At 33.4% G+C, this 55,951-nt stretch overlaps 5 protein-coding genes across 7 annotated transcripts; 2 read left to right on the top strand and 3 right to left on the bottom strand.

The window, feature by feature from the left end:
- Positions 1 to 10,747: 10,747 nt before the first annotated feature.
- On the bottom strand, positions 10,748 to 12,862 carry LOC108471272 (probable WRKY transcription factor 17). The gene is made up of 3 exons (XM_017772909.2): positions 11,801 to 12,862; positions 11,235 to 11,360; positions 10,748 to 11,124 (listed from the first exon to the last, which is right to left on the bottom strand). Exons 1-3 carry the CDS (start codon positions 12,487 to 12,489, stop codon positions 10,947 to 10,949), a joined length of 993 nt encoding a protein of 330 aa, XP_017628398.1. The 5' UTR covers positions 12,490 to 12,862; the 3' UTR covers positions 10,748 to 10,946.
- Positions 12,863 to 14,717: 1,855 nt separating this feature from the next.
- Positions 14,718 to 26,033, top strand: LOC108473371 (trans-Golgi network-localized SYP41-interacting protein 1-like). Its single transcript, XM_053028255.1, has 11 exons — positions 14,718 to 15,068; positions 15,415 to 15,546; positions 15,976 to 16,551; positions 16,705 to 20,628; positions 21,040 to 22,602; positions 22,873 to 23,761; positions 23,853 to 24,535; positions 24,989 to 25,130; positions 25,256 to 25,337; positions 25,466 to 25,580; positions 25,710 to 26,033. The coding sequence occupies exons 2-10, from the start codon at positions 15,496 to 15,498 to the stop codon at positions 25,566 to 25,568; spliced, it is 8,013 nt and encodes a 2,670-aa protein (XP_052884215.1). The 5' UTR covers positions 14,718 to 15,068; positions 15,415 to 15,495; the 3' UTR covers positions 25,569 to 25,580; positions 25,710 to 26,033.
- A 400-nt stretch (positions 26,034 to 26,433) lies between these two features.
- Positions 26,434 to 30,876, bottom strand: LOC108473373 (cytochrome P450 714A1-like). The gene is made up of 5 exons (XM_017774890.2): positions 30,375 to 30,876; positions 27,906 to 28,132; positions 27,540 to 27,790; positions 27,067 to 27,436; positions 26,434 to 26,982 (listed from the first exon to the last, which is right to left on the bottom strand). Exons 1-5 carry the CDS (start codon positions 30,670 to 30,672, stop codon positions 26,557 to 26,559), a joined length of 1,572 nt encoding a protein of 523 aa, XP_017630379.1. The 5' UTR covers positions 30,673 to 30,876; the 3' UTR covers positions 26,434 to 26,556.
- Positions 30,877 to 35,024: 4,148 nt separating this feature from the next.
- LOC108473451 (serine/arginine-rich splicing factor RSZ22) lies at positions 35,025 to 38,567 on the top strand. 3 transcript variants are annotated; one of them, XR_008282756.1, is made up of 7 exons: positions 35,025 to 35,347; positions 35,530 to 35,645; positions 35,795 to 35,883; positions 36,484 to 36,694; positions 36,762 to 36,875; positions 37,111 to 37,674; positions 37,836 to 38,567. XR_008282756.1 is itself a non-coding variant. In XM_017775010.2 (6 exons), exons 2-6 carry the CDS (start codon positions 35,557 to 35,559, stop codon positions 37,145 to 37,147), a joined length of 540 nt encoding a protein of 179 aa, XP_017630499.1. In that variant the 5' UTR covers positions 35,025 to 35,347; positions 35,530 to 35,556; the 3' UTR covers positions 37,148 to 38,567. The 3 variants fall into 3 exon arrangements, 1 of the variants encoding a protein (XP_017630499.1); XR_008282755.1 differs by having other exon boundaries at positions 37,111 to 37,730; XM_017775010.2 differs by having other exon boundaries at positions 37,111 to 38,567.
- Positions 38,568 to 40,593: 2,026 nt separating this feature from the next.
- Positions 40,594 to 45,569, bottom strand: LOC108473450 (probable xyloglucan glycosyltransferase 5). The gene is made up of 5 exons (XM_017775009.2): positions 43,054 to 45,569; positions 42,588 to 42,896; positions 42,209 to 42,499; positions 41,714 to 41,827; positions 40,594 to 41,628 (listed from the first exon to the last, which is right to left on the bottom strand). Exons 1-5 carry the CDS (start codon positions 43,774 to 43,776, stop codon positions 40,996 to 40,998), a joined length of 2,070 nt encoding a protein of 689 aa, XP_017630498.1. The 5' UTR covers positions 43,777 to 45,569; the 3' UTR covers positions 40,594 to 40,995.
- Between the last annotated feature and the right edge of the window lie 10,382 nt (positions 45,570 to 55,951).

Genomic DNA, 55,951 nt, shown 5'->3' with positions numbered 1-55,951 from the left:
GTTTCAAAAATAAATTAAAATATTTAACTCTCTTTTTGCTCCAATAAAAACTCAAGTATGTACCAACTAAATTTATTCGTTCTAACCAATTCTGGTCATATTGATCGAAACAATATATTTTCGGCTAGTACATGAATAAAGTTAAAACGAAATGTAAAATTGCATATATGAAATAAGCATGTTGTTTAATGTATTTGATAATCTTATTGAAAAGTGAACCAAAATGAATCTATAGGAGTGATGTCACAAATTGGTGAATGAGATAAATTTAAATTACGTATTATACTCTTAATTTGTGTAACTAATTTGTGTGTCAATTTTTAGTTTTCCTCTAGTAGTTGTCCCTTTAGTTGCAATTTAAGATATAATTGAGCAACAACTCAACACTAACAAACTATTTTATTAAGTCATATTTTGTTTTTATTACTAAGTGTATTTGTATTATTTAGAGAAAACTATAACAAAACAAAAAATTACGTATTAGAAAATAGGCATATAAGAGTCTTTGAAGTTTATTTGTGAAGTTCAAATATTTCGCTAGCAATATACCGATTGCTAACCCAAAGTTTATATGTTAACAACGCATCAATTATGTGCATTATGTAGCAAGAAGCTTTCACGAGATTTTATAGAACATCCCCAACAATGAGGTATTGAATGGCAAGCGCTCACCACCATTTTGCGGCAGTTGACAATTTCTGCCTAGATAACTTGGCTAGATACCAATCTTGCCTCAACAATTAAGGGAGACTAAGAGGAAGGCATCAAAAGGTTCAATGGTAAGATTTAACAAATGTGACGTTAACTACGCGAGGACAAGAAATAGGCATAGCCATAGTGGTGCGCAACTGTGATGGGCAGATCTTAGGCAGATGCACCTAAAGGCTTGATGGGGCGACAATCTTAAACATGGCGAAGGTCCATGCAATCAGATGCTGATCGAATTAGCCAAAGAAAGGCCGTGATAATTTTATTATTGAGTCTGATTGGTACTTTATAATTTCAAAACTTGGTAACTCTAGTGAGGTTTTGGCTCTTGTAGGTCATATTTTGGATGAATTTCATCGATTGTTTTCTTTATTTTAAATTGTTTCATTTCAACAACAACATTTTAATTTTAATTATGATCAGAAGATAATATTACTAATCTTGTTGTTAGAAGAACATTTAGAGTTTAGAGTTTAAAGAAAATTCAAGTGTTAAGGATTTATTTGGTAAATTTAAAAATTAAGTATTGAAAAATAATTACTAAAAATTAAGGGCTGAATTTAAGTTACAAATTTTGTTTGTTATATTACTTAAAGTTACTGTGAAGTTAGATTGTTTGATAAAATATAATATAATCTAAAAAAAAAAAATTAATAATTAAATCCCTATATTACGTGTTAAGTAGATCATTATCTACATTTTTTGTAAAAAAATTCTATTTAGTAGTTTTTATTTTTATTATCAAATATGCTTAAAAATTAAATTACTGATAATATTAATTTTCTCTTGATTAATTTTTAACACTTTTATCAAATAAGGCCCATGTTTAAGTTATAGAATCTTTTGATACGTAATGTACGAAATATAATAAACTATTTGATAAATATATTTATCATTTATTTATAAATTATTAAATATATTTAAAAATTAAATTTTTTAAATTTTTAAATTTTTTTATCACATCTATACCCAAATAGCTTGTCACTAAGATTGCAGGATAGGATAGAAAGTTTAGATGGTGGAGATCAATAAAAACAGAAATTTGAAAGGCGTTGCATAAGATGAGTTCCCTTAATTATCACGCATATTAATGATACATAAGTAATTGACGAATCAGCCTCCTCACCCATTCCAAGAAATTGACAGATAATTTAAGTAATTGCAATTTGGAAGCCTACTTTTTTATGGGGTGGATGCTAAGGATAGGGAAAACTGCATTTGTTTGTTTTTAAAACAGCATTAGCCTGCAAATATGACAATAGGTGTAATTGGCAGACAGATATTCTAAAGCCTGGGTTTTATCATTTTTATTTATTGGGTGAAATTAGGTCAATCTCAAAACTCACTGATGCCTGTCCTGTCATCTTATTTTTTTATATTACCAGACTTATCTTCTCTTTAATTAAACAATCCCTTTTTATGTTTACTAAAATTGTGGGACATGTATTAATAAAAAAAGGTAAAGCTATTGCTCCTTATTTACATGCTCCTATTTTCATATCTATTTTTTTATCTCTTTTATTTACATGCTCCTTATTTATATATTTCGATCCGAATAAGAGATGCTACATTTAATTACTAAATTTATCACTTAAATATATTATTATTTTTTTAAAATCGAGATAATTTATTAATAAATCTAAGTACATGTCAAACTAAAATCTAATATATATATATATATATATATATGTACACTAAAAGACTTGAACTTTAAGTTTAAGGAGTGATGTGATCCAAACTGAAGTAGCAATATTCAGTTCTTTTTAAAACTTATCTATCATCTATACATTTAAAACAAATGTGTTAAATTAGATGAATAGCTTAGTTTTTAATAACATTTATTCACATAGTTTCTTTCACTAATATACTTAAACTATTAATTCTTCTTCCAAAATATAAAATTATTTAAATTAACTTTATAACCTATAATCTTAACTTCAGCATGTATTATCACTAATTAACTTTCATATTTACGTATCAAAATGTTTCTCTCATTTCACAAACATAACATAAGCACTTAATTTACATATATTTTTTAATGCTTAATTTACATGTTCACTTTTATCTTTGTTTTTACATATTATTACACATGCACATTTACTTTCACATATGACTTTTGTCGTCCTTAATGAGTCTTAGAGGAGTTTCAATAATTTTGATACATTACTGAGCTCTAGGCCAAAACAGAACTCTCGATCTTTAATGAAACTATAATAACAGAGCTCCATTAAACACATCGCATATCCCATTTCTCTTCTCTTAATCTCCTCCAAACCCCCGCAACACCAACTCGATTCCTAGTACTTTTCAACTCCAAAATAATTTCATTATCATGTATCATATATTCTTTGAACTCACCAAGGCATTTATTCATATAACACTTTATTTGTTTATTTTAAATCACATAAACATATACATAATATTTTCATTTTATATATTTATATAATATACTTGACATATTACACATATCACTTTGTATCATGTTGTTGAAACTCCATTGTCATATAAGTGGTTGGTGCAATTTTGAAGTGAATAAGTAATGTAAATAAGTAACGGTTAAATGGTGAAAAAGTAATGTGAATAAGAATTTAATGTTAAAAACTACTTTTTAAATTAAATATATTTATTTAAATAAAAATATTATATGACTTTAAAAGGTGAAAGTATTGAAATACAATTATTTATTTAATATAAAATTTAATATTCACGTGTTAAAAGAGGTACAAAATTAAGATGAAAGTTAAGATTTAATTTTGAACCTACAAAATAGATGGACTATATTGAAACTTTAATGAGCTTGAAAGGACTATTTATGATCTTTTACCATCTTAAAATTGAAAGGAAAATGAAATTATGAGAATGGTGAAGTTGGCAGGTATTGGAGTCGTATTATGAGGACGTCGACTTTAAAGTCGGATTCTCTTAACCCCGTTAATTGTCTAACCCATTTAATTTAATAAATAATTTCTTAAATTAATATATATGAAAACAAACCAACAATTGAAATAAAAAAGGAAAAAAAAAGAAAAGAAAAGAATGATTATCAGAAATTATGATCTTATTATAGTTGTAGTGCAGATAGCAGGGTACTAAGGATGGGACAACACCATGTGTGATTATTTCAGTGCTACAGTAGGGGGCACAGGGAGGGTCATATGCTTTTATTGTCTTTGCATTTTCAAATAATAAAAATTATTTTGACTCCAAATTTTTTTTCTTCTTTCTAAATTCGTTCCTTCAATATAAAAATTCTAGTTTTGTCTCTGACAAAAGATGCTCATATCATAAATGAAGGAAAAAAAAAAGTGTTTTCATGTCTGTATTTGTATGAAAATATATGATATGGATTTTATGGTGTGGTTGGATTAATTTAGAAGAAAAAAAAAGTTCCATATGGACCTTGGTAATAAGTTTAATTTCACCCTACATACCGAACATATTATTAGTAGAGGAAAAAGAGCAGAAGAGTAAATGTATGGAAATACTGCAACCTACTAGCTTTCATAATGGATTAGACATTCGAAAATTGGAATGATTTAAATAAAAATATAGATTTAGAAAATGGGCTTGCATAAAAAGATGAGGCCCATTTTGAACTACGGGTAAAATTTTTTAGCTCGGGTTCGGCTTAGTTTAAATTTACAAAAAAAAACTGCTACTTTTTGTCTCTGTTTTGTCATTATTTTAGTGTCGCTATTATATTGATACTATTTTATTATTAATGTTCGGATATTTTATAACTTATGTTTTATTATTAAATTTGTTACTATTTTAGATATATTTATTTATTAAGTTGTTCCTTTTTTTAAAATTTATTTTTAATTTCTTGGAAAAGATTTATTTTAATATATTTAATGTATTTGATGTATTATATTTTTAAATTTTTATATAAAATAATAATATAAAAATTAATACAGATGAACTAGATTCAAGTTTTAACATTTTTATTTAAACTGAATTTGAAAAAAAATTAAATCTATTTTTGAAGCTAAATTGAACATAAAAAAATGAATCTTTATTGAAACCGGCCCAGCACAACCCATGCTATTGACTTGAAAATGGGTTATACCTGCATTCACTTCCATTTTATTAATACTGTGAGACAAGATATTAAAGTATGGATAATCTTGTGAGTTAAGGATATTTATGTGAGATTAAGATTTGGTAAGATTATTACCTTATGAACATATATAGAGGACCACACATTTGACATAAATAAATTATTTGCAATTTGTATATCATATTCAGTGATAGTTGGCCTGAGTTTCAAAGGATACAAAAGTAGGCTTTTTTATTAAACTAACTTAAAAAAATAAATTAATTATTAAAATAACCCACCTTTTTAATTAAATATAAAAATAACTTGTTTTCTACAGTAAAAATTGGTGGAGCCATATGATACGGCGCCACCATAGTGCCACGTCAGCACGGGGTGTTAAAAAATTATTTTTTGGTGGAGCCATGTTGAATGGCGCCACCAATATAAAATACCAGGGAATACTTAAAGTTCTGAAAAAACGGAGGACCTAAAAAAAATTTATCATTTTCGGTTGGAGCCATTCTAAATGGCGCCACCACTTTTCTGCCTGACACCTTTTTGTTTTCTTTTTCTTTTATTTTCATATTTCTTTTTTTTATTTTTTATTTTTTATTTTGTTCCTTAATAAATTGTCCTTTTATTTTTTTACTTTTTGATTTTTTCTTATTTCATTTTGTTTATTTTATTTTATTTTTATTATTAACTTTAAAAATTTGTAATGTATATTTAAAATGTTTTATAATACTTTTTAAAATTTTAATTATTATTTTAAAAATATTTTTTAAACTTTAGATATATATTTGTGAAATTAATTTTTATATATTTTAAAATGTATTTTTCAAATTAATTTTTAAAATTTTAAATATTAACCATATTTTTAATAATATAAAATCATTTAAACTTTTAAAATTTGTAAATACAATTTCTTTAATTTCTTTTTAAATTTTTTAACTTTTTTTTTAATTTTTGAAAAGTTTGGGGGACTTTAATAATAATTTTTCATTTATGGTGGAGCCATTTTTGCATAGCGACGTCAACTCGTAACCCAAGTTGCACAGCGACGTCTTCTAATGTGATAGTGCACTCCCCGCACGGCATAATGAAGGTGTGGGTCTCCGTACACCACCGCTCAACCAAAGCGGATAGTAAGTTTGGCCTCAAGTCAAACCTCCGGATCAATGCGATGTCCCCAAATCCGGCCAACCGTAAGTATGGCATGATCCGCTCGTCCGGATCGTACTTGGGAAAATGACACCGCAACCTCAAAACCCGATAACCATCCTGAATGGTAAATTTTTGAAAAAAATACGATAAATCCATTATCTATATAATTTAATCATAAAAAAATATATTCAATCGTAAATTTGAAAGGTTGAGAAAACAAAAACATCACACTTATACTATACCAGGAATATAAACTAGGGACTAGTAAAATTACAAGAAAAGAGAAATTCATTGAGCAGCAACTCAAACTTCACGAGTGTAAAAAATAAGTCCAAACCAGAAAGCAACCGAAGAGAAGATGATTGGTTCAAGCAAGTTCAATTTGACACCAATGGCTACAATAAGTATATATTTCTAATTTTAAAATTTTATGATATCTTATTTTTCAAGGAATACTAATATTTTTTATATGATAAATTTTAAAAACATAAAGTAATTTTAAACAAATACTTATGTTTTCTAGTTATTTATAAATTAACTAGTAAATAATCAAATATATTCACTTTTATTATTATTGTTTTAATAATATATATATTAAAATTAAAAGAATTTTTTCATAAATCGAGCTCGTTAAGTAATAGTTTTCTATATTAATCCCTAGATACCGTCTAATAAATTAAGTATGAAATTTGTAAAAATAGAGTAAAGTTTTAAGTAAAACGATTTTAAGGGTAGTTATTTAAAAAAATGAAATTATCCTAATTTATTTTTATAATATATCTATTCTATTATAATTTGTGTGATTAAATTTAATGTTTGGAGGTGAGTGATATTAACTTTTTTAAGTATACAAATACAATTACAAATAATGTATATCTAAATCAATTATAACAAAAATAAAGTATTACAAAGTATAATCAAATTAATAATCTAAAATGTTCAATGAAGCTAAATAACAACTAATTAGAGATAAATATTTTAAAGCAGTCAAAATATGTTCAGCAGAGTAGCGATTAGCAAAAAAAATGAGAAATTAAACCGATTTTTATTTAATTTATAATAAAATTCTTGTTTCATTGATCATCGATGAAGTGTGATCCGTATTTACTCAAGAAGACATCTTAGAATCTGTATAATATAAAAAATAAAAATACAATACAATTATTTTTTATATTACATTAACTATAAAATATAAAACAAAAAATAAAAGTTTAACATACGTACCTTTTTGTTCAACCTCTTCATCTATACAAGGGGATCAAGCCCCACCCATATATATAACAATTTTTTTTAAAAACAAAACAATAAAAAGAAAAAAATATTTTATATATTTTTTAATATTTATATTTATATTTAAATGTATTAACAGTCACATCACTAACATGATGTGACTAGTCATAATAAATATATATATTTTAATTTATACTTTAAAATTTAAATATATATCTAAAGTTAAAAAAGAATTTAAAAATAATATTTAAAATTGTAAAAATATATTATAAAACATTTTAAATATACATTACAAAAATTTTAAAATTAATAATAAAATATATAAACAAAATAAAATTATGATTTCTTATATTATTAAAAATTATGATTTTTAAATGTATTTAAACATTGTATTTAAAATTTAAAAAATAATCTCAAAATACATATCTAGAATTTACAAATATATATATATATTAATAAAATATTTCAAATTTTTAAAGTTAATAATAAAAATTGAACATAAAAAACAAAACAATAAAAAAGAAAAAAAGAAAAAAATATTTAATATTTAAAAATAATATTTAATTTTTAATATTTATATTAATATTTAAATTTATTAATAGTCACATCACTAACATGATGTGACTAGTTATAATAAACATATACACATTTTAATTTAAACTTTAAAACTTAAATATATATATCTAATGGTTAAAAAGAATTTAAAAATAAAATTTAAAAATTGTATGTAAAATTAATAAAATATTAAACATACATTTCAAATATTATAAAACTATTAATTTCAAAACTAATTTGAAAAATATATATTTAAAATTTATAAAAACAATTTCACAAATATATATCTAAAGTTAAAAAATAATTTTAAAAATAATAATTAAAATTTAAAAAATTGTAAAAATTAATAATATAAATTACAATTTTTTAAATTAATAATATAAATGAAATAAACAAAATAAAATAAGAAAATAATATAAAACTTAAAAAGAAAAAAATTAAGTAAAAGACAAAATTTAATAAAAAGTAAAAAAAAAAAAAAAAGGTGCAAAAACGGTCGCGCCATTTGAAATGGCTCCACCAGAAACGAAAAATTATTATTAAGGTCCCCAAACTTTTCAAAATTAAAAAAAGTTAAAAAATTTAAAAAGAAATTAAAGAAATTGTATTTACAAATTTTAAAAGTTTAAATGATTTTATATTATTAAAAATATGGTTAATATTTAAAATTAATATTTAAAATTTTAAAAATTAATTTGAAAAATACATTTTAAAATATATAAAAATTAATTTCACAAATATATATCTAAAGTTAAAAAATATTTTTAAAATGATAATTAAAATTTTAAAAAGTATTATAAAACATTTTAAATATACATTACAAATTTTTAAAGTTAATAATAAAAAATAAAATAAAATAAAAAAATGAAATAAGAAAAAAATCAAAAAGTAAAAAAATAAAAAGACAAAATTTATTAAGGAACAAAATAAAAAATAAAAAAGAAAAAAGAAATATGAAAATAAAATAAAAAACAAAAGAAATATGAAAATAAAAGAAAAGAAAACAAAAAGATGTCGGAAAGGCAGAAAAGTGGTGTCGCCGTTTAGAATGGCTCCACTCAAAAATGATAAATTTTTTTTTAAGTCTCCCATTTTTTTAGAACTTTAAATATTTTTCCTGGTATTTTATACTGGTGACACCATTAAACATAACTCCATCAAAAAATAATTTTTTAACATCTCTTACTGACGTGGCACTATGGTGGCGCCATATCATATGGCTTCACCACTTTTTACCGTAAAAAATGAGTTGTTTTTGTATTTAATTTAAAAAAATAAATTATTTTGATAATTAATTTATTTTTTTGAGTTAGTTTAATAAAAAAGCCTACAAAAGTAATATTAGAATGACACATTGATTTATGAGAAAAGAACAAAAAAACATTTAAAAATTCTCTAACCCTCTCCATCTCAACCAATTTTCTTCTTTCTAAGCGCTCTAAGAACCTAAATTCCAACCACCCTAGTTACTACAGCTCTCCACTCACAGAATGAAGCATAACTAATGGACATAGTAGCACGTGGTGGTCGAAGATGATCCAACTTCCAAGGTGGTGACATTAATTATTAATAGCGTTATTATTCAATCAGAAATATTGACTTGATTGTTTTTTAACACGACGTGCAGGGATATAAATATAATTAGAATCTGTTTCCACTTAGTCCGCCAAAAAAAAAAAAAAGCCTTATAGTTTGCACATCACAGCAGAAAATAATATAATGGTTATAGTTTCTCTATCGAAATTTGTTATCAAAATGTTAACGGTATCCTTTTGAACTATACAATTTGTCACTGATTGACCAATATCGTCGACCACAGATTGTGAGTTGAAACATATGATCGTGTCGCTTAAACAGTGATCATATAAATGGTTTTGAAATGGATCGATTATTATATATAAATTTCATAAGTTCGAAACCGGCCCATGAATATTATTCTCCCACGGCCATGGCTGCAGCTGGCTTTCTTGTTGATTTTGGCTACAAAATAGTTTTTGTAGCTTGGGCATAAATTAAAAATAATTAAATCCTAAAGAAATAAACAATGCCTGAAAGGATAAGATTTTCTCCTTTATTATTTCTTACTAGAACATGGAGATCAGGCCGCTGGAAAAATGCAAAGCCATGAGCAACCCCTATCGAGATCTTCACCACCGCACCTCCGAGTATTCCATCTCGCTCACAGGGGTAGGAGAAAAGCCACCGAAGGTAGAAGGAGGAAGCATCAAACAGCCAAAAGACTGGCCGCTCGAATAAAAAGCAAAGATTGGTGGTGGCTCTTTTGGAGACAACAGGCTGCTGCCCTATACAACATTGCGGGAATTAAGTCCCCGTTGAATTTAGTGCTTGCCTTGCCAAACTGCAATTGTGTCTCCTTTCTAACTTTATGGTCCTATGAAAAGAGGCACATTCGTAAAGTCATCCAACAGACTGCCCTTCATGCACGCACATTTGAATATTCCATTACTTACCATTAACTTCTGAAAGAAACAATACAATATTAATTTCAAGTGGCCTGATATTTCCTTTTATTATCTTCTTTACATAGATTTTGCAAGTGCTGTTCATTGTCCCTAGTTTCGGTGTTTATGCTTTCATCATCGGTCATGCTCATATGATGTGAGATTGTTGTGACGTATTCAAACTAGAAGAGAGGTTGAGAGAAATGCTATAGTTCTCCAAAACTTGAGAGCCACACTTTCCTCCCTAGCCGTGGCGCTAACTAAACTGAACCCGCCTGCCTCACCAACCACCTATATGTAACACAATAATTGCTAAAAAGCTAAAATGGAAGAAGGCCATACAATTAAGCTTCACACTTCGAGGATCAAATCTATTATGAGAAAAACCACTAATACCACTTTCATTGACATACTCACATGTCATGTCCTTTGCCATTAAGGGAGTGGCTCAGCTAACCTATATTTTATACCCCACTCCCAATCTTCCGTTACCATCTCATATTCACTCGCACATAACCTCATTTCATCACCAATGTTGAAATTAAACAAACACACAATGGCGCAATTGTCATTCAACAAGAATAAGCGATTTAATCAATTTCTAATTTCATTTTAAGGAATAAAGAATAAAACGCACATGGCGCAATTTCAACTAGACTATTTTTTCGTTTGGGAGACAAACCATAACAAATTTGCGTACAGCCCCCTCAACTACAAAGTATTACAAAAGTCTACATCTTTTTATTATTATTATTTTTACTTTCTTGGTTTAAATATTTAATATGAGTTTATCTCGTCGACTCGGAAACCAATCCCTCGGCAGGAACCATGTTCTTCTCCATCGCGGGTTCAGAGTGTCGGTGCTCCCATTCGTATGTTACAATCAACATAGAGGGATCATCCGAGTCTCGCTCCACGTGTTTCCTGGCGGGGCAGCCACGGAAGGCACTGCATTTATAATATCCCCTGAAAAAGTCATCACAAAACTCAAAATCAGAAGGAATCCTAGAAATGCCGTGTCACCCGATTTATAATCTAGTGATAACAAGTTGAAGATTGAAGACTACAGTAGTTACCGTGGGTATGGCGAGCCTTTGATCGGCTTTTGCCCGTATTTCCTCCAAGAATATTCGTCAGCTGGAATATCGGCGATCTTCGAACTGATGGCCGGAACTCTGATTACTTTCTTCACCCTATTTTTCCTGAAATATTGAAGAACACATGGACTTAACAATTGTTACAAAATGTTACTAATAAATAATTATTCATGATACAGTGATGTGAAATGTGAATAGTATTTTGGATTTCCTATCACTCATTTAAAGCGCTATGGTGAGTCGTGTACAGAGGTTTCAAAACAACCTAATAAGACAGAAAAGTCTTCTATAAATAATATATTTACCAAAATTTGAAATTTTGATGCTGGTCAACGCCCACCAACGTTGAACAAAAACTCCCGAAAATTGAGAGGAGTCCAGCTCTACGCCTCTACCCAGACGTTTTAGTCCCCACTCGGTTTAATGACTCGCAAAATCGATTGAATTATTCAACTTTCTTACGCTATCCAATAAAGTCAAAAGCTAAAGTTGACTAATAAAGTACGCCATGTAGATTAAAATAACTAGAAAAATGGAAGTATCACCTTCGCTTTGAGCAATGGCACTTGCCGTTGCCGGATCCGGAGATGGTATCGGAGTGGTTATGTTCGTGGCACCTCTTCTTGTATGGAGCGGAGGATAGCGCTGGTTTTTCCGCGGAAGCGGCTGGTTCCAGAGTCAAAAATAGAGAGGACGCTTTCTTCCCGTTTGAAACGCTGCCATCCCCGGTGATGGCAGAAGACATAAAAGAAGAGTTCGAAGAAATGCTGAAACTGTCTTTCGTAAACTCTAACTCAGTACTTCGAGTGGTGGAGTTAAAACAGTTAGGTTTTGTAAAGTCGAGAGTCAAACACGGTGCTTGCGATTGAACGAAACTAATCGGATCTGAAACCGTTGGTGGATTTCTGGTCACCGGTGTTGCAATAGGAACCGAATATAGAGTGAGATCCTTGTGTGAATCAGGAATAGTGAGTGAAGCAGAGGATGTTGATGGGGAAGATGACGAGTGAATCGGTCCGCGTCTGAACCTGGCGTGCCCGGTTCGATCGAGTAGTTTGATGACCTTTTTGAACTTAGAGACGGTAAGGCCGGCGACGTCGGTGCACTCGACGTGGTTTGACTGGTGAGAAAGGAGGCGGATCAGGTGCTCCATGCTCTTCAAGCCTTGTGCTGCAACCTCTTGTATGGTCATCTGATCATCCACCTTTGGATATCTCATCAGATCCACCGACATTCTTAGAAAACAACGACAATTAATAGGGAATGAAGCGCGCAGGCAATATAGCTTGGGAGCTCAACAAGTCATTGAAGAAGAAGGGGGAGGTGGAAGTGCAAGGGGACATGATATACAGGAACACAGATTCATGGGAATCAAAGTGTAGTTTTGATCTGACGGCTAAGATTGTTTTGAATATTTCTGGTAGGTGGTGGGGCCTACCTCAGAGATAATATAGAAAGTAATCGCTGTTCAAAGATATGAATTTTCAATTTTCTAGAGTTTTTCCTTTTAATGACGTTTATTATTTTGTTGTGAGCGAGCATTATGTATGGATTAAAATGAATTATTATTATTTTCTGGGATGGAGACAATAAAAAATTATACGCATTTATTTATTTATTTTAGATAAACAAAAATGAAATTAAAAATCAAACTGCAGCATACGTGAATCCAATAATAAGGAAAAACCACCAAGTTCGATCCCCTTTTTTTTTCCATGACTGAATTTTTTTCTTCAACTGGAATTTCAACTAGGCTCAGTCAGTTTATTGAAATCTTCAATGGCAGTATATATTGAAATATTCTTCGGTATAGCGTTAGGTTTGTAAGTTATTTGAATGTGGAAATGTTAATTTAGGATAATTAGTAGCAGGAAGGATTTTAAGATTGATATATTACGTTGACTGGAATTATTAGTTTGCAGGATATCTTTCTTCCGGAATATTCAATCCTATCGATTAGAATAACGTACTCGAATCTAATTAGTCTCCGATAAACTTTAATTATGTCTTTTGAGTTTCGTATTTCTGTTAATGCTTTTATAATAAAGAATAAAATTGAATCAAGTTTTAAGTTTATCTAACGTGGAGGTTATGATAAGGTGATAGTTCAATCGTAGTTTGAAAGTTGTAAAAGTTTTATAAGAAAGTGTTTCTAATATATTGAACTCGGCCTTAATTAGAAGGATACAACGAATTTTATCTTAACAAGGTCAGTGACTCTTGCGCTATATTTTTAAAGAGCATAATTAGGTTGCAGATTGCTTAGCTAAGTTTGCTCTGAAAAATAAAAAAAAAACTTACAAATTTTTTACTCACTCCAAAGAGATTTTAACTCTTATTTAACGGCGAAGGCAGAAAATTTTTTTAGGGGGGGTTGGATAAAATTTTAATTTTTTATAATTTATATTTTTATAATTTATAAATGATTAAATTGAATTTTTATAATTTTAAAAGGGGCCAATGTCTAATTTTACCTTTACTAATTTAAAATTTTTAAAAATTTTCAAGAGTCTAAAATGAAAATTTTCATTTTAGGGGGGCGGCCCATGCCAGCCCCTGGCTATGTCCCTGCTCTTATTGATTCAAATAAGTCAGAAAATTTTTTTACCTTTTAAAATAACTCTACGTAGATAGGTGATTGTTCTATTAAAAAAACTAAAACTAAAAATAAAATTAAACCATACCCTTGACTTTGATATTTTGTTTATAATAAGGATTAGTTATAAGAGCAAAATTTAAAATTGTATTGATTAAATTTTTAATTTTAACTTAAATAGTTTAATATATCCGATTATCTATTTAATTAATGAAATGTTAAAAATTCTGAAAAATAAAGAAAAATTAGGAAAACTAGAAAATAGATATATAAATGAAATTTACACATTTATATAACAACAATGCGATAAACATCAATTAACAAAATTAACAACTTTTAAGATATACCGAAAGTCCAATACTGACCAAAATTAATGTAATTATAAAACATTAAAACATTCAATCTTCTAGGTTTTTCTTTCCGAGTGTAGGTGGTATAATGCCCGACTAGTTTTAGGGCTACTTTAATTTCTTATTGTAAGTTTTCCAAATTTTTTTTCGGTTTAGGTTAAGAAAAAATTCGCCCAAAATATAAAAATTGATTCAACTATTTTTTCTTAGTTCATTTAGTTTATAATACAATTGTTCTTTTAACAATTTTATTATAAATTCTGATAATATCTATTCTTTTTGACACAATAACTAAAACTATTCATAGGCATTCCTCAACCAATAAATAGGAGGATAATGAGTTTTAGTGAACTTAAACTCACGTATTCTTAGATTAGTAATAATAGCTATGTCAATTGATAACATAATTATTAATTTTAGTTTTTTTAATAAGTTTATTTTTGGTCAAACAGAATCGGGCTTTCTATCTAACGATCATTAGAACATCATGAGCCGAAGTTGCAATCCTCTAATCGGCCTTCAGCCTTCACATTTGGGTTCAAAGCTCTTTTCGAGGCGGACGCGTACAAGGTCACAAAACTTAGCCCAAACTTGTTGTGGGTTTCTTTTCACACTAACCCAATCCCAATCCAGACATAAACGTTGCAATGCGGCAAGCAGCGATAGTTTGCGGAATTAGACATTTCACCTGCACACACAGGATTCAGAAGTTTGCTTTAGATCTAAGTGAAAGGGGGAAAAAAACGAACACAAATTACAGGCAAGCGCTTAAGCTTGGCTAACTCCGAAATCAGAAGCAAATTTTGGCGCAAAAAGCAGAACCTCATTTACGGCGCCGGGTTATCGACTAGATCGAGGCAATTCCAGGTATTCAAGTTATATATATATTGTTGTCAATCAAATTTGCCTTCTTGTGATTTCCTGGTTCAGGATTGGAGTATTTGGCTGTAATTTATTTATTTATTTAAATTTTGGGATTGGGGAATTTGTTTTATTTTCGGCTGTTCGAAAAATGTTAGAAAAAAAAGAGAAGCAAATTAAGTATTCATCTTGTACAATTTTCCCTTTAAAATGACACGCATATACTTATTTTCGGAATCTTCAGCTAACATGGTCCAACACTGCAGCTAATGGCGGCTTCTTTGTTTATCTAAATTGATAATAATTTTTTTCACTTTGCTAATTCGAGTTTGTTTGTCGTGGGCACATTTAGGAGGGAGATCGTGATGGTGATTGAGAATTGGTTTTGATTGCTGGAGCCGTCAGAGTGGGAAGCGAACACGGAGCGGATCAGATGGACAAGAACAAGAGCCGTACTGATATGCTTGCTGCCGGACGTCAAAAGGTTTCCGTTATATTTGCTTTTTCATCTTTGATTTTGGGCTGTTCTCTCTTATTTTTCCAAGTACTTTGGCTGTCCGGATATACTTTATTCTTTTCAACCATGATTTTTTTCTTTGAGGGCAGAAATTCCCTAGTTCACCATCATGGTAGTACTGCTTTTGATTTGTTTCCACTCTCGCAACCGATTTCTAGTGTTTTATCAACTGATATTTAGTTGTTATTATTATTATTTGGTAAAGAAAAGAGCTGAAGAAAATCAAAATCTGTCTCAGATGTTCTGAACCTTAAATAGAATTCAAAGTTTAGGTGTTTTAATTTCCTTTTTTTACTTAGTATAACCTTTTTGTTTCTATCTTATGAGATGCAACTTTTTTTCCTTTTTTAAGCTGTTAGGATTGGTTAGAGTTTACTTTTATGTCATCTCTTTCAGCTTCAACAATTTCGCCAGAAGAAGGATGGTAAAGGAAGTAGCAGTCGAGGAAAGTCTTCCAAAAAGTCGAACAAATCTGATGCTGATGCAGCATCTTCAGTTGGCAAACCAACAGTCTCATCACAGGTCTCCAAAGGGGAAACTGTAGCTGTTGACTTGACAGTGTCACAGTTTATGGAGAGTTCATTCCCTTCTGGGCTTGATACTACTGTTGTTTCTTCATTGGAACCTTCTGTATCTCTGACAGGCAATGTCGAGACTGTAGTAGCCCATAATGCTGGAGTACCTGTTGAGGTTGATTCTTCAGTCTCTAACGGAGGGGAAGGTACACAGTGTGTTGATAGTATGGTCAGCACAGAAATACATTCCTCAACTGCAGATATCCCAGTTTCTGAAGGGGAAACAGAACATATTATTGTGCCACAACCTTCTACTTCAGTTGATACCGTAGAAGGGACAGTGGTTAAACTCAATTTGGTAGATTCCAACGAGGGAACTGGGCGGAATCCACTTTTTACACCAGATGATTTTCCTGATACGTCCCTGTCTCAAGCAAGGGGAGATCAGGTAACAGATGTAGGTTGTGCTTTTCTTTTCTTGGCACATAGTTTTTAATTTCTTCTCTAATGCTTTTTGTTAGGGGATTGAATTGGGCAAATTTGGGATGAGTTATGTGTGGTTTTGATGTATAATTATGTTCTCATTTGTTGCTGGGTAGGGGCAATGCAGGAAGCTGATGGTTTGCGGTTGAACCAATTCGATAGGGGTGGTGAAACAGAGTTCGAAATTGATGGCAAACTTCCTTTGTCTGAGCATGGTGAATGCAATAAATCTCCTGAAGGGGAAACTTCAGAAGTAACTGGCTTGCAGGGGCCATCTAGTGAGGCCAAGCAGGCTATCAGTAGAGATGATGCATCTGTATCTATTGGGGCAGCCAGCAGTTCCCAACCAGAGAAAAGTTTTGCTGCTAGTTACCAGTTGACAAATAAACTTGCTGAAGAAGCAATACCTTGTTCACATGTTGATGAAAAGCAAGCAATGGGCTCTCCATTTGGTGATTACGGTGATGACAAGACTTTGGAAGAACAGCAGCAATGTTTACCCAAGGGCTCCTTTGTGTCTCAGGATGGAAGTCATGAAAGATCTCATCTGACAAAGTTCACAGGTTTGCCAGATCCAGTTCTGTCTCTTGTCAGAGATGGTTCTCCTGTCAGACTCTCTCAGCTAGCAGAGATGATAAGAAGTCTAGATGAAGATGAATATAGGCATCTGCTAAACTTGCAAGCAATAGTATCTATTGCAGATGTTGCAACTTATGGTTTAGCGCTATCTTATCAGTCAGATTTATTTGAGAAAGTAAAAGAGGAGTTGTATCTCACAAGTTCTACGAAAGATATATTTTACTTGCAACTTGCTGAGCAGTCTGATCTGCATATGCAATCTGATCACCATTGTCAGCAGCTTATTGATGAGATATCTGTTCTTCGCTTTTCCGTCAACGGGGTTCTTGAGAAGAATGCATGCCTTGTAGAAGAGCTAGCACAATGCAGGTCTGAACTCCAGGTTTTTGCTAGTGAGAGGGAGGAACTGCAAAGCCAATATAATGCACTTGTGGATCAGAACATGTCCTTTCATGAGAATGAGAAGCTACTGAAAGAATTAGCTGACTGCAGAGCCATGATTGCAGCTTTACAGGTGGAACATTCTGATATAAGCAAGAGTCTTGCTACGATGACGGAAGAGAGAATGAAGCTTGAAGAAGAAAAGGAGTTGCTTGCACTCGGGAAAGAGAAAACAGCTATTGACTTGGAAGAATATAAGGATTTGCTGGCTGCTTTACAAGTTGAAAAGTCGAACTTGAATGGGAACCTTGCTTTAGTTACAGAGGAGAGAAAGAAGCTTAATGAGGAAAAGGAGTATTTTGTCCATGAGAACAAGAGACTTGCTTCTGAGCTGCTTGTTCTTCAAGAGCAGTTTGCTACAAAACATGGGCAACACATACAACTTGAGGCTGAATTAAAAGAAGTAACAGTACGACTGGAGAAGCTAATAGAGGAAAATAATTTTCTCAATGCCAGTCTGGACGTGCATAAGGCCAAGATAGCTGAAAGCGAGAGTAGGGAAACCCACAATGTTAAAGCTGGGAGTCAAGTAAAAAATTTGGATGCAGTTAGTGGGGTCCATGAAAATGCTACTGAACAAGAACATTCCTGCCAAATCCCTTGGAAGCGAGATCCTGACTTATCCACCGTGGTATTGGAGAAAGCCTTGCCTGATGATTTTGGTGGGCTGTCACTTGCATTGCATGAGCAGGAAATCTTTGATGAATCTTCTGGTTTTCTAGTCTTGAAGGAACACTTGAAGGAGGCTGAAAGAATATTGCAAAACCTTGGAATGGCAATTGAACAGATACACTCCCATTCAGTGTCATTACAACAGTCCAGCAGTAAACCGGTTGTGCCAGGAGTATCAAAACTAATTCAAGCCTTTGAGTCAAGAGTGCCTCATGATGAACCTAAGGTTGAGGAAAGAGGTTTGACTGAATGTCAATCACTGGGAGACCTGCTTGATTCAACTAAAGAGATAACGGAAGATCTAAGAGCAGTGCTTAAGCTATTGGTTCAGGATGCTGATAATGCCAGTTCCTTATACAGAGGAGAGAAGAATTGTAGAAAATCTGCTAATTTGACATTCGGAGAGCTCATGGTTCTACATGAATCTTTGAAGGAATACAGTAATAGTCTTGAAGCAACCAACATTGAGCTGGCGGTTCTGTATGAAGCTATTAAGCAACATTCACTTTTAGTTGAAGCTAAGAACAAGGAATTTGAGGTTCTTTATGAAGCTCTAAAGCAGCAAGAAAGTATATGTAGTTCAGAAAATGCTGAGCTTTGCCAGAAATTGAGCTATTATCAGTTGAGACTTACTGAAATGCAGGGTCACTTTTCGGATTTACAGAAAAGGTCAGATGAGATGGCTTCTGATTTATATAAACAGTTAGAAAGTTGGCAGGAGGAGGCAGCTGAGAGGGCATTGACTGTTGAACTAGAATGGAAATCTAAGCTCACTCGGATTGTTGAGACAGTCAGGATGCTTGATGGATACGTTGGGAGGCTTTCCAACTCCAGCTTCTCGAATAACAGCAATGATGTTTTGGATACAAGTAGCCAGGTCACAACATCTGTTACTTCTGCCATTAATACAATCCAAGATCTGCAAGAGAAACTAGAAGCTGCTAATGCAGGTCATGATGCGATTTCTAGTTCATACAAAGAAGTGGATGAGAAGTATAATGATTTACTCAGGATGAATGAAGTTATGACACAGATACTACAGGAGATGTACAATGGCCTGAAGAAACTTTTAATAGATTCGTGTGCATTGGTGGGTGAGGCTGAGATGAATCCAAAAGTTGAGAAGCTTCCAGATCTCTTAGATTATAGCAAGTATACAATCTTCATTGAACAACTGGAGAATGTTTTGGGTGAAAGGCTACATCTCCAGTCTGTTAATGATCAACTTAATTCAGAATTGGTGAATAGGACAAGAGACTTTGAGGAAATGAGCAGGGAATGCCTTAATTCAAATGCCATTCGAAAGCTTATAGAACATGTTGAGAATGTTGTAGAACTGGAAGACTACGAAACTGACTCAGATAAAACACCTGGTTCCCGTCTTGAATTGTTAGTTTATTTGCTTGTTAAGAAATACAAAGAAATTGTTGAGCTGGCGAGTGATTGTAGAAAGGAGTTTGGTTCTAAGGTGATCGAATTGACAGAATTAGAGGAAAAGATGCATCAGTTAGATGCATTGAGGCTTCAGCAGGAGCTGGAAATCCATACTCTGAAAGAAAGTCTGCGCCAGGAAGAGGAAGCCCTTGTGACTGCACATTCTGAGTTACAGGAGAAAAAAGGTGAACTTGAACTGTCAGAGCAGCGAGTGTCTTCAGTTAGGGAGAAGCTTAGCATAGCTGTGGCAAAGGGGAAAGGTTTGGTAGTGCAGCGTGATGGTCTTAAGCAGTCACTTGCAGAGACATCTGCTGAACTTGAGAGATGCTCTCAGGAATTACAAGCAAAAGATGCCCGACTTCAGGAATTAGAAATAAAACTGAAGACTTACTCAGAGGCAGGTGAGCGTGTGGAAGCTCTGGAATCTGAACTTTCATACATTCGCAACTCAGCTACTGCTTTAAGAGAATCATTTCTTCTCAAAGACTCCGTACTGCAGAGAATTGAAGAGATTTTAGAAGAACTAGATCTGCCTGAGCATTTCCATTCTAGAGATATTATTGAAAAGGTTGATTGGTTAGTAAAGTCCACCACTGGTAATTCTTTGCCTCCCACTGACTGGGATCAGAAAAGTTCAATTGGAGGTTTACACTCTGATGCAGGTTTTGTTCCTGTAGATACCTGGAAAGAAGATCCGCAACAAGGCTCAACTTTAGGGGAGGACTTGAGAAGAAAATATGAGGACCTTCAGGGTAAGTTTTATAGGTTGGCAGAACGAAATGAAATGCTGGAACAATCCTTAATGGAAAGGAACCACTTGTTGCAAAAATGGGAGGAGCTTTTGGATGGAATCGACATGCCCTCACAAATGCAATCCATGGAACCTGAAGAAAAGATTGAATGGTTAGGAAGGGCGTTTACAGAGGCTAATCATGAAAGAAATTCTTTGCAGAAGAAGATTGATAATCTTGAAAATTATTATAGGTCAGTAGCTGCTGAGTTGGAGGGGTCAGAAAAGAGAGTAGCTGATCTTGAGGCAGATCTTCAATCGGTTACGCTTGAGAGGGATCAACTTTCTGAAAAATTGGAGACTATGACTTCTAATCATCATAATCTTTCGGCGAAGGCAGCTCAATTTGAAGTTGAGAATAAAAACCTTCAGGGCAAGATTTATAGTTTGGTAGAACGAAATGAATTGTTGGAACAATCCTTAATGGAAAGGAGCCACTTGGTGCAAAAATGGGAGGAACTTTTGGATGGAATCGACATGCCTTCACAAATGCAATCCATGGAACCTGAAGAAAAGATTGAATGGTTAGGGAGGGCGATTACAGAGGCTAATCATGAAAGAAATTCTTTGCAGAAGAAGATTGATAATCTTGAAAATTATTATGGGTCACTAGCTGCTGATTTGGAGGAGTCAGAAAAGAGAGTAGCTGATCTTGAGGCAGACCTTCAATCAGTTACACTTGAGAGGGATCAACTTTCTGAAAAATTGGAGACTATGACTTCTAATCATCATAACTTTTTGGCAAAGGCAGCTCATTTTGAAGTTGAGAATGAAAACCTTCAGATTAGAGTCAGTGGTTTGCAGGAAGAATTGGTTAAGAGGATGGAGGAGGAGGAACATCTTCTTAGGATGGATGGTGAAATAAGGAGATTGCAGCACTTGATTTCTGATGTGTTACTGGACGCTGATGCAAAAGATTTGGTTTCAGGTGGTAGTAGTACTGCATGCTTGGAAAGATTATTGAATAAGCTTATAGAGAATTACACTAATCTCAAGTCCATGAATCCTGACCTGGTGGATGTTGAAATGGACCAGCCCAAGATAGGCGATGCAAGCCTTGATGAAGCTAGAAGCAGAGATGCACTTACTACTGAGGAGGATGTAGCTTCTTTAAAGAAAAAGCTGGAGGCAATGCTGCTTGACTTGATGCAGGTGAAGGATGAAAGAGATGAAATCTTTGGAAAGCATCAATCTTTGCTTCATGAAGTTCAAGCACTTGAAAGGAAAAGGGAAGAGTTGCAAGAGCTCCTTAATCAAGAAGAGCAGAAATCAGCTTCTCTGAGGGAAAAGTTAAATCTTGCCGTTAGAAAAGGGAAATCTTTGGTGCAGCAACGTGACAGCCTGAAGAAAACCACTGAAGATATGAATGCTGAGCTGGAACGCTTGAAATCTGACCTTAGCCACCGAGAAAATGCTCTGGCTGATTATGAATTGAAGATGAGGGACTTCTCTGCTTACCGCGAAAGGGTAGAATCCTTAGAAGCTGACAGTCTGTTCTTGAGGAATCATCTGTTAGAAACTGAGCGCATGTTGGAGGAGAAAGGGCTTTTATTGAGCAGGATATTAAATGCAATAGCTGACATTGATGTTGGTAATGAAATTAACATCTCTGATCCGGTAGAGAAGTTGGAACAAATTGAGAAAGTTTGCCATGATTTGCATGCAGCTGCAGCTTCTTTGGAACAAGAGTCACGGAAGTCAAAGACTGCTGCAGAGCTACTGCTTGCAGAGTTGAATGAAGTGCAAGAGAGAAATGATGGTCTTCAGGAAGATCTAGCGAAACTTGCTAGTGAACTTACAGAAGTTGTGAAAGAAAGGGATGTGGCAGAGGCTGCAAAAGTTGAAGTTCTCTCACGTCTTGAGAAGTTGTCTGCAGTTCACTCTGAAGAAAAAAGGAAACAAAATTCCGAATTAGTCATGTTACAATCTAGTTTAGACGCATTGAGAAATGGTGTCAATAATGTTCAGGGTTTGGCATCTAATATTTTCTCAAAGGACTTGGAATTTCTGCAAAATTTGGAGGTTATCGTTAAGTTATGCTTGGAAGGGGGTGATGCCGAAGATATGTCTGGCTGGCCATACAGTACCTCCAGCAATTTAGAGGACAAGGTAACATATGGGTTGTCTTTCCTTTGTGCATTTAGTTTGGGATATTCCTTTTTCAGGAAATCTAAGGGTTTGCCTGTCTTGTTTCTTTTGTATTTTTCTTCTCCAACCAGTTATTGGTTAATATGTCTTCCTTCTCCTTGAGTAGCATGCGTGCCAATTATATTGAACAAAAACCTTTTGATTGACCCAAAAAGTTGACACCTTCCTTGTCTCATTGGGTATTTCATGAATGTATTGTTAATTATAGTTGTTTTTTGGTTTCCTCTTCAGGAGAACATTCACTTCATCGAAACTTGGCCGGTTGCCAATATGCAGGACCCTATGGATGACAAATCAATAGTTGAAGTTTGTGGTTTACTCTGGCATCACCTGCAAGATTTGAGAACTGAAATTGCTGCACTGAAAGAAAAGTTGATTGTGCAGTCAAAATCATTACAAGAAAAAGGTCTTGGGATATGGAATGTATTGGAGATCCTGCATAGAGAAAAAAAATCTCAGAAAGAGTCATTTGAAGCTATGAGGAGAAACATTATGCATTTAGAATCAGTTGGGGAAGAGAGAGACATGGAGATTCTTGTGTTGAGAAGAAACATTGCCTTCCTTTACGAAGCATGTGCTAATTCAGTCTTGGAAATTGAGAACCAGAAAGCTGAGCTGTTAGGAAATAATTTAGGTACTGCAGATCTGGGGACTAAAATGAAGCCTGTAATATTCGCTGATGGAGTACATTCTCTCAGTGGACAAAATATTGTTTCTGCTGAGGAAAATATCAAGACTATGGCAGATAAGCTTTTTTCAACAGTGAAAGATTTCCTGCGCATGAAAGCTGAAATTAACGAAGGAAGTCAGAGGGAAATGAGAATTACCATAGCAAATTTGCAGAAAGAGCTTCAGGAGAAGGATATCCAGAAAGATAGGATATGCATGGAGCTTGTTAGTCAAATCAAGTTAGCTGAAGCTTCTGCCACGAATTACTCACGAGATCTTCAATCATCAAAGACCAGGGTGTATGATTTGGAGAAAGAACTGGAAGTAATGAGAGAAGAACAGACTTCATTGCAGCAGAGAGTAAAAGAACTGGAGAATGTGCAAACCAACACAGTGGAATTGCAGGATAGAGTCAAATCACTGGCAGATGTATTATCATCCAAGGACCAAGGCATGTGTCCTTGTTTGAATCCTACTTTTTATTTTACTTACATATTCAATCAGTTTTGAAATCCTTATTTGTGATTGCTATTCCCTGACAGAAATTGAAGCCCTTATGCAAGCACTTGATGAGGAGGAGGTCCAAATGGAAGAGTTGACAAAGAAGATTGAGGAACTAGAGAGAGTCCTGCAACAGAAGAACACAGATTTAGAGAACCTTGAAGCTTCTCGTGGAAAGGTTGTGAAAAAGCTTTCCGTCACTGTGAGCAGGTTTGATGAACTTCGTGATCTATCAGAGAGTCTTATTACCAAGGTTGAACAGCTTCAATCACAACTACAAGATCGGGATGCTGAGATTTCCTTCTTAAGACAAGAGGTCACAAGATGCACCAATGATGTTCTTGCCGCATCACAAGTAGGCAATAAAAGAGACTCAGATGAGATAAATGAATTTCTGACTTGGTTGGAATCAATTATTTCTCGTGTTGGGTTACCTGATCTGCATTTTGATACAAAGAATAGTCAGGTGCCTGAATACAAGGAAATAATACAAAGAAGGATCATTTCTATTATATCTGAACTGGAAAACCTACGGGGGGTTGCTCAAAATAGGGATGAATTGTTGCAAGCAGAACGGAGTAAAGTGGAGGAGTTGACACGCAGAGAAGAAACTCTCAAGAAGACTTTGCATGAGAAGGAGTCCCAGTTAAATTTGCTTGAAGGTGTCGGAGATGTGGGTCAGGCAGCTGGTTTGATCTCTGAAATCGTGGAGGTTGAACCTGTGGTAAGTTATTTGGTGTGTTTGCAATTTCCTTGAATGGCATGCTTTCGAACTTAGGACCTTTAGAAAACTAGTGATAAACAAGACTTTGTGATCGAGGAAACCTAATTTCTATCTCGGAATTTCCTGTTTCCTAATTTCTCTGTTTCTTTGTCAACGCTTCGCATTTTATTCTGTGAGGTAGAAGCCTTGGCTGGTTTCATCACGCAATCATAGATGCAAAATGAGTAAAAAGCTATAGAATCAAAATCCTTGTAGCAAATTTATCAGCATTTGTTAATATAGTATCTAAGATTTGCTTCTAAATTAGACTGTTACTTTTAACAAATAATGATGATTCAAAGTTGATAGGTATTTTACTCTTACCAGTTCACAAGTTAAGCTTTTGCATAATCAACAGCACAAGAAATATGTGTATATATATTGAGTAGTTTATTTTGCTGAGATTTTGTGTAGATAAACAAGCGGGCAATAGCAGGGACCTCTACAACATCCCAAGTTCGTAGTTTGCGTAAAGTCAATACTGATCAAGTTGCTATTCCTATTGATGCGGATGATGGTAACAATAGTAGGTTAGAAGATGAAGATGAAGATAAAGGTATCCTTCACTGCTTTTTGAAAAACTTAATTTGTTTATACTTATGTCTCCTTCAAGTGAAGGTAACTTTTAATTGAATGCATAAATCCTTTAATCCTTACATTTTAATTTCATTATTTCCTCAGTTCATGGTTTCAAATCACTTACCACGTCAAGAGTTGTTCCAAGGTTTACGAGACCAATAACTGATATGATAGATGGCTTATGGTAAGGATTCATCTCTGCTTTTCAGTTTGCTTTATTCTGAAATTTTGGACCGAGAGTTAATTAATTTATTTACTTGCACTCCAAAAGCAGCCATTTTATCGAGTAACTATGTTTATGTAATCTGCCAGGGTTTCTTGTGATCGGGCGCTCATGCGACAACCTGCCTTACGGCTTGGCATTATAATCTATTGGGTTTTATTGCATACGCTGTTGGGTGCTTTTGTATTTTGACAAGTCAATCTGGTCAGTGGCCTTTGTCCCGGATCTAATTACTTAATGTGGTTCAAGGATTGTGGTTAGCAAACAAGTTAAAAGATTAACCTTCCTGGTTTTCCACTATATCTGAGAGTTTATGGTCTTACTTTCGTGCAGGTTATCCATTGATTTTGTGAAGAAGTTTAGCAAGGAGCCCCAACCATGATTTTGAATTTAAATGCGTACTTGGCTCCTTAGTCCTTTTATCCATTGATTCTTTTTTTAGCTCAACCAGGTAACTTTGATTTGCAATTTTTTACTTGCCTGCACTTCTCAGGTAGCTTGGTTATGTCCAATAAGGAAAAATTCTTGTTACAAATATTTAGGACTGAGTTTTAAGGATTCTTCAGTTTGAATCAACCAAAGGTTGTAAGATGCTTAGTGTAGTTAAGAAATGTCTACAAGTTATACTACACAAACAGAAATGCTGCGTTTTAAGAAGTGTTCCATGTGCATTGTTAGCATATATTTTCATTTACAGTTTGTGCTTGTCTAACCTTATATATATATTTTCCACTGCTTGCTACTTACACATCAATCTTGCTCACCCGCATCCCTCCTTTCTGCCCCTCTGTTGGCTTAATCCTGAATCTGTATTCTAGTGCTTAATATATATCATGTGTCTGCGCTGCGCATGTATGCACGCATGAAATAAGAGAGAGAGAGAGAATGCGAGTGCATGTGTGTGTGGGGTGGTATTCAAATCCCAGATAGCCTGATTTAAAAGTTGTGTAATACACAACTATAGACTGACTAGCTGGTTCTCAGAATTACTTGCCTGTCCCATTTCTCAATCCATTAAGAAGACGAACTATCAATGTTAACCAAAAGGCATTACATGTTATGAAACAACGTACGCTTCTATTTCTTTCATGAAACATATAAAAAAATAAATTACATATATAAAAAGCTTCATTTCATAACTAATAATATTCAGGCTCAAAGCCAGTAGTGTGTGGCAGTATTAGATGTTTTGTATTTTGATATATACACCATGTTCGGGTTCAACAAGCATCCTAAAAGCAGGAGAATGGCGATAACTTGGAGATAGAGAGAACGTAAACTTGGAGACAATAAGGGATAGAAGAACCTTCAATTGAACCATCGCGAAGTTCTTACCCAAGCACAACCGAGTGCCTAAACCGAACGGAATATAGCCTTGTGCGGATTTGCAAGCTTTGGAGACGCCATTGACGAACCTATCAGGTTTGAACTCATTGGCATCTGCTCCCCATATTTCAGGATCCCTATGCAAAGTTGGAATCAGAGTCCAAATGCATACCCCTTTTGGAACCAAAATGTTCCCGATTCGAGTATCTTCTAGTGCCTCCCTTGACACGAATGCTGCTGCTGGGTACAGTCGCATGGCTTCTTGAATCACCATAGTCACCTTCATATATGGCAGCAACTTATATGTGGCAGGCAAACCAACTTACAGGAGGCAAATAAGAAAAGAAATGATGCATATATTTACCGTTTTCAATCGAGAAATAGAATCTGCATCAGGCAAGCCATTGTTGCAAACTTGAGCCACCTCTGCTTGAATACGAGATTGCCACTCTGGATACAAAGCAAGTAGCATCAAACACCAGGATGCAGTGATAGCAGTTGTTTCGTGACCAGCAAAGTATATGTTCTTGCAGTTATCAACTATAAACTTCTGCGGCGAACCCTTGCCTAGCCCTACACCCGCTTCATTCACAGCACTTTCTAATATAAGCTGCATTAAATCCTTTTGACCTGAAGATTTGTCTACGCATTCTTGCTGTCGTCGTTTCACGGTCTCCCAAATCAACAATTCCACCTCTCTTTCTAAATTGCTGACTTTCTTGTTGGGAAAAAATCTGCCAACTCAGATATATAAATGATATCTTTTACTGCATGCAAATTGAAACAATGGGTGTGCAAGTGTGCTTGTCTGTGTGTATATTTATTGAAATATTGTACCTTGAACCATTGAGGCCAAAAAGAAAGCCTTGTTTGGTAATGGTGGTTTGAATGGTCCTAAGCTTGGAGAAAATCTGTTTGCCTTTAACATAAGAGCTCCCAAAACATGCCCTTGCAATAACATCAGCTGAAACACTCCTCAAATCCTCATCCACATTAATTTCAGCTGCCAAACCACCACCTGCATCAATCATGGCTTCCCACTTTTTTAGCAATGGCACTGTCGATTCCACCATCAGCCCCACCATGCCCTTAGAGATTGACATAACATATATATAAGCATTCAGCCTTTTAGACCAATACAGTTGGTACAAATCCTGTACAGTATAATATGAAGGAAATGAATGGAAGTATAAGTGGTATTACCTTAACCTTGTCCATGAAGAACTCTGGCGCAATGATCTTCCTTTGATGGGCCCAGAATTGGCCATTGGATCTTATAACGCCATTGCCAAGCATGGGTTGGAGTGCTTTGGTCATATAAGCATCCTTGCCCAACTGCAAGGTATTCAACTGGTTCATTTCCTTCACTATTTCCAGGTCGTTCACGTATAGGTGTTGCCTCAGCCCCGTTGAATATGTGTATATCGAACCTGCGTTCACAATTCATTTCAACTTCTCTTCATTAATGACAACATCATCTTCATACATACAGTACGTATTCATACATACATACATATATGTATGTCTAATTATGTCCTAATCCCTATACTCTTCGAAATTTTAAAATTTAGTCCCTTAATATTGTTAACTAATTGCTATTAAATTTAAATATATGCTATCAATTAGACTTTAATTTTCAAATTAGACTCTTAAATAATAAAATGACACATTTGTATTTGATGGAAACCTATTAACAATGTTACCAATTGGGAATGCATTTTTAAATCAAACAGATAAAGAAACTAAATTTCTATAAATAAAAGCAAAGACTTTAATTTTCAAATTAGACTCTTAAATAATAAAATGACACATTTGTATTTGATGGAAACCTATTAACAATGTCACCAATTGGGAATGCATTTTCAAATCAAACAGATAAAGAAACTAAATTTCTATAAATAAAAGCAAAGAGACCTAATTTTGGAACTCTAAAGAGTACTCAGACTAAAAACAGAATTAAATCTACATACAGAACGGGTTTATTCTAAAATCTCAACTCTTCTAAACTACCAAAAATCTTTTCTTCTTTAACATTTCACCTAATCCCATTTTTCTATGGAAATAATGCATTTCTATGAACATTTTTTTAAGTAATTTGTACTTTAAAATGCATTTCTATGAAATTTGTGACATGTACAGATATGTTATGAACTTGGAGATTAAAAGAAATAGTATACTATATACGAGTATCATTATATTTGTGAAAATATATAGATATTGTTAATAAATAATATGAAAAATTTTAAAATATATATATATATTTTTGTATTCTACGTTGGATTATGTGAAATGCAAAAAGTCACCCTTTAAATGAATATTTATTTGAAAATTTTCTCTTAGGCAATTAGATTTAACAAAAGTTTAATATATTGAAATGAATACAATTAATCAAATAGTAACAAGTATGGTTTTCCTACGGGTTTATTTTTTGAATTAAAAATGAAATGTCATGCTTATTTTGATGAGGTTACCATTACATTAATTCCACCTAATCTATAAAATAGTTCCATAAAATAATAAGAAGTTGCATTTAACTTAGCTTCCTCTTAGTTTACTAATTAGGTTTAGATGTTACTATCACTTATGTAATATTGCTTGTTATGATACTATATGCCCAAATAATATAAAATATTTAATCTAAAATTAATAATTAAAACAATTAAAAATATTTACTCGTAAACTTCAAACTTTTAACCTAGCCACTCTCAATATTCATCCCAATAATGAACCAATGGAATATCCTAAAGATGGGAGAGCAAATTCGAAATATACCAAAAAATATTTATTCATAAATCAAGAATTAATTGTTAGGGGCGGTGGACTGTATGCTGCCACACAATCATTGGTTTTCCAGGTTATATATATAGATATATATTGTACTAGTAGTAGTACAAATTATGGTTTTAAAAAAAGCAGTATAAATTAAAATTTAATTTTGAATTAATGTAGAAGAAAGTATTTCATTTTAAGGACGCCTATAAAAAAATTTGAAGAACGACATGAAAAATAAAGAGAAATTTGCCGGCTTGAGTAATATATTGTTTATGTGATGGCGTAGTGGAAATGGGGGCCTGCTCAATGGTCAAACTCAGGACATTATTTGCCCATCATCATTCTCCCTTCTTTAATGCCCCAACCGCATCTACCTCTCTTTGCCTTCTACTTGTTTTAATAGATGTTTTTTTTTTCTTTAATTAGTATAGATATTCTTGTCTTTTATAATTTAAATGTACTAAAATATATTATTTTTTTATTTAAAAATTGAAAAGAAGCTATGAACACTTATAAGTATCATATAAGGAAAGAAGTGAATATATATATAGCATCATGAATCATCAAGAAACAGATGCAGCAGATGCTATATGTAAAGTAAGTGTTTGCGTTCACTTCAAAAACTCTTTATAAAAGATGGAAGAATACAAAAGGTGAAGACAAAAAGTCTCGTTTTTTTAGCCATCGGAAAATGGTAATTTATAAAGCGATACTTTTCGTAACAAGGCAAACCTCTTACAGCATTTGCCATAAATACGCACCCTTACAAAACAAACACTCCCAACATAAAAAGAAAAAAAAAAACCAACTGATCTATCATGCATATTGCAGAAAGCATAGAAAAATGTATTGTTTCTAGTTGTATCGTATGTAGGTAAATGAAATATGTAAGGCACTTACCATATTCTTTTCTCCAATGATCAAGATATGGGAAGAGGGTTGAAGTATAGTCATGAGCAACAATTTCAGAGTGGTTCCGTGTCTTCTTTGCCTTTAACTGGATTTGCTGCATCTCTGCTACATTTCCATACACAAAACCAGGAGGTGGTCCTTTGATGCCTTGCATGCACAGCTTTTTTCTAAGCCTTTGAGACCTCAGCCAGCTCCTGGTATAGTAATGGAAGACGTAACAAACGGCACTTGCTAGGGCTACCGAGAAAAGGGCTTTCGAGATCACCACAAGATCAAGCAACTCCATTTCTTCCTATAACTAGTAGAGGAGAGCTATACATTTATATATAATATGATAGATACATGTTACTAGCTGATGTTTATACAAGGAGAGGGAGAGAGACCAGGTGACATTAATGCGAAACAGATTAGCTTTAAGCAAGTAAACATCAACCTACAAATATTGATAGGGACTGGTGGACCAGCATTTGATGTGAAGTGTGCTCATGTAAATCATGCTCCTCGATCGATCCTTCTAATTTTGATTTGAGGGACTGGGAAATTAATTTTTACATAAAAAAGGGGTTAAATGTTAATTATAGTTAATCCCTTGCTTGCCTCCCAAGTTTTTGAAAAAAATATATATATATATATTTATATGTTGAAGGACCATTAACCCTTTGTATTTATTGACTTCTCTTTTATTTTATGGTTGACTTGTAGATTTCTTGAAGAAATGCACGCACATGCATACTTTGAAAATAAGGACCATTTAACTATGTAGGCCTCAATATCCAAGCTTCAGTGTAATACACGTTGTTATATAACAAAATTAAATAATGTTTCACACTACTCCATGTTTCAAATCCAGAAAATTGTGTTGGAAGCTTAAGTTGTTAGTTTAATTGGCTACGACTTTGTGGAACAATAATATCATTTGAGGCTAACTAAATGTTGGATTTGCTTAACCGATATATGTATCAATTACCTAGATTTTCTTTTATGTATGATAATAATATTAACAACATCTCAAATAAGGTATATATATGTCTCCATTTCATGTAATTAATTAAGGTTTAAGATTATATCAAACAAGTCGATTGTGTCTTAACTTGCTTGGTATACGCATTATTACTAATGCAGGAGGACGTGGATTTGAGTGCGTTGAAATACATTATCCTCTTATTTATGGTTTGGAATAATCAGAACTTATAATGAGATTATTCGAAAAGATTATACGGGTCTAGTGTTTTTTTTTTAAAGGTTTTGTGAATGCCTGAATTAATCTAAAATTTTAGTAGTCATAATGTTTTTCTTTTCCTTTTTTAATTTCTCCATTGATATTATTCTATATTTTCTTTTTTGGGTTTATTACCGGCTAGCCCATTGTTAATCTTCAAAACTAATTACATCAAATCAGTTTATTGTTAAAAGTAGAAACATTATTGATGCTTTCCACGTCCCACAAATCTAATTCGCAAAGTTTTTCTATTAATGATCTAAGTTGGATTTTATATAGTACTTATATTTTTATTTAGTTTTCAATATTTACATTTTTTCAATTTAAATTTTTAATTAAATTTCACTCTTAATTTTAGAAGATAAAAGAGTTAAATTATTTTTTTCTCGAAAATATTGATTAAAATATTAATTTTTTAATGATGTTGGTGTAACAACCTACATAACAATCTACGTGTATGACATACATTTATTAGCATGTGAATCTATAGAATGTCATGTGACTTTTTAATTGCCTTTTTTAATGTTACACACATATATATATATATATATATATATACTAGTTTCTTATTTTGTGTTGCATGGATTTTGTTTATAGGTATTAAATAAAATATATTATATTTATTTGTTAAAAATTATTACAATATTTTTAACGTTTTCAAAAAATATTATGATTTGAAAAAATAAAATAAAATATTAATTTTAGAATATTTATAGTTCATACTATGATGGAGATAATATTACAAGTTTTATAAGTAATTAAAATATTTATAGTAACTAATGTAGATAATATTGTTAAGTTGTTTTTGAATTGAGAATAAACTATAATAGAGCTATATGAACTAAAATAATAAATAAATAAAACAAAAGGCCTTATAAAAATAAAAATAAAATGTGGAAGGGTTAATTTTGCAAATACCCTAAGCTAATCTACTAAATATAAAATTATCCCACTTATATTTATTTTCTGCCTACTAAATTTGGTCCTACTATCTATACATGGTTTATTTTTTTCTAGTATATAATCACTTTCTTCTTGCTTTCTTCAGCCAGAAATTTGTGATTCTTTTGCTGATATTAAAATTTGCGTTTTGTGATTTATTTTGTCAGTTTTACTAAATCGTTCATTCATGTTTAAATTATTTACTTTAAAAAAATATTAATTATATTATATTATAAAATTACTGAAATATATAAATAATTAAATTTTTATTTAAAAATTTTAATTTTAAATTTTTTATTTGAATTAATGTTGAGTTAACTCGTAATATAATATAAAAATATAAATATTATGAATTTTTATTATGGTAGGGAAGGGTTAGCTCATAGTTGGTTGTACGAGCGATATTCATATATATATATATCGTGAGACAATTTGGAATAAAAAAAAGAAGAAGCTGGGTACTAGTTTTGGATCCACTAATAATGCAAGTGGGCAATTAATAATATATACTGATTCCCCAACTTGGTTTTGTTTGGAAAGGAAGAAGCATCAGAACGGTAAATAAGATATTGATTCCAGAAACTTCACTTGTTCAATATTACTTTTATTGTATATATATTAAAATTAAAGTGAGATTTTAGTTGAATTGATTAACATATTGATAATTTTTTTAATTAAGTTGGTGTTTGATTTATTCGTAACATTAATTTATTCAATGAATTAATTTAAATAAATATAGATATATTAGATTATAATAAATATATTATGTTAATGAGTGAAAATTTATGCAAAATATATTTATTAATATTTTTATAATAAACAAATGAAGTTTTGATTGTAATGTTAAAATTAATAATTTAAAATTAATATATTAGTTTCAAATCTTATTATAAGTAGATTTTATTATATAAAATCATAAACCATAAAAACATAATCTATAATAATATAATTTTATTTTATAAAAATAATGTTTTTGTTGCCATTGAATGGTGTTCGGTGATTGAAAATTTTATGCAGCCAGAAAGTAATGAAAGTTGTCATTTTTGCGGTTACAAAATTAGTGATTAAGAAATGCAACGTACACGCGGTAAAGTATTTTTTTAGATAACTGGAATCTTTAAAAAAAGAAAAAAAAAAAGAAAGGGAAAGAAAGAGCGGTTTATTTAATCTTTTAATAGTTTTTTAATAGAACACATCTGAACATGGATCCAACTTGAAGGTTTTGTTCGAAAAATAAGAAGATTTAAAAAAATATAGATTTAAAAAATAAATTTGGGTAAAAAATAGGACTTATTTTCTAAATAAGTCGAGCTTCAAATAAGTTTTTTTTAACCCAAACACGGCCTGAATTTGCAAAAAAATTTTGTTGTTGTTTCGTTATTATATTATTACTATTTTGTTATTATTTGGATATTGTATAATTCTTATTTTATTATTAATTTTACTACTATTTTAGAGATATTTACTTGTTAAGTTGTACTTATTTTATTATTATTTAAGTATAAATAATTTTTAATTTATTTTAATTTATTGAAAACATTTATTTTAATGTTATTAGTGTATTTTATGTATTATATTTTTAAAATTTATTTTATATAAAATCATAATATAAAAAAATTTAATCTGAATAAACTGAATTTGAATTTTAACATTTTTATCCAGATCGAATTTAGATAAAATTTTAAATCAATTTTTCAAACCTAAAAATAGACTTAAAATTTTATTAAAGCTTGACGCAGTCTATGATCACCTCCAATATAGAATTGCTATTGCTTTATTTTAAGGTTTTATTATTATCACTTAATATTGTAATAAGTTAATTCATCAGCAATCTAAGAATTTTAGTACAGTAGAGATAGTTAATAAAAAATTAATTATTGTGATTATAAGTAATATCTTAAGAAACTTCAAAAATTAATGCTAAAGATGCGTAACACAGTAAATAAAATAAAGGCCTTGATAGAAAGCGCAAGAAAAGAGAAAACAAAATGGTGGGAAATGAAATTAGTAAAATTGCTGGAGTAGAAGTATAGGATAGATTATTGTTTAGTGGGTTAAATGAGGAAAAAGGGCAGCTGAGGCATGGATGTGGTGGTGAGATATTTCTTGAACGCAATTTAAGGACCGGGAAGGGAAGGGAAGGGAAGGGAAGGGAAGGGGGATGGTTCTGGTTCCTCTCTTTCATCATTATCTTAAATCCAATCTTATCTTCCTATGGTACTTCTTCTTGCACTCTGCTGCGTCCTTGGGGTGGTCCCTCCCTCCTTTCTTTCTTTCTGATTTGACTAATCCTTGGAGTTTGATTGATCGCAACTCCCAAAACAATTTAATAACTATGAAAACGAATATTAATAGTTGACTTCACTATTTGGAGTCATAGTTTATGATTTTGGAATTTGAAAACTTCAATTTCTTTTGTTGATTTAATTAGATAAATAATTATTTATTGAAAAACTCACTATTACAATACAAATGTTATATAAACTTACATTTGAAATACGTAGATGACGAGAAATGAGTGGAAATTTATTACTTGTTTACAAGAGTAGTGTTTTCCTTGTAATTCAGGCATGGGAGGAGGGAAAGGTTTAACAACTAATCCACAACCCAATGGATCCTAATGATACTCCTTAATGGGCTTATTTTTGGAGCCATTTTCCGTCGTATATGAAGCCTTGAAATTGGAATAACACCAACTTCCTAATTTTTCCCCGAAAAATATCGAAAGCCCTAACTTTGCCGGTCGAGCCTAAAGGCGGAAGCCGCAGTTTTCTCCTTCGCGACACTCACAACTTACCAGGTTCACACTTCAGTTCTTCCTTTCTCTTTTCATAAGTATTATTAGGTTTTGAAATCGCTTTTTCTTTTTATCTTTCGATTTTGTTTGGTATCTGTACTTTTGTATATCCCTGTTTTTCTTTTCATTTATTTATATATTCTTTGTTGAACATAAACTTGAATTACGTTGGAATTATTTTATAGCTTTCTTTTGAATCCCAAAAAGAAACAATGTCTCGTGTGTACGTGGGTAACCTTGACCCACGAGTTTCGGAGCGGGAACTTGAAGACGAGTTTCGTGTCTTTGGAGTTATTCGGAGGTAGAATATTGTTGTCGCATACCTTACTTTTTTTCTTCTTCTGAAATGCCATATGATACACGATAATGGTCTATATCTTTGAGCTCGATTTTGTCGTCGTATTCCGTCTACTGTTGTCTATTTTATTTGCTAAGTATTTTCTTTAACAGTGTATGGGTTGCTCGAAGGCCACCTGGTTATGCTTTCATTGATTTTGATGATCGCAGAGACGCCGAAGATGCAATTCGTGAATTAGATGGTATCCAAACCACATCCTTCATATTTCTTATTACGACGCTAGTTGCATCCTTAATGTTTTATCTATTTACTGGTGATTCTTTTCTCATTCAAAATTGAAGATGCTAAATTTGGCTCTTTTGTTAAAAAATAGATAATGGATTACGTAGGAGCTAGCACATTGACATAGTTATCAAGCTTCTCTTTCTTTATCAATAAGAAGGATGAGGTTTATGATGAAAATCATGATTTTGATATGCCCTTTTTGGTGTCCTTCAGCAATGAGCCTAATGAAGAATGTGCTTTTGTAATGTCTACAACTGCATGTATATGTTTGCAGAGGAAGTTCCTGTACGCTGTTTGATGACAATTGTGTTACAAATTATTGCCATAATTGTTATTAATATGGTTCATAAGAAGGGACCTTTATTTACAAAAAGTAATTGCTAACTGATTTTGTCATCCTCATCTACATTTTGAATTTTTTTTGACACTTTTTCCTGTCTAGTTTTATTTATTAGTTCGAAAATCTGTGAACTTGTTGGCATGGTCATAGTCTTTTCCTCTTTCATCTAGCTTATCATTTGAGATACCAGCTTTATAAATTGTGTGTTTGGATCAGGCAAGAATGGCTGGAGAGTTGAGCTTTCTCATAATTCTAGAGGAAGAGGCGGACGTGGAGGTGGTCAGGGACGCTCTGGTGGTTCTGATTTGAAGTGTTATGAGTGTGGTGAGCCTGGTCATTTTGCTCGAGAATGTCGCATGCGTGGTGGTTCAGGAAGACGCCGCAGCCGCAGCCCTAGATATCGTAGTAGCCCAAGCTATGGACGCAGGTAAGGCCTCCTAAGCAAACATTGATTGCCTTTGTGTTAATGATTGATACTTACCAAATTGAAGCAGAAGTTATAGTCCTCGTGCCCGATCTCCAAGACGTCGCAGTCCCTCTCCTCGTGGGCGTGGGCACAGCAAGTCACCACCATATCGTGGTCGTGAGGAATTGCCATATGCTAATGGGTGAAGTTCCTTGAACTTTATGCTAATAGCTAGAAAGGCTTTCTTATTGCTATCTTTTTTGCCAATAAATAAGCAAGTGTATATAACCGGTTAGGATTTCATCACCTCTCTTACACATTTGATCATGCTTAGCTTTGTTTAATTTAGTGTTGTGCGGTCTTGGATTATGTGTTTTTATTTTTTTGAAAAGTGATTATAGTATATGTGTGAAATATTGATTCTGAATTTGGTGCAGAAATGGTGCAAGGGAACACCGACAAAGCAGGAGCTAAGTACTGCAAGGATGTAAAATTTATCGAGGAGACTGAGATTAAGTGTGTTTAGGTTGTTTGGACTTCAATGATTCTATTTTAATTGGGCAACGCCCTTGGCCTCTTGGATTTGGATAAGTTCCTTTCTGTTTTTCTGTAGTTCTATGATGCTTTTCTTTGCTTCATCTTATGCTAGAACATAGTCTTTTTTCTCCGGTAGGAGAAAAGAAGCCTAAGCTTCTATAAATTTATTGAGAATTCATTCCTGGAACTCTGCTAAAAAATTCGTACTTTTCTTTTTTCTTGTTGAGGTGTCTTCTGGGTCTTCCTCATTACTTTTCTGCTTCTACACCTATGGGATTTACTTCTTTGCTGACCGGCTATGGGATCTTCAATACTTGGTCTTTGTGGGTCCCATTTTGATATCTTCTCTTGTTGCCACTGTTTGAATGAATCTCTCCAGCTGTGATGCACCGTCCTCAATCTCTAGTGGCATTTCTTTGCTTTAGCTTAAAAGGATGCAGAGCTACGTCAAATGCTTCTGGCAGGTACTTATATCTGTTCTACGGAAGTTGATGTTTTGGCATCCTTACAAGAGGGATTGGTAATTTATAGATCTAATTTCTTTGCAAACTTTCAAAGATTGAAAAGATTTAGAGAGATGCAAGGATATTTACTTACTCTTTTCAATATGTTTTTGGTCATTCAGCTTGACAAGCAAGAATGAATTTGGAGTCTTCTGCTTCTGTTTGGTCAGGAACTTTGGTTGCTGAACTTGCTCTTTTTCTACCTAGTGTCTGCATCTAGATCCAGCTTGATTATTTGCAATAGTCTGTTTACCTTTTTTTTTTTTTTAGAAAAAAAAAACATTTGAGAAATTTATTTCTTTCTGGGGTGGGTGGGATTGGGGATGTTGGAGGGTGTCCCTAGGGAAATATATTTTTGTTTTGCAAAGGGGGGGGGGGTGTTTGATGGTCGGATTGTAGCTGCACAACCTGGTGAGCTTGAAATCCTTGAAAGTCGAATATCAACCTGTATAGCTGAAGCGAGTTTTTGGTTCCCCTTGATGTCAACTGGAGGATGGTTAACCTGCCTAAATTTGGTGGTCATGTGTTTGGGTTAGCAGCATGAACGTGTCTGCATGTTTATGGTGTCATTGCAGTTAGGAAGGTTAAACTTCATTCTTGGTCTGTGATCGCATTGCTGCCTGTGGATGGTTATGATGCTGAAACGTTCCATCATGTTTTGGCCTTATGGAATGTGATGCCTTGGTACTCCAAAACAGGAGTAAGGTAAATTTTGCGAGGATAGGATCATATTAGATTTAGCTTTAATATTTTTGAACGGTAACAAGCCCCCAAAATTAAATCTTGATGGATTTAATTTATTATCCTGACATATTTATTGTATTTAATATAGCCAATCGCGTTAACGAGGATAAGTTTAATTTCTTTGGGCTGAATTCTTATTTTTATTAGCATTAATTTTTCTCAAGATTATCATGTGGTTGGAAGGATGAATGGCAGTGGTCATGGTCGAGTAATGGTCATCTTTAAATTTAGTTGTTCGATTTTTTTTATCCAAAATTTCCATTTGGTGATGAATGGTTGAATGAACTTGTAGAGCGTGTCAGTATCACCGCTGCAATTACCCCCTCAGCAGTTTTAATCAAGTTCCAGAATATTTCAATTATTCCTTGTATATCTGTTGATTCATTAGTTCAGATGGTTGCCGAATCAATCTACATAATAAATTTCTCACTGAACTAATTAACAGGTTCGACGGGATAAAAAGGGGGGGTTGCAAGTAACGTAATTCAGCGAAACAAAATCCAAGGGGTTTAAAAGGCTGTTTCAGTGGGACAATTAGGAGGAAGAAGATTTAGACCCCCACTCAAAATCTTTGCTGATGCGACGCTGCCCTGAATTGGAACCCGAACACCTGGTGTGGCTTGCTTGCCTTGTCCTAATGTAAAAACAGATGAAAATGTTGTTATGGGCCTTACAAGATCTTAGTGGACTGTGCATGACAAGTCGAAGGAAACAAAGTATCATTTTTGTCTCAATCTCCTGGGGCCATAACTCATTACCACAGCATTTGCAAGGAACCTCAATCAGCACCAGACCACTCAACATCACTTAGCACCAGCCAAGTCAACCTTTTGGTGAGAATGTGACACACATGAACTAAAACCATCGGACTCCACAAAGTTTGGTTCACCTCCTGTGCTTGCCGACACGTAGAAGCCCCAAATCGCCAAATATGAAAAAAAATAATAGTAACCTAAAACGCAACAAACACTTTGGCAACGTGCACATTTTTATTATTTATTTTAATTAATTTTGGACATTGATTTTGTTTAATTTAGCATTTAATCAATCAATTTCCGTGGAGTAATTATTATCTAATGTATTCAAAAATGATTATACATGTGGATTGTACGAAAGATTTGATAGGAGAACTCGATAAGATAAAGATTTTATAATTATTTTATTATTTATATTAAGATTTTTTGTATTGTTAAGCTTATTTCTTTTTATTTTAGGATTTTATTAATTTAGATTATTATTACTATTATGTAAATATATTTTAGGTTGTTAAAAGGAGCGGCGCATGCAGCCACCTTTATTTAGGTTTTTAGATTTTATTTATTTATTATTATAATTATATACACTAATAGATAGGGAAACGGGCGGCGCACGGCCAACCTTTAACCCTTTCAGTTTTATATATTATATTTTTATAAAGTGAGATATGGGAAAGGGTGCGGCAGCCACCAAAATTATTTTGTTTCATTTTTTTTCCTTTTATTTTTACTTTAATAAAATTTCTCTCATTTTTTTAGTTATTTTCTTTTTTTTAATAATTTTATGAATTAGTGTAATTTATTTTTAAGTTGATTTTTTTATTTGGTTTGCGGAACAATGAGACTTGTATCCGCACTTCAAAACTTTTGTTTCGGTAGTTGTTACTTTTTTTATTTAGGAAATAGACTATCGTTTCACAAAATTACATTGATACTAAGTAAAAAAATTTGTGGACACATGATAGAAGAGCTAAATCATGGACACATGATACAAGTTAGTTGTTAGGTGTTCCCACAATTAATTTACATAAAAAAAGTTAGTGGTTTGATGCATCGTTGAATACTATAACTGTCTTATCAGTTGAAAAAAAAAATATGTTATCAAGGATTAGTTTGAAACTAGAACAAAATCGAACCTGAAATTAGAATTTTATCATATCAATTTATTTAATTAAATTTCATTTTTACTTATTTTTACTGTTATTTCTATTTCAATTATCTTCTTTCCATTTTTATCATATTCAAATTACCATTTTTATTTTTGCACCGGCAATCACACGACTAGGACACGATAACTCTACTCCTTATATTACTATTTATTTACTGTTCAGCGATAATAATATTGATTTTGATAGAGTCCCACCCATCACACTAGGAGAAGAAAAAAAATGAAAGGAATTTATTTGTCATGTATTGGACATAACACAATGTACAAGATTTGATGTTTTACATATCCTCAACGTAAATATGGAACCAAAAAGCAGCATCATGCAAGCTCATTCTTATGCCCTCCCCAAGCTTTCCAACTTTACAAATACAATATGGCTTGAATCTTTAGTGCCAAACCAGAAACACTCAAGCAAGAATCAGGGTGAAATACAAATCCTACCTATAGACAAACAATGCTTTAACGCCTAAGGGATAACACAAGGACCACCATCCAATGTGAAAAATAAAAATAACAAACTGAGACTACAGGAAGTAAAGTTATTGATGAATAAAAACCTTCTATTGGGCATATTGAAAATGAAACTTTGGTTATTGAACCGGATGGCATGCAGCACTAGCTCATCTGCTCTCCTATTAAATCCAGACCGACTAGGAGAAAAGTCACCCCTTGGAAGAGGAGGAAGTAGAAATGTACTCCTTGTGCCGATAACAGGCTCCTAACTGAAGCTGTGAGTAGGAGGAACGCCAGAGTGAGTTCTTTCCTGTATATCTTATTCACCCTCTTAACAGGAACAGGGGCCGCCTTCAATCGGTTTAGTTCAATGAGCTCACTTTCAGAAGCTCCTCTCTGGATTTGCAGCTGGTTTGTTGTCTTTGATTCCCTCTCAGCAGCAGCCAATAAGTCAGATTCTGATGACCTGCCGGCCTTTTTGGTGACAACCCACTCATAGGAGCTACCCAACTTGAATAACCCAGATACCATTGCATTGAATTTGGTCACAGACATGGTGTTCTCGAATAGAAGGTAAGGGACAATGAAAGGGAATGATTTGGGGGCTGGAAGAATGTTGAGGAAAGACATAAAAACAGGTACATAACAAATGACCCAAACAGGGAGCTCAGCCTCTGGTACAAACATGGTGAGAGGAAGAATTATGCAAAACAATGTGAAGGAGTAGAAGGGAAGGATAAGCTTCCTCAATAAAAAGAACAGAAGTATTAGATTTGCTTTCTTCCATATTGCTATCTGCAGAATTACAGCATTAAAGGTACTTCAGTATACTGTAAATAAACCATGACCGCCAAAGATTGGAAGTTGCATAACACTGTACCTTGGAAGTTATGATTGCTGGAAGGCATAAGCGGAATAGGTGCATCGGTCCCGAATGCCATCTATGTTGTTGCTTCCTGTATGCTTCATAAGACTCGGGGACTTCACAAAGGACCTAAAATATCAATACACAGTGAGTGGCTGTTCTCAGGTATTCTTATTCTTCCCTCACAATAATCTTTGATAAAGATACTTTCTTTTTCATTTCATTTTTGACCAAGGGGTTATGGCGCTTAATTTTGATAATTTGCGGCCATGATGCTTAAACTGAGTGCTTTTACTGACAAATAGACCTATCCCGAATCAACTAAATGCAACATGTATTTTAAATAAGGTATGTATCTTACGCTCGAATCTTGATATGCATTAAATCGGTAATCAGTTTTGCCAAAATAAGTGAGTATAACATGCAAAGGTTTTAAAAAGAGTGCAAAAAGAAATTAATGAAAGTCAATTCAAGCAAAAAGGAAACCGAAATGTTGGAAAATGAGGATACCTTCACATCATTTAGGAAGATGAAGTTCCAACCATTAAGATGCGCACGAACAGCTATGTCCATGTCCTCCACAGTAGTTCTTTCAAGCCAGCCTCCGGATTCCTCAAGAGCTCTAATTCTCCAAACACCAGCAGTTCCATTAAAGCCAAAGAAATTTAAAAATACACCATTTACTTGCTGTTCAACTTCAAAGTGGAAACATAAATTAATGTTCTGGAGACGAGTCAACAAATTCTCATCCTTGTTCACAAAAGTCCATCTAGCCTGAACTAACCCTAACTCGGGATTGTCCTGCAAGAAAAGGTAAAAGCCTGATAAGCAGATTGTACACTAGGGAAGGGACTCAAACAAAAAATGGTTCTGGGTTGTTTCTCTTCACCTTGAAATGTGGAACTGTTTGCTTTAGAAAATCAGGGTTAGGTTGGAAATCAGCATCAAATATTGCTACAAACTCATAGGCCTGTATATACTCGCAGCTCATTGCAGACTTAAGATTCCCAGCCTTGTAACCAGTTCTTATTAACCGATGTCTATAAATTATGTTGATACCCCTTTGGTTCCATGTAGCAACCTCTGTTTTAATTAAACACTGGATGCTTTCATCATCGGAATCATCCAGAACCTGAATCAATAATCGGTCCTTTGGCCAATCAAGTTGACAGACAGCAGAGATAGACTGCTCATATACCTGGTGCAAGGTCAGTTATAACATCAGCAAAAATCAACAGAAACATGCCTAATGTTTACTATATTTCACAAGGCGAAGCCTTTCTACTATTACTAAAATAACAGTCAGGAGCCATATATATAAATGGAAAGAGAGTAGGGACTTTAGTTTATATTACCTCCCTCTCGTTACACATTGGGATTTGAACAAGAACCATGGGGTAGTCGTAACCAGATCCCTCGACATCATTTGACTTGAATGGATTTCCCTCAATTCTCGGCTTAATCTTCTTGTATTTAATCCAAAAGCAGCCTAAGCAAAGTACCATACGGTCTGCAGATTGGATAAGGAATAGAGCTACACAGAATTTAGACAAGGCTTGGATTAATGGTGCAATGTAATCGGCCCGAAACCACAACCAAGTGACGTAAACCAAGTGGAACAGTCCCTGGATATCACTGGTTCTGGGAATGTGCAAACTGGGGTTCTGGAAATAATGCCAACCATTGAAATAAGCAATAATCTCAAAAGCCAGGATTGTCAAGGAAATCACCAGAAAGGCTTTAATGACAGTGAAGAGCAGTTTCCCTTTCCCTAACTTTTCACTTGCCATGCCAACATCTTGCCTGAAGATCAACCTTTTCTTTATGGTTCCAAGCAATGCCCAGAACAGTGTAGCTATCCAAGCGACACAACCGACAGCACGATGAGCCTTGAGAAGCAAAACCCAGGTCACTTGCTTTGCATTTTTCCCTCTGCTCTTTTCCACAGGCCTGAATGCAGCATCTGGGTCCTCGATTTCTACCACCGAGTAGTTTGGGTTGTCCATTTTCACTACCACCGGTGTCCCTTTCCTCGTCTCCATTGCCCCCCAATCTGAAAAATCTAATCCCGGAGCCATTTTTTTTCTCAACAAGTAGCCCAAATGAAACCAAATCCCGACAACAACGTTCAAAACCCCAGATCTCAAAGATCAAGTAATGAACAATTACCCAAAATCAAAAGGTCTTCATTGTAGCAAAGGAAGAAGAAGCGAAGAAAAAGGAGTTGTGTAGGAGATTGTGTGCAAGTAGGAAAGGACAGTCTAAAAGACAGAAGACAAGCAACGATGGGAACACAACATTATGAGGAAAGGTATCTGCAGCTGTAATGTGTAAGAAGTAAGAACCCAAACAAACACCATACCATGTGGGGTTTTTATTTTTCGGTGTAATAATCCAAACAACCTCAGCCGGTCCATGTTTTTAAGTCTTAATTTCCCATACCCAGAATTTTTACTCTCTAAATGTTTTTTAGTTTATGCAGCAGAGCAGGCAAAGAATCTGCTAAGCATGTTTAGCAAAAGAAACGCTAATTAAAAATACTTTACGTAAAACGGAGTTCACTTCTTCAAAGAGACCACACTCCAGTTTTGACTAATGAGTAAACAAAACACTTCACAAATTAGTTGCCAGAATAAATTAAATACTTAAATAATCAAAACCAAATCTGGAAGCACAAGGTTTCAGATGCTGCCCAAATTGTTTAAGCTCTAAAAATAAGCCCTGCGAGGAAATAAGGAGCTAAAAGCATAGAAAATAAACAGATTTCTTCCAAGTATTTTGCCAGAATTCATTTTAAATTATTATAATTAAAAGGAAAAAAAAAGGGTGATTGAATTTGAGAAAAATAACCAACTTCCATTGTTGTCTTGTCGGTTGTATGTAGCAATTTTGTTGAAACAACTGACTTTTAATTGAACATAATTATTTTGAAAAGAAAAATAATTTAATATTTGTAAAAGTATCATCATTCACCCATGCACCTACCATCCACTCAATTAAAGCTTGTCACCATCGTCGTCCACACCAACAAAAATTTGCTGTAACAAGTGTATTATACTTCAATATAATTTATTTAGCATAATTAACCCTCAATAATTTATATTTTATCCCAACAAAAAAAATGTTGATTTCATGCAAAAGAAGTACAATTGATTAGGTGACCACCGTTGGGGGTTGGTGGACCAGAGAGAGAGATTGAACTGGAATCAAGGAAGGCAGCCACAGCCACAGCCACAGCCACAGCCACACCCAAGCAATACCCTACTTGCTATTAAAGGCAAAGCCCAATTCCACCTCACTTTGTATTTTGTTTATTTTTATTTATTTTGTCGGCAGACATTGAGGATTGGTAGCTAGGTTTGTGGTTTTTAAATTGGTAAAATCAAGTGCATGTCCGTAAATTGTAACTGAAGCAGAGCATTGCAGTAAGATGAAGCCCTGAAGGTGAAAGGGACGTTGCCCTCCCTACAGGGCCTGTCTACATCCTTTGTCTCAAAAATTATGTTACAGATTCTTCCAGTTTCAGATGAATGAGGCATTTGTGGGGAAATTATTCCTAATTTTTGGGGAATTCTTGTCATCACGAAAACTACGTTTTTCACCTTCCTTACAGTGCATCCCCTATTTTAATACAGCCCAAAGAATGATAGAACGGGAAGCTTGAAAAAGAAACCACTGGTACGGAAACGAATCCTTGAGAGTTAGGATGGGTTTTCTTTTGGATGAGCCAACTGAACATCAGTTTGGGTTGTTTATTGGACTACCACTCACCACCAGCCATGACCAACGCTACTTTCTTTTCTTCTTCAAGACGTGACAAAGTTAAGCAATTTATTTGCTAGTAATTATGTACCCTTATTCTCCCATTATGTCAACCTAAAATGGTTATGCCAAATTTGGTACAATAGCATCTGAGATTTGTGTAAGTAGTGAACCCTCAGATAAAGAACCCAACTTCGTCCATTCCTTCTTGATGATGAACAAGATAATTTGAGAGAAAATGCAGCCGAAGCTGCTATCTACTACGAAGGCCCTGCAATAGATGAGACTTGATTAAGAATTGGTAATGTCGACATGATCTCAATCTTCCACTACATAATAATTGTTACTTGTAAATCTTGCTCAAAGTTGCTTCTTATTTTGAAACTGATGAATATTGCTTCACTTCAACCATCTTCATACTTTTTGCTTCTATTACAGGTTCAGAAGTGGCTACACTAAGAACAGATCTTTATCATCGGAACAACATGGCTGAGTACTATTCCTGCCATATCAGAATTGTCTCTTTTTCCAGGTACACATTCAATTTGTTCCTTTGGACAATGTTCTCCTTCAGCTTTCATTGGTTCTCCCAAACGTTCTAAGAAATGATTGGCATGCAGAAACCCTGCAAATAAACAAGAAAACATGACAACACTAAGGTCATAGATACAGATCACTTGTAAAGGTGATTGGTTACACCATACCAAAAGCACAGGACAAGAATATTCATATGCATGTCTTGCTTGGCCCATAAATACACCACACAAGGGGTGCATTTTTCGACAACAAAACCACCAAGGATCTGCATAGAAACCAAAAACCATCTATGCCTCTCTTTTACCTATAGCGTATTATTTTCACAACAAGACCGCGGATCAGCATCCATAAATATTCAGTTACAGGTACAGGATGAGAACAAGGATAACAGATACTAAAATCTCATAGTAACTGCAATGTTATCTGAACACGTTAATTCACCTTGAACCTTCAAGTTTTATAGGCAGAACCTATATACTTTTCCTGTAATTTTTTATAATGTGAATGGTCACTCTAGCAATCAATCCGTGCTTCCAAGCCTTAGCATAGTTACTGCAGCTGAAAAAGATGAAACTATAAAAATACCATAATTTACATCCAAAAAGAGGATCTACCAAATAATTAAACACCAAAGTACAACGATATCGAATATAGCTAAAATCCCTGAATGGATAATTTTGAATCATTCAAACTAAATTAGATGCTTCTTGAGACAAGTAGAGGAGAAGCAATCGCATTTGTACATATTTTCTCCATGAATAGGAAACTGGTCAAGGCATTCCTCCAACAATGTAGCATCTCCCTGAATTTCAACAGTTAAATCCATCATGTTCTCATATTGATTTGAAATCTTATTGCAATTTGTACAAAATCACCTCAAAAGTTTCAACAGGGTGACGAAGTATTGGACGTCAGACTACAAACTTAAACATTCTCAAAAACTAAGCAGGTTGGTTTACATTTAAAAGGAAAAATGGCACAATGATCTTAAATCACCTTTACTTGATCAAACGATCTACTCACTTTGTGAAAGGATTCTTATTTACAACTGAAAAACACAAAAGTTCCAGAACATTGTTTACTGATTGAATCCATGGATATTGTATCTTAATCGATGGTGAATAACCAAAGTTTTCTTTTTGATATATAAAAGTGCAGAGCATCTGCACTTCTGCAGACTCAGATCATCTTTAAAAAAAAGAGAGAACTTCTTCTGCATAAGTTAAACGTCTTAGCAATAAATTATTTTGTCATTGGCCTTTTGTACAATTACAGACATTTTGGTAGAGGCATTGACCAAAGTATTGTTTTCTTTTTAGGCTTAATTTAATGCGTTCGGTAGGAGAATTTAAATAAGGATCAAATGTAACCGATCCACTGTCATGTCTGAAGTGATCACATGGTTACCACATGTCTAATTCTAATACTAATATCCTTGATATATGGATGTAAACACTGAAAGGAGACATGAAAATTATATGAACCCTTCCTGCCAATAAGAATTACCCAAACTTTTATAGTTTTACAGATGAATGTAATTATGGGATGTTGAATCTAAAGCCTGGTCAAAAATAAAATTTCATATCAACCTTTATTAGGTCTAAGTTTTAATCATTATAACGTATTTGTTTAAAAAAACATGTGACGTGTTGATCACGCATCCGACTTTTGGTTCTAATCTGTGAGCTAAGTAGGGAAGAAAAATGATGTTACTCCATGGGAATTAAATTTAAAATTATTAAAGCCGGCTACTTGGGTTGGAAGAAAACAGTGGAGAAAGTCAACTTTGTAGATGTTTCTTCGCATGTGTATCGGTGAATCTTTATATTTAGTAAAAGCAGCACACTTCTTTGGCTTCTAAGATTTGTATGAAGTGTATCTGAAGTTGTTAAATTACAGTCACCTTAAATATATTAATTAAAAACACATGCACACATGCATGTGGAAGACAATAACACTGCTATGGATGCAATAATTGGCAACACCCGAACCTAATTAATTTGGTTCACAGAAACCTGCTTAATTGCCTCTTCTTCTTCTTCTTCTTTTTCTTTTAAGAATTCATGGGTTGTTTTTTCATTTTAAAATATTGTTTCATATGGAAGGGGGAAGGTACCAATTAATGGAAAAGATGAGACGAACACGGTCGTTTTCCATCCCGCATTGCTCCCTTATTATATTATTATTTTCCATTGATATAGTAGAAAAACTATCCTTTTTCCTGCATTATAGAATAGGGGGTCATCCTCTCTTTTTGTCTATAATAAATCCAACAGTAGAACCCAATTCAATACAAGCACGTGTTTCCTCGAAAGCAAGACAAGCATTTATTTAGGTTTAATTATATTTTTCCTCATATAAAGAAAGAGATGACGAAAATGGCGTATAGCTCCATGAATATATATATACGTATATATTATGTAAAAAGATGTTTTATGCATGGTTGAGTCATCTCTGGCCAAAGCAACCACCCCTGGATCTTTCTTAGAAAGGCTTTCGATCTGTACATGGTCAAAAGAAATGATGATGACATGCACAATTTATTTCTCTCGTCAAAACAAGAAACCCCAGAGTGGTGCTGCCCACTAAACCCATTTTAGACGCTTATCGAAGTCGATTATAAACCCCCAAAGCAAAACAATAAATATATGTGCGTAAAATTTATCTTCATCACTTTGATTTGACATGAAGTTTCAGCTGACGAGTTTTTTAGCAGTGTATTTACTATTTTTGTGATTAATGTTATTACAAGCTAACTAGAAATAATTACGTTAATGAGGTGAGAAAAACAAAAGAAAAAGAAAACAAGTGTTAAGCCTTTGCTTAATTTTGTGTAAAAGTGGAGAAGTGGAAGGATAGAGTATAAAAAGTGGAAAGAAAATAAATTTGAAATATGTTTGGTAAGGAAGAAAAGTAAAAGAAAAGAAAATATAAAGTACGATCATTTTTCATTCTCATGCACAAATATCAATCATTTCAATTTGGAATCATAAGAAGAGAGAGAATGAGAGAGAAATGTATCTTAGTTTAAAATTATTATTTTTTTAAATATTTTATTTTATTTCTTTTATTTTTCAACTAGCAAGGGCATATATAAAAAAATGTATTTTCCATTTCTCTAGTTTTCTAACCCTTCTATTTTCCATTTTTTAAATTTTGTTACCACTTAACTAAGCAAAACTTAAAGGTTTTAGAGAAAAAAGTTAACAAAATACAAGAAGTTTTTTTCCCCTAATACAAGATTTCATTTCATTAAAAAAAAGGGAAGGTCAAAATCGAACCATTACAACATCTCAACCCAACCGAGAAAAGAACAATTAGAAAAATCACTCTTAAGCCAACAAACAAGTATTGATTAATCTTTCTAATAGTGGACTTCAAAGAGGGATTATCACCATATAATGAGGATCTCAATTCTATTAAAAAGTTTCAATCATTTATACAAAAATTAGATTTAAATTTATAAGATCTGGACTACCACACGGATCCCGCAATTCTACCTACTTATGGAAAAAAAAATGATGAAAACAATAATAAACACAAACATAAAATTTGAAATTTGAAAAGAATTCGACAAATGAAAGTCACTAAAAATTTAGAGAATCAAGTCTTACGACACTAAAGGGGCACAACCATTCTAGGCAAAAAGAAAAAGAAAATTATTAATCTGATTAGACCTCATCCTACCAAAAAAATTGGCTGAAATTCGGTATACAAAAAAAAAAAAAAAGCACGGGATAGAAACGGGGCTAGTGATCGGCTGTTCCAAACCAAACAACACTAAAAAAAATACCATTTAACGACAAACGAAATTCCGTCACTATATCTGTTAAAAAAAGTTCCGTCACTATAAAATAAAAACCATCGGTTTAAACCCAGAAGACCGAAATGTAGGCCATTGCTATAGGGACATGTCGGTATAAAGTTTTGCCTGCTATTTTCTACACTTTTTAATCAACTTTTTACCTATACAACCTTCACCAATGAACTAAAGATAATCACTTTATTCTCAATAAACCAAAAACCAACAAAGATCAAAAGTCACGTTATTTGCAATAAAACATCATATATATGATTTATAATTCTAGTACAATGAACTAAGACAATCACTGTATTTGCATTCTTTGACATAACAAACTTTCATATATGTTACATGTAAACTAGAATTTGTGAAACTAATATTTGCTCCTAACCAGTTCAACAAAACCATCAAGCTGCCAGTTACTCCCTCTATATTTATTGGAAAAATCTGTCCCCAAAATAAATTTTGAATTCGAATTATTTCAAATTTAATTTATTAATTTTTCAATTAAGAGAAATAACTTTAATCCTCACCTCAAACATTCTCACACAAGGACATGCTTTATCTGATTTCAATGGAAACCAAAAATTAAGTGTATATAATATATTGAATACGAAGGCAGCCATATATTGATATATTTCTATGTTTTACTTATCAGAACACCAACAACAGCTAATATTGGCCGCCATTCGGGGCAAAAGATTATGTTCCTCACTCAAAATAATATATATATATATCATGAAACGAAACAAGACCCTAAAATTATTTCATTAATAGACAAATATTATGAATTGAAGAGATAAAATTGAAGAACCAGCTAGAAAGCAGCCTTTGAATGTGCCACTGGAAGAAGCCTGAAAAATTAAAAATAAAATAACCTAATTTTCTCATCCCAAAAGTTCCCATGAAAATTCAAGATGTAAATTAGAAAAGAAATTTTCTGGGGATTGATGTTACCATTATGTGGGGTCTTCTTCCTGATCTTCCCATTAGCATTGCTCCTAGAAAAGTTTTAGGGACCTAAGGATTTGTTTTTTCAGATATTGAGCTATGTAAGAATATATATGCGTGTGTGTGTTTACTACAGAAAATTTATTTCATAAGCCTAGAAGATCAGGTCAATTTATATGGCTACTGATCACCATCTCAACACCTAAACTAGAGACTTAAATAGCACAGCTGCTCGAAATCTCCCACCGGAGATCCCAGCAGGCCGACGGTGGCCGATCAAATTCTAATTTTTTATTGTGTTTTAAAAACTGGATTTATGTTTTTTTCTTTTTTTTGGTTACGTATGTTCTTTTTTATGTTTTTATATATGGATGTTTTGCTCGGTTAGTGTAACTTTCAAGGTATTTTTTTGTTGCCATAAAGAGTCTATTTTTGTACTTCAATTATAGATTAATCTAAATATTATGAAGTATCATTAATGATTATTACTCATAAATGATTTAAATCGCATCAAATTCATCAACGACATTTTCCTTCCATTATCAGTAGGTATTTAAATATATGATAAGACATTTTTGATGGTTAAATTTATAAAATTAAATTTGTTGAATTATTTTGAATTAAGATCAAATTAATAGAATATGAATATTAAATGTGCAACTATATCAATTATAAAAAAGTCAATTTTCATTAAAAATTTAACGACAACTTATCAAAAAATTAATTAATAACGTGATTGACGAAATTATTTTTTATAATTTAGTAATCAAAACAAAAATAAGCTAATAAATAAAGTTGCACTCAAAATTGCACTGAAAAAAAAAAACAGCAACCATTTGGAAGGCTAGGAGAGGTGTATGTGCATGATTGAAAGTTTATAATTAAGATATCAATTATATTTATTTTCCGTTAATAAAATTAAAGTTTATAACAGTTTCTTTCAATAAAAAATGTTTTTAATTTTTTCTCAAATATATAATATTTATTACCACTATATCTAACTCTGGCTCATAACGGATTAATACTGTTTTACAGCGAGTGAAGCTTATGCCACCCTCGTCTCCCCTGTGCTTGAGTTTTTTGTGGTCGATTTAACCAACGAGGCACAAATCCCGGGTCACATTTTTTAAGGAAAATTGTTCTTTTTCTCTAATGTCGGGAAATGAACAAGGTCCAATTAAACACGTACATTTGTTTTCAACTACATGTGTAGTGTTCCTTTTGAATCGCATAAACTGGATTAAAATAATTTGTGTAACTTTAAGCATCAGTTCCCACTGCCAGATCTTTTTTTATTTTTATGGAAAAGTTTCCATTGCTGGATAATAAAACTAAAATCCCTTAAAAACATAATATAGGGACTGTATCACGGTAATCCACAGCTTCTGTAATTGTCAATCTCGTAAATCATAGATCAGTAAAAATTACTGCTGGTAATAATATATGTGATGTTAGAATTAAGTGACCCAAATTCTTATTTAAATAAAATACGATGGAAAATAAAATAAAAGTAAAATCCATATAGAACTAGACTTCTTTTATTTTATTTTAGAATAAGGTTTTTAAACCTTATTAAACTCCATCTATTTTATATTGATTAGGATAAGGTGTTTCAATCCTACTAGAATATGGCTTTGCAAGCCTATAAATAGACATAGTCTATTCCTCTTGTATTTGAGTAAAAATTTTTCGACATAGTGAATTTTCTTCTCCTCTGCCCGTGGTTTTTTTCCCGAAAGGGTTTCCACGTAAAATTTATGTGTTCTTTATTTTATTTATTTTATTCTATTTTATTTTTCACAAATTGGTATCGAGCTTCCGGTTATTCATCTCGATCACGGTAATGGCGTCTTTGAAGTATGAAATTCATTGTTGGATCGCAACACCGATTTGCGTTGTGGCAAATTAAGATGCAAGCGCTTCTTGCACGATGGATCTAGAGGATGCCCTGCTAGGATAGATAAGATGCCTTCGACATTAACAGATGAAGAGAAGAAGCGTAAGGATCGAAAGGCATTAACACAATTACATCGCATTTGTCCAACGAAATTTTGCAGGATGTGATGAAAGAGAAAACCGCCACGCATTATGGAAGAGGCTAGAACAAATATGTATGTCGAAAACTCTAACAAGCAAGTTGCATATGAAGCGGCGTCTTTATGCTCATCGTTTGGAGGAAGGTGCGTCAGACACGAACACTTAAATGTTGTTTAAAGAAATTCTCTCAAACTTGGAGGCCATGGAGGTTCAAGATGATAAGGAAGATCTAGGGTTGATTCTACTTTGTTCGTTGCCCCGCCTTATTCAACCTTTAGAGACACGATTTTATATAGCCATGAGTCTCTCACAGTTGATGAGGTTTATGATTCTTTAACCTTGTATGATAAGATGAAGCATCTTGTGGTTAAACCCAACTCTCGTGGAGAGCGCCTCATTGTTCGTGGGAGACAAGACCGAATGTTGATGATGATCGTGGTAGAACACAGAACGGAATCCTCGTGGTAAATCTAAGGGTAGATCGAAATCTTCAAACAGAGGTAAAACTTACAACTTCGCAAGAAGAAAGGGCACATTAAATCTGAAAGTGCTATAAGCTACAAAATAAGATTAAAAGGAGGTGCGAATCAAAAGGAAAACAAACGGAAAATTCGGTGAAGTCGATGTTGTAGAAGACTACAAGCGATGGTGAACTTCTAGTTACTTCATCAATGATTCTAAAGTAAGCGAGAGTGGATACTTGATTTAGGCTGCACCTTCCACATGAGTCCCAATCGGGATTGGTTTACAACTTATGAAACAAGATTCAAGGTGTTGTTTTGATGGGAAATAATGCTTTATGTAAAATCGCAGTGTTGGAACAATTAAAGTTAAGATGTTTGATGGAGTTGTCGAACACTTAGTGACGTGCGGCATGTTCCGAATTGAAAAGAAATTTAATTTCGTTGAGTACTCTTGATTCAAAAGGGCAGATACACAATGAAAGTGGGGTTTTAAAGATTTCAAAGGGTCCTTGTTGTGATGAAAGGGCAAAGAAAGATTGCCAAGTTATATGTTTTCTGTGGTTCTATCATATCGGTGATGCAATTGCCGCTTCCTCTTCCTTGTCGATGATGATATTACTAAACTTTGGCATATGCGCCTAGGGCATATGAGTGAGAATGGCATGGCGTAATTAAGCAAAAGAGGACTTCTTAATGGGCAAGGAATTTGCAAACCGAATTTCGTGAGCACTTGTGTTTTGGGAAGCAAAAGAGTGTTCGATTCACTAGAGGAATCCATAACACGAAGGAAACGTTGGAGTATATCCATTCGATCCGTGGGGGGGCCCAGAGTGCCTTCGAGAGGTGGAGCTAATTATATGCTAACCTTTATTGATGATTTTTCCGAAAAGTTTGGGCGTTCTTCCCAAGCGTAAAAGCGATGTGTTTTCCACATTTAAGTCTTGGAAAATTATGATTGAAAAACAGACGGAAAATGATAAAATACCTCCGCATGCATAATGGCTTAGAGTTCGCTCGATGAGTTTAATAGATTGTGCAAGTCGGAAGGATCATGAGACACTTGACGATTCATCATACTCCACAAACAAAAGCGGCGTTGCGAACGAATGAACGAACGATCATGGAGAAGGTTCGATGTATGTTGTCAAATGCCAACTTATCAAGTCATTTTGGGCGTATGCGACCTCATCGCATGTTTTTGATCAACCGATCTCCATCCGCTGCCATTGAGAAAAGACTCCACAAGAGGTATGGTCCGTAATCCCGCTAATTATTCGATTTAAAGATTTTGGGTGTCTGCGATGCTCATGTTGATAATGGAAAATTGGAACCGAGATCCATTAAATGCGTTTTCTTGGTTATAAAGTGGTGTAAAAGGCTATAAGTTATGGTGTCCTGAAAATAGAAAAGTTGTGATTAGCAGAGATGTTGTTTTGATGAAACCGCTATGCTACCTAACTTATCTCTTAAAGACTCTTCCAATAAAGAAAACCAAAAGCGGTGGAGCATCGATTAATACGTAATCAACTCCTCAAGCCAAGACAAAAATTGAGAATAGAGTTGCTTCTTCACCGCAATACTCTATCGCCAAAAACAGGACAAGAAGAGAAATTAAACCTCCAAAGAAGTATGCCGAGGTTGATCTAGTTGCTTATGCTTTAAATGTGGTGAAGATATAGATGCGAATCAAGAGCCATTTAATTATTCGAGGCGATTAGCTGTGAAGACTCGTAAAAGTGGATGTTTGCTATGCAAGAGGAGATGGAATCACTCCACAAAAACAGTAACATGGGATCTTGTAAAACTTCCTAAAGGTAAAAAGGTCATTCGTTGTAAATGGGTGTTTAAAAGAAAGAAGGGACTCCGGGAGTTGAAGAACCCGGATATAAAGCAAGGCTTGTTGCAAAGGGTTACAAATCAAATTCCGTGAGTGGACTTCACAGATGTGTTCTCTCCAGTTGTTAAGCATAGTTCGATTCGAGCTTTGCTTGGTATTGTTGCCATGCATGATTTGGAGCTTGAGCAGTTAGATGTAAAACCGCATTTTTGCATGGAGAACTTGAGGAAGATATTTACATGCAACAACCGGAGGGTTTTATAGTCTCGAAAAAGAGGACTATGTTTGCTTGTCAAAAAGTCCCTTTACGGTTTGAAACAATCACCAAGACAAGGGTACAAGAGGTTTGATTCCTTTATGACTTCTCATGATTTCAAAAGAAGTAGTTTTGACAGTTGTGTCTACTTTAAGAAAAAAAGTGATGGTTCTTTGTGTATCTACTTCTTTATGTTGATGACATGTTGATAGCAAAGAAAAGATAAAAGAGAGATAAGAAAGGTTAAAGCCCAACTAAGTGAAGAATTTGAGATGAAAGATTTAGGACCAAGAAAGAAGATACTTGGTATGGAGATTCTCGAGATAGAAAAGCAAGTAAATTGTACCTAAGTCGGAAGGGTACATTGAGAAAGTTCTTTGCGTGTTCAATATGCAGAGTGCTAAGCTCGTTAGTACTCCTTTAGCGACCATTTCGGACTTTCATCGGCCTTATCTCCTCAATCGATAATGAGATTGAGTACATGTCACATGTTCCATACTCTAGTGCGAGAGGATCTCTCATGTATGCTATGGTTTGTTCACGCCCGATTTATCATATGCAATCGGTCAGGTTAGCGATACATGGCGAATCTCGTAAAGAACACCGG

This window comes from Gossypium arboreum, chromosome 5 (genome assembly GCF_025698485.1).
Source record: "Gossypium arboreum isolate Shixiya-1 chromosome 5, ASM2569848v2, whole genome shotgun sequence".
In the NCBI taxonomy this organism is placed as follows: Eukaryota; Viridiplantae; Streptophyta; class Magnoliopsida; order Malvales; family Malvaceae; genus Gossypium; species Gossypium arboreum.
This window is presented reverse-complemented; position numbering and strand designations above follow the sequence as displayed.

Excerpts from the sequence above, each read along its gene's own strand:
- LOC108473373 (XM_017774890.2), bottom strand. The coding sequence starts at position 30,672 with ATGGAGTTGCTTGATCTTGTGGTGATCTCGAAAGCCCTTTTCTCGGTA. Across the intron at positions 27,791-27,905 it reads TCTTCATGGACAAGGTTAAG|GGCATGGTGGGGCTGATGGT; the intron begins GTAATACCACTT and ends TCAATCTCTAAG. Across the intron at positions 27,437-27,539 it reads TTTGGCCTCAATGGTTCAAG|ATTTTTTCCCAACAAGAAAG; the intron begins GTACAATATTTC and ends CTGAGTTGGCAG.
- LOC108473450 (XM_017775009.2), bottom strand. The coding sequence starts at position 43,776 with ATGGCTCCGGGATTAGATTTTTCAGATTGGGGGGCAATGGAGACGAGG. Across the intron at positions 41,828-42,208 it reads TCTTCCTAAATGATGTGAAG|GTCCTTTGTGAAGTCCCCGA; the intron begins GTATCCTCATTT and ends TTGATATTTTAG. Across the intron at positions 41,629-41,713 it reads CAGCAATCATAACTTCCAAG|ATAGCAATATGGAAGAAAGC; the intron begins GTACAGTGTTAT and ends GTAATTCTGCAG.
- LOC108473371 (XM_053028255.1), top strand. The coding sequence starts at position 15,496 with ATGGACAAGAACAAGAGCCGTACTGATATGCTTGCTGCCGGACGTCAA. Across the intron at positions 25,131-25,255 it reads AGATGAAGATGAAGATAAAG|TTCATGGTTTCAAATCACTT; the intron begins GTATCCTTCACT and ends TTATTTCCTCAG. Across the intron at positions 25,338-25,465 it reads GATATGATAGATGGCTTATG|GGTTTCTTGTGATCGGGCGC; the intron begins GTAAGGATTCAT and ends GTAATCTGCCAG.
- LOC108473451 (XM_017775010.2), top strand. The coding sequence starts at position 35,557 with ATGTCTCGTGTGTACGTGGGTAACCTTGACCCACGAGTTTCGGAGCGG. Across the intron at positions 35,646-35,794 it reads GTCTTTGGAGTTATTCGGAG|TGTATGGGTTGCTCGAAGGC; the intron begins GTAGAATATTGT and ends TTTCTTTAACAG. Across the intron at positions 36,876-37,110 it reads GAATTGCCATATGCTAATGG|AAATGGTGCAAGGGAACACC; the intron begins GTGAAGTTCCTT and ends AATTTGGTGCAG.
- LOC108471272 (XM_017772909.2), bottom strand. The coding sequence starts at position 12,489 with ATGTCGGTGGATCTGATGAGATATCCAAAGGTGGATGATCAGATGACC. Across the intron at positions 11,361-11,800 it reads TGCCATTGCTCAAAGCGAAG|GAAAAATAGGGTGAAGAAAG; the intron begins GTGATACTTCCA and ends TCAATATTTCAG. Across the intron at positions 11,125-11,234 it reads AAAGGCTCGCCATACCCACG|GGGATATTATAAATGCAGTG; the intron begins GTAACTACTGTA and ends TGACTTTTTCAG.